Source organism: Mustela erminea, chromosome 9, assembly GCF_009829155.1.
Source record: "Mustela erminea isolate mMusErm1 chromosome 9, mMusErm1.Pri, whole genome shotgun sequence".
NCBI lineage: Eukaryota > Metazoa > Chordata > Mammalia > Carnivora > Mustelidae > Mustela > Mustela erminea.
The window spans coordinates 99,732,489-99,794,953 of record NC_045622.1 but is presented as its reverse complement, the minus strand read 5'-3'; the positions used below and the strand labels follow the sequence as shown (position 1 = coordinate 99,794,953).

Genomic DNA, 62,465 nt, shown 5'->3' with positions numbered 1-62,465 from the left:
AGCACTGAAATATTTTGACATGTTCAAGAACTTATTTTCTTAGTGTTACATTGGTATTTTATTGTTTACTGTGAAGAAATAAGATTATTTTGAAATACTGATGCTATATTTTGTGATCATGGTGAATTTGATTATACTCATAGTTCTAAAATGTGCACACACATGTGTGTTTGTGTGTGGATTGCTTAGAATTTTCTTCTTAAAAATCATGTATAGTCTGAATAAAACAAGTTTTATTTCAAATCTGGGTGACTGACTAGTGGACCAATTAATTTATTAATCTATTTATCCATCTTTCTATGTATACTTATCAGTCTATTGATATTTCAATCTGTGATTACTGACAGGAGACATTCTGCATTGTTTCCTCACAATAGGGAGGGGAGTTCAGTCATTCCTTACCCATTAATTGGGATGATAACAACAGCTTTGGTAGATTGAAGTAATATCCTCTCCTTCTACTTAATTTGTAATTTTTACCTTGATTGGTTGCTGGATGGTGTCAAATAATTTCCCTGTATCTATATGGTGGACATGTGATTTGTGTTGCCTATTACTCTACATTAGTGATTATTACATTGTTTTTCATATGCTAAACCAATCTTGCATTTCTGCAATAAATCTCACTTGATCATGGTTCATAATCCTGTTACTAAAACATGTTTTTTTGCATTTATTTTATTTCATTATTGGGTATAGTATTCTGTTGAGAATTCTTGTGTTTATATCCATGAGAGATATTGGTTTTTGTTTTCTCTTTTCTTATAGATTTTATTTATTCAATTGAGAGAGAAACAGAGCAAGAGCAGGGTAGAGGGTCAGAGCAAGAGGGAAAAGCAGGCTCCCTACTGAGCAGGGAACCAGATGCAGGGCTCAATCACAAGACCCTAGGATCAGACCTGCACCAGTCATTTGCTTAATCAACTAATCCACCCAGGCACCCCTGTGTTTTCTTTCTTATGTTGTCTTTGTTTTGCTTTGTTATCAGGGGAATACTGGCATAATCCAATGAACTCAAAAGAGCATCATGTCCTCTATCTTCTATATGAGTTAATTAACAATTGGTACTATTGCTTATATACTTATTTAGTAAAAACATCTGGTAAAACCATCTATGTCTGGATATTGATGGGAGAGGCAGGAAATATCTTCATTATAAATTGAATTTATTGTCTACACATCTATTCAGATTTTCCATTTGTTTGTCAGTTTTGGTAAATTTATGTTTTTCAGATTTGTGTCATCTAAGTTGACTAAATTGTTGGTAAATAGCATACAATTGTTTATACTATTCATTATACTTATTTTAATTTACTCAGGATTACTCTCATCAATGACTATTAATTTTGTTTCTTGTTTCCTTTCTTCTTATTAATTCTAGCTAATTTTTTTCAATTATATTAATCTTTTCATAGTATAAACTCACTGATCTCTGATCTTCATCTTCTTACTTTATTGGTTTGTGCTTTAGTCTATTATAAACTTCCTTTGTTTATTCTTTTGTTTGTTTTACTTTCTTAATGTGGAAGATATGTTTCTAGTTTCAAAAGTTTTTCTCTTTTCTAATATAATTATTTGAAGACCTAAATTTCCTTGTAAACACTAAAAAGCATCTATTAAAATTTCATAGGTTGTTCTTCATTTTCTTCATTGACTTAATCAAAAGCAACATAACATTTCTGCTACTTTTCTACAAGTGTTCCAGGTGAGTTCAAATCAAGGAAGTGACAATGGGTAAAGGAAGGCAGTTTCATATATGTGAATATATATGATTATATAAAATAGTGTGGGATATAGTTATATATCCCAATTTGTGAAATCAAGTTGATTTTTAATTCATTACTATAAGTTTAAAATCATAGCACTATTCCAAATTGTTTCATGAAAGAATATAAGATTATGGTGAAGTTTTTACATTACCCTCAAAAAAAACAGCTAGTATTTTTCTCTCAATAGTTTTCTGAACTAATTTGAGATTTATCCATAAATGGAGTACAGAACAAAGAATATATAAGTCATTCAAGCAAAATTAATGATAGAAGAAAGATAAACATGATGTCATGAAATTTTTGAAAAGTAAGAACCCATATCTATTTAGACATTTTATAATAAATATTGCTAGTACTAAAAAAAAAAAAAAATCCTTCCTAATAGGCACAATAATCTAGGCTTTTTTTTACTTCTTTGTTTAGATTATAATTAAAAATTACAGTTAATTTAAAACCACTTTAAAGGGGTACCTGGGTGCCTGGGGTGGCTAAACTATGAACTCTTAATTTCAGCTCAGGTCATGATCTCAGATTTCTGGGATGGAATCCCACAACTGGCTCTGCAGTCAGTGCCAAGTCTGATGAGATTCTCTTTCTCTCTCTCGCTTCTTGACACCTATCACCCATTTAACCCATCCTGCACCCAACCCCTCACCTTCAACCCTCAGTTTCTTCTCTATAGTTAAGAGTCTGTTTACTGGTTTGCATCTCCTTTTTCCCCCCTATGTTCATCTGCTTTGTTTCTTAAATCCACATATGAGTGAAATCATATGCTATTTTTCTTTCTCCAACTGACTTACTTTGCTTAGCTTAACTCTCTCTAGCTCCATCCACATCTTTGCAAATGGCTAAATTTCATCCTTTTTGATGGCTGGGTAATATTCCATTGTGTATATATACCACATCTTCTTTATCCATTCATCAATCAATGGACATTTGGGCTCCTCCCATAATTTGGCTTAAAGATGAAACATTTATGTGTTCTACAAGTAGGTTTAGAATTCAACTTTAAGTGAGCATTTTATTCCAATGGAGAGTTAGAGTGGAGACTCAAAGTATAAAACAAACAAACAAAAAATAAAACACAATAAAATGAGAGATCTAGGTCAGAGATGCCTGTGTTTGTAGTAATGTTTATTCACTATGTCAACTATATGTGTGTTTGTGGAGTTTTTACATATAACTACACTTTTTTTTTTTTAAAGATTTTATTTATTTATTTGACAGAGAGAAATCACAAGTAGTCAGAGAGGCAGGCAGAGAGAGAGAGAGGGAAGCAGGCTCCCTGCTGAGCAGAGAGCCCGATGCGGGACTCCATCCCGGGATCCTGAGATCATGACCTGAGCCGAAGGCAGAAGCTTAACCCACTGAGCCACCCAGGCGCCCCCATATAACTACACTTTTATATATGTGTGTAAGTGTGCATATATATTCTATATACACGTATATATAAGATATACAGTAGATATGAAATATAAATACAATATAAGAGAGGGAAGAGGAGAAAAGGACAGAAAGGGAGAGAGAGATTGTGAGCCAGGGGTCATTCTAAGCTCTTTACACATGACATGTAATTTAATTTTCCTAACATTCATGGGAGTTAATTAATACCATCTCCATTTTTTTCAGCTGATTTCATATCAGAAGTTCCAAAATCACTGGACCCTCTAACAGCAACAGCAACAACAAGAATAAAGAAAACAAGAAATAAGTAATAAATATAAAAAAAGACAGAAAGGTAAAAAGCATCACATACTTTTGTGGAAATCTCATTCTATATATAAACTGTTGGACAAAGATGTGCTCTTCATTATAAAATAGGAAAAATCCAATTTTGGAAAGAATCAAAATTTCCATAACAGATACTGAGAAAAGTGTGATTTTCAAGTGCTCTTCATAAAATACATGAAGGTTATAAGCAAACTATATGTATCTTAAGGATCCATTACTAATATTCATTTAAGACATTTGAGATTTAGGAAAGCAAAGAAGTAAGCTTCAAGTTTGAAATGGGCTCAGTCCTACACTTGAGGCCAACTGAAGAGGCACAAAGGCAACTGAATCAAAAAGAATCACTCAGAAACACCTACCTCCTGGCTCTTCCCTCCACTCGACCACTACACCCCACACATTCACCCCTCCACCAGCCTCCACTTTGGGACCCTGAGTCTTACTAAGAAAATATTTTCTAGGAAAATATTTTGGAGCTCAACACTTTCCTGACAGATTCTTTCACATCCTTGTTCCTCAAGCTGTAGATGAGGGGGTTCAGCATGGGAATCACTATGGTATAGAACACCGTGGCCACCTTGTCAGTATCCACGCTGTTGCCAGAACTGGGCCGGCAATAAATGAAAAGAATAGTTCCATGGAAGACAAGGATGGCTGTGAGGTGGGAGGCACAGGTGGAAAAGGCTTTGTGTCTTCCCTCTGCAGAGCGCATCCTCAGGATGGTGATGAGAATAAGTGAGTAGGAAGTGAGGATGATCACGATGGTGGTGATCTCATTGAAGGTGGCCAGGATGTACAGCAGCAGTTCATTGACAGAGACATCAGAGCAAGAAAGGGATAAGAGAGGGGGTAGATCACAAAAGAAGTGATTAATCACATTTGATCTATAGGAGGGGATCTCAAGAACTAAACACAAGTGGATCAGAGAACACACCATCCCAGAGAGGTAGCAGAAAGACACCAGCTCCATACAGAGATCCTGGGACATGGTGACCATGTACAGCAGTGGGTTGCAGATGGCCACAAAGCGGTCATAGGCCATCACAGCCAGCAGGAAGATCTCAGTGATTGCACAGGTACAAAATAAATAGAATTGCACCATGCATCCTAGGAAGGAGATGGCTTTGTCCCTGTTTAAGATACTGGACAGCATCTTTGGCACAATGTTCGTGGAGTAGCAGAAATCCACAAAGGACAAGTGGCTGAGGAAAAAGTACATGGGAGTGTGAAGTTGAGAGCTGACCTGAATCACTGCAATCATGCCTAGATTTCCCAAAACTGTGACTCCATAGATGAGGAGGAACAGCAGGAAGAGGAAGACTTTCAGCTCAGGGGCATCTGTTAATCCAAGAAGGATGAACTCTGTCATGGAGGTGCAGTTCTCCTCCTTAATTTCTGCCATGTCTCAGCCTTAGGATAACAAACGTTAAATTTGTGTTTCTTCTAAAAAGGGAGTAAAAACAGATTAATAATAACTTTAGAAAAATATAGCATTGATATCAAATATTGTATGTATAAGATATAACAAAAACACAGTTGTCAAATAATTCAAAATGCTAAATGTCTCAGGGGATCCCATTGATCAAAATTGTCTTTGGCATTAGGAGAAACCTTAAACAAATTAAACCTTGTCTATCACAATACATTGAGATGTTTAATTAAGTTCAGTTATTTAATGGAATTTAAGATAGATTTAAGGATACATTTCAAACCCATAGAGAAAATGTCTCTGTTCTGCAGAAACTTAATAAGTGCTGTCCAGGAGAGTAAAACCTACTGTGATTCTAAAAAAAATTAAAAAATAAATAAATAATAAATCTTTTTTTTTAAATTTGAGTTTATCAGGAACATAAATTTGAAATAAAATTTTCTAATATTCCATCTTGGAGAAGTGTATTAATTTTTTGAAGTTTGTGGCTCACAAAAATCCTTAAAATTTTGAAATATTAAACAAGAGGTTTAAGATATACTTTGAACATGCGAATTTTATTTATCAATTTAACTGTTTCATTTATTATAATCATGATGATCTATATTAATAAAGATTCAGAAAGATAGAACTCTTGAATACATTGTTTCTGGAAAGTAAGGTGGCATCTTTTATCCAAAGTCTTAACCCCGACAACAATAAAAGCTATATTGTATTTTTTATGAGAGATTATATTCTTAATAAGGTGTTGTAAGAAATATTTAGTTACATTGATAAAATTGTGAAAAACTATGTTCAAAACTATGTTGCAGTACTGTTTATAATATTAACAATGAAAAAGTTGACTCTCAGAAATAGTAATTTTTAAACTGTGGTCCATCATATCCAGGGCATAAAATTATGAAGCTATTTAAAATTACATTTTGAAGGTGGTTAATTAAAAAAAAGGACACTGAATAGTACACTTGGTGTATATATGTAGATATAAATAAAGAGGTACATTTAGATGTATGAATGCATATCATTAGAGATCTATCTCTAACTTGAAGATGAATCCTTTACCCTCTTCAAAAAAGAGGTGCCTGAAAACTCTCCCAAATTCTCTAAGTAGTTGGTTGGGAGAAATGGTTCCATTGATTATCATCTAAGAGGGATTGAGACTCCTTGAGACCGTTCCTCAAATAAAAGGCAAATAGAGGTTGAAGCATTCTATTCTGGGCCCTCCCTTCTAGACAGCAGAGGGAGTATACTCTTGACCTCTATGCATATGTGTAATGAAATTTAAGTGAAGAGGTTCGGAACTAGAACATAACTTGCTATCTTCACCATATCTTGAACAAACTTTAAATAGAGGAAACAAATCAATTTCTTGAAGTTATGATTGTTTGTTTTCATTACCTGGCAAAGAACAACAACAAAACAGAACAAAATACCTGGGTTATTTGCCTGCTTCTTCCTAATATTCTAGGCTGATAATCAGAAACTATTTCATGACAACCCCCAAACAAATCCAAAATAATTCATTTCATTCTCTGAGCACAGAGTTCACAAGTCCTGACTGCCCATGACCATCTGGCAGGCACATTAATGCAACCCTCAGCCTTGGTAGGACAATGAAGGAGCTCTTCCATGATCATAAATTCTTGATTTCATGAAAGAAACTGGTCTGAAAGGAGTTAGGAGGAAAGAGAAAGAGAGAGAGAGAGAGAAGAGAGCTACCATCTGCTTATTCTATATTTTTTCATACATACCCTTGTTTGATGTTAAGGAGAAAATTGTTCTAAATTCACTATTGAGTGTTTCTGAATATTGAAAAGCAAAAGCATTTTAAACAGTAACTGCATACAAATAGAAGCCTTGTTAAAACATTCTCTAATTAGAAGAGAGATGAGTTCAATATATCTTTAAAATAATTGTTGACAGGGAACATTTTCTATTTTCATTTCTATTTTCAAGTAACTAGAGGCTGGTTCTAGCTAGCGAACTTGAGTGACAGACATATTCTCGCTGGTGCTGAAGATATGAAAATGTGTAAGCAGACAGAGACTTATACTGTAATTTAAGCTCCTGGGAAATGGGATCCTTAGGCCCCCAAACAATTACTAATCTCTATGGTATAAAAAAATAAAATAAAATAAAGCTTAAAAATTAAACCTAGACTACATGTGATATAGCAGAAATAAGATTCATCTCTATGGCATATCATCAGGAAATTCATTTTTTAAATTATCCTAATTTAGGAAATGACTCTTTAAAACCAAACATGCCTCTTTCTGTATTTCATGGTGTTATGTTATCACAAGTGTCATATGTGTGGGATACAGCTCATAAAGCGATTATGAAATAACATGAAGATTTCTTAGGAATTCTTCCTTTTTCATAACATGATAGAATCCCCTATATTCTTTTTTTTTTAAAGATTTATTTATTTGACAGACAGAGAGAGAGAGGAGGAGGAAGCAGGCTCCCTGCTGAGCAGAAAACCCAACTTGGGGCTTGATCCCATGACCCTGGGATCATGACCCGAGCCAAAGGCAGAGGCTTTAACCCACTGAGCCACCCAGATGCCCCAAGAATCCCCTATATTCTTGTAGGACACAGTGACTAATGCTATATCAGAATTCTTCTACACATTGTAAAATTAATGATGCTAGTTGTCATAAATATAGACAAAAATATTGTCTAGTATAGAATAGATCACACTTACTGAGCCCTTGGTAGGTGCTGGAAACTGTTCTAAATATTATGCAAGTATTAATTCCTTTTAGCTTCCTAGTAACTAGCCAGGAAACAGTTTGGGTTTCATGACTATCTTACAAAGGAGAGGATTGAGACACAGATAGTGGCCACTTGGATCACCTCAAAATAAATAGCCAATGAAAGCAATTACAGCCCTCTGGTTTTTCCACTCATAGGAATGTATGAACACAAGAACAAACCAGAGAGATTTCTGAGGTTTCATTTTTTCAGTGCATGTCCAATGCTGGAAACCATTGAATAAGACTACATCAATTCTCTTGTCTAAATGTGTTCTTCTTCTGACTTCATAATATCAATCTAGGCCACAGGATTCTATTTGTTTGTGTGTATCACTGGCTGTACACTAAAGGTATATGTGGTCAGCAAGTAATCTAAAGCAAATAAATTTGTGCACACTCAACTACCACATAATATGTTCCTAAAATTGCTGTGCCAAAGATAACAGCCAAGGCTGAGGAGACATTCCCTTTGGTTCTCCATTCCCAAATTACCTTTCACAATTAACAAAAGAAAAGACAAATTCTCACCATCTCTCTGTTTTGGAGTTGCCCCATGAGTAAAAATCTGTGGGCCAAAGGAAAGAAAGAGCTGTGATTACTGGTGGTGTTCTTAAGGCCATTGTTCATGTTTTAGTTCCTCATTCAGGGTACCTGCAACTAACTCATGGCATGCATCTCTCCCTCTTTCCATCTTACACAATCTGTTTCAGATTACAACTTCTATAAATATCTAGTGAAATATTTGGCCTATTTAAAAATTTTTTACTTGGTCTTCTATGTTCTATTAGTATGTGTTCTTTATATATTATGGGCACAAATCCTTCCTCAGATTAATAATCTGCATTTTTACTCTCAAATTTAAGGCTGTGATCTATTTGAGTTAATGTCCATGTATGATGAGAGTTAAGATTGAAATGTATCTTTCTTGTGGTCACTGCCATCTTGGCCTTGAATGGCTGGGCAGCTGCTTATGGTCTGAATGCTAAGGTTCAACAGTGGGCATGGACTCTTGCTGGGGCTGGCTCTGGCAGCATTGGCATGGTGGATGGGTTATTGGATTGGTGTCACTGGCTTTCACTTTTTCTTTTCAGAGGAGCTGGCCTGCTAACATGGTGGCTCTGGGGACCCTGGCCTCAACTTGGCATTGTTTTGCCGCATCTATGATGTTTCAGTCTGTGAGTACTGAGAGTAGACATTCTGCATAAATTGAAGTAATTTCCTCTATTTCTACCTTACTGGTAAATTTTATCTTGAATGGGTGCTGATTGGTATCAAATAACTTTTCTGTATCTATAATGTGACCATGTAGTTTTTGTTGCTTTTTATTGTATATAAGTGATGTATTACATTGTTTTTTTTTTTAAGATTTTATTTATTTATTTGACAGAGATGATAAGTAGCAGAGAGGCAGGCAGAGGGAGAGAAAGAGAGGAGGAAGCAGGCTCCCTTCCGAGCAGAGAGCCCGAGCGGGGCTAGATCCCAGGACCCTGGAATCATGACCTGAGCTAAAGGCAGAGGCTTAACCCACTGAACCACCCAGGTGTCCCTACATTGCTTTTCATATATTAAACCAACCTTGCATTTCTGGGGTAAATCTCACTTGATAATGGTTCATAATCCTTTTATATGTTTTAGTGCATTTATTTTATTTTACTATTGGATATAATATTTTTTGAGAATTCTTGTGTTTGTATGCATGAGAGATATTGGTTTGTGTTTTCTTTCTTACCTTGCCTTTGTTTGGCTTTGGTAAAAGGGGAATACTGGCATAATCACATGAACTAAAAAGAGCATCATGTCTTGTATGTTCTCTATGAGTTTATTAACAATTGGTACTAATGCTTATATACTTAATTTAGTAAAAGCCACTGCTGAAGAAGTCTGTGTCTGGATATTGGTAGGGGTGGAGGGAATATTTCATTACAAATTGAACTTATTCTTACATATCTACTCAGCTTTCCTATTTCTTTATGGGTTTTGGTAAATTGAGCTTTTTCAAATTTGTCTAATCTAAGTTGACCTAATTGTTGGCATGAAATTATTTATAATGTTCATTATACTCATTTTAATTTACTCAACTTAACTCTCATCAATTCTCTTTTTTTTAATTTATTTTTTATTTTCAGCATAACAGTATTCATTATTTTTGCACCACACCCAGTGCTCCATGCAATATGTGCCCTCTATAATACCCACCACCTGGTACCCGACCTCCCACCCCCCCGCCACTTCAAACCCCTCAGATTGTTTTTCAGAGTCCATAGTCTCTCATGGTTCACCTCCCCTTCCAATTTCCCCCAACTCCCTTCTCCTCTCTAACTCCCCATGTCCTCCATGCTATTTGTTATGCTCCACAAATAAGTGAAACCATATGATACTTGTATTAATTTTGTTTCTTGTTTCCTTTTCTCTTAGTAATTGTAGCTAAAATTTTGTCAATTATATTAATCTTTTCACGGTACAAACTCATTGATCTCTTCTGCTCTTCACCTTCCTACTTTATTGGTTTGTACTCTGGTCTTTATTATCATATTATTAACTTTGTTCTTTTTAATTTTTTTTTTTTTTTTTACTTTCTAAATGTGGATGCTACGTTTCAAGTTTCAAGAGTTTTCCTTTTTTCTTCTTTTTTTTTTAAATATTTTTTGTTTATTTATCTGACATACAGAGATCACAAGTAGGCAGAGAGGCAGGCAGAGAGAGAGGAGGAAGCAGGCTCGGAGCAGAGAGCCCGAGACAGGTCTCGATTCCAGGACCCCGGGATCACGACCTGAGCCGAAGGCAGAGGTTTTAACCCACTGAGCCACCCCGGTGCCCCCAAGAGTTTTCCTTTTTTCTAATATATAGTTAGTTGAATACCTATATTTCCTTGTAAACACTAGGAGGAATCTATTAAAATTTTATAGTTTGGTTTTCATTTTCATCACTCACTCCAGTTAAAGCAATATAATATTTCTGCTACTTTTCTACAAGTGTTCTATGTGAGTTAAAATCAAGTAAGTGACACTGTGTAAAGGAAGGCAGTTTCACATATGTGAATACACTCAAATATGTAAAGTAGTGTGGGATATAATTATATATCCAAATTTGTGAAATCAAGCTGATTTTAATCCATTACTGTAAATTTAAAATCATAACCATCCCAAACTACTTCATGAACCAATATAAGACTACCGTGCACTTTATACATTACCTTCAACAAAAACAGCTAGTTTTTTTCTCTCAATAACTTACTGAACTAATTTGGAATTTATCCAAAGATGAATACAGAACAAAGGATATATACATTTTCAAGCAAAATTAATGACAGAAGAAAGATAAATATGATGTCATAAAGTTTTTGAAAAGTAGGGACCTGTACCTATGAGGCTGTCTTATAATAAATATTACTAGTACTAGAGAAATTTAATCCTTCCTAATAGTTACAATAATCTAAGTTTGACAACTTATTTATATAGATTATAATTAAAAATAACAGTTAATTTCAAATGACATTTAAGAAAAACAAATGTCTCTCAATATTTTTTTAATTTTTGTTTATTTATTTGAGACAGAGAGAAAGAGAGCATTAATGGGGGAAGGGTCCGAGAGACAGGGAAAAGTAGACACCACCCTGCTCAGGGAGCCTGAGACAGGGCTTTATTCCACGACCCTGAGGTCATGACCTGAACCAAAGGCAGACACTTAACTGACTGAGCCACACAGGGGCCCCTGAATGGCTCTCAATATTTAAAAGAAATCTACTTAATTATTTTATGAAGACTACCTAAGGAGTTCTGATGAAGGGAATTGAGATATGAATTTTATCAAATGGCCATATAAATTAATAATATATTTATGTTGATTGATAGGTGATTGAAAGGTAGCATAAAACATAGGACATGAATATATTTTATTCCTAATATTCTGAGAAACAATCTATATTTCTAAAATTCTTGTCAATATTTGTATCTTCCACACTAGAATTTTCTGAAAGAATTAAGAATAATAATTTTGTCTTATGCAAATTTTCATTCCTTCAAGTGCCTATCATGTTACCTTATATGCTTATGGCACAAAATAGTAGTTCAAAAATATTATTGAATCATTGACTTAACTGTATATGCTCATTTCATGACGTTGCTCATGTTCTTTACTCCCAAATAAATCTTGTGTGTTTCTCTCTTATTTCTTCTAAAAATTTGCCCACCCTTCAAGGTCAAGCAAAAGATGCATGCAATGATGAAACAATCTCTGATATCCACCAATGACTTTGAACTGTGTCTCCCCACCAACCATATTGTGATAATAATACTGGCTTGTGAGTTTCTTGAACATGAGACAATGTATATCTTTCCTTGTGATCTACTTCACTAAATTTAAAATACAAAAGTGATTATTTAACATCTACAACCTATCGGTTAGCAAGGAAGAAAAGGGAATAGAACTAGAATTTACTGCACACATTCAGCATGCCAGATTTGTTGTCTACATTTCATCTTCCCCCACATACCACCTTATGAACTACATCATATTATATCCTTTTGTAGATGATAAAAACTGGCTCATATAAATCAGCTGGTCTGGTTTATATTATCAGGGCCAGGTATAATTTCTCTGACCTAAAATTCATAACTTTCCATTGTAAATACCTGAGGTAATTTTTTTTTTTTTTATGTGAAGTGATTTTTTTTTTTTTTTAATAAAAAAATGAGCTTGAGGTGCCTGGGTGGCTCAGTCAGTTGAGTGTTTGACTTTAGCTCAGGTCATGGTCTTAAGGTCATGGGGGAGAGAGTACATGCTCCCAGCTTAGTGGGGAGTCTTCTTGTCCCTCTGACCCTCCCCCTGCTCATGCTTTTATGCATGTGCTCTCTCTCTCTCAAACGAATAAATAAAATATTTTATAAAAAATGAGCTTGAGACACAGATTATTCAACGATCACAGAAAGATGGCCTATAATAACAGAAGTAAGTTTTACCAGTACATACATTCAAAATGAAAAAAAAAATGTGTTTTTATTATCTGACTGTGTCTTTGATGCCCTTATTTCTCAGGCTGTGATGACAGGATTCAACATGGGGATCACCATTGTGCAAACACAGATACCGCTTTGTGTGCTTGGGGTTTTGGAGTTATGGCACACACTAGAAGAGAATGGTGCTGTGGAAAATGCTGATGGCAGTCACGTGTGAAGCTGATAGGTCGAGAAGATTTTGGGGTGCCCAATTGCTGAATGCATCTGAAGGCTGGTGGCAATGAAAAACACATAAGGCAGGAGAATGAAGAGCAGTGTGTTCACCTCATTAATAGTTGTGGCAGTGAAAAGAAGTAACTGGTTGAGATAAGACTCAAAACAAGAAAAAGACTTTAGTGGAGAGGTGTAACAGAAGAAGTGATGATTTTCAACCACAAAAAGATAATTTGAAAGCAGAACATGTGAGGATCAAAGACATTCTACTCCCCATGCATGTGATATGGCCACTAGTATGGAACAGGGTTTCTGGGACACAGAAACTGCATAGGGGGAAGGATTGGGGATGGCTACAAAGCTGTCATATCACATACCATTAGAGCAGATAGAATTAATGCAATAAGCACAAAGATGACTAAAAAAGAAGTGCATCATGTACCCTGAAAATGCATTTTTACCTCTTTTTTCTTCAAGTTGTTTTTTTTTTTTAAGATTTTATTTATTTGGCAAAGAGAGCAAGAGGGCACAAACAGAGGGAACAGCAGGGGAGAGGAAGAAGCAGGCTCCCCACTGAACAGGGAGCCTGATGCAGGGCTTGATTCCAGGAACCTGGGATCGTGAGCTGAGCGGAAGGCAGACGCCCACCAGCTGAGCCACCCAAGCGCCCCTCTTCTTCAAGTTTTTATTTAAATTTCAGTTAGTTAACACACAGTATAATATTAATTTCAAGTAGAATTTAGTGAGTCATCACTTACATACAACACCTAGTGCTCTTCACAAGCACCCTCCTTAACACCCTTCACAGATTTAAGGCATCCGCCCCACCTCTCCCCTCCAGCAACCCTCAGTTTCTCCTCTATAGTTAAGATTCTGTGTTCTGGTTTGTCTCTCTTTTCTTCCCTCACTATGATCACCTCTTTTGTTTCTTAAATTGCACATATGAGTGAAATCATCAGATATTCGTCTTTCCTTGACAGACGTATTCCGCTTACCATCGTACATTCTATCCCCATCCAAATCATTGCAAAGGGCAGTATTTCATCCTTTCTGATGGCTGAGTAATATTCCATTTTACAGATATCCCACATTTTCTTTATCCATTTATCAGTTGATGGGCAACAGGGCTCCTTCCATAATTTAGCTAGAAAAGGAAATATGTATGTTTTCTACAAGTAGATTAGAATCCCACTGACATGTGACAGTATTTTATCCACAATGGAGAGTTAGAATGGAGAAACAAAATAAAAGCAAGCAAAAAACAAAAATGTGTGATGAGCAACCTAAGCCAGAAATGCAGGTACTGGTAGTAGTGGTTATTCAGTGATGGAAAGTTTGAAGAGGGACAAATGCAAGTGAATTAAAAGGAATCACTCAGAACTCTCTACTTCCTGGCTTTTCCCTACACTCAAACACTACAGGCTACCCATTTACCCTTCCACCAGCCTCCACTTTGGGACACTGAGTTCTGTTAAGAAAATATTTTCTAGGAAAACATTTTGGAGCCCAACACTTTCCTGACAGATTCTTTCACATCCTTGTTCCTCAGGCTGTAGATGAGGGGGTTCAGCATGGGTATCACTATGGTGTAGAACACCGTGGCCACCTTGTCAGTATCCACACTGTTGCCAGAACTGGGCCGGCAATAAATGAAAAGAATAGTTCCATGGAAGACAAGGATGGCTGTGAGGTGGGAGGCACAGGTGGAAAAGGCTTTGTGTCTTCCCTCTGAAGAGCGCATCCTCAGGATGGTGATGAGAATAAGTGAGTAGGAAGTGAGGATGATCACGATGGTGGTGATCTCATTGAAGGTGGCCAGGATGTACAGCAGCAGTTCATTGACAGAGACATCAGAGCAAGCAAGGGATAAGAGAGGGGGTAGATCACAAAAGAAGTGGTCAATCACATTTGATCTATAGGAGGGGATCTCAAGAACTAAACACAAGTGGATCAGAGAACACACCATCCCAGAGAGGTAGCAGAAAGACACTAGCTCCATACAGAGATTCTGGGACATAGTGACAGTGTACAGCAGTGGGTTGCAGATGGCCACAAAGCGGTCATAGGCCATCACAGCCAGCAGGAAGACCTCAGTTACCACACACGTGCAAAACAAATAGAATTGCACCATGCATCCCAGGAAGGAGATGGCTTTGTCCCTGTGTAAGATATTGGACAGCATCTTTGGCACGATGATCGTGGAGTAGCAAAAATCCACAAAGGACAAGTGGCTGAGGAAAAAGTACATGGGAGTGTGAAGTTGAGAGCTGACCTGAATCACTGCAATCATGCCTAGATTTCCCCAAACTGTGACTCCATAGATGAGGAGGAACAGCAGGAAGAGGAAGACTTTCAGCTCAGGGGCATCTGTTAATCCAAGAAGGATGAACTCAGTCACATTGGTGCAGTTCTCCTTCTCCATGTTTCCACTTTATTGAGGTTGGAGAAAATATTAATAGTTACTCTCCATTATATGATCCCAAATTCAATTTTTGACTGTCTTCTAAAAAAATATGATAACAAGTATGTTAGGTAATGTTTTCAGTGAAGAAATAGGACCTTGCTTTCCTGCAGGCATTGTGGCAAAGATGCACAAGACACCAGTTTAATCCACAGATCACACAAAAACATACACATCCCGAACAGTTTATATGACTCCTTAAACGAGGCCTACACAATTCAGAGCTAGAAATTGAATCATTGGAAAGACTTCAAACATTATTTAATTAGCCATATTGTTGAAACTCAAATCCCTCTTTCCTGGCAGAATGTTTAATGAGTACTGGGAATATTGAGATCTCAGGAAATAATTTTTTAAAATACACAGAATTCTCTGTTTTCCACAGAAATAATGAAAAGTCTATGTATTTAAGATTGTTAATTCACCAAGTGTTCATTTTTTATCACTATTTTAAAATAGAGAAGTAGCTTTTATGGTACTTACCGGCATTTTTTCTGTAAAATTAGCATAGTGATTTTGTTAATTATGCTATTCAATGCGAGCCATTTTTCAGGGAACTGGCCCTGGATTCAAACTTCTTATAACTATGACTCTGAAGCCTTATAATGACCTTTGACAAATACGTTCACTGGTTTAAATCTATTTGAGGAACTAATCAGAAATGTACCATGAAAGTATTAAATGTTTGGTGGTGCATTGCAACATTATTTGTGATAGTAAAACTCAGAAAGAAAGTGTCAAACAAGAGGGAAATGGTCAAAGCTATGGTACCTATATATTATGCAAAACTATGCAGCTATTAAGGGGATATTTTTTTAAAAACTTTTTTTTAAATTTTTTTTTAAAGATTTCATTTATTTATTTGACAGAGAGAGATCACAAGTAGGCAGAAGAACATTTAATGACCTGACAAATAGCTATGATAAAATGCAAGTTAAAAAACAGTAAGCCAGAGGCATCTGGGAGGCTTAGTGGGTTAAAGCCTCTGCCTTTGGCTCAGGGCATGATCCCAGCATCCTGGGATTGAGCCCCATATCAGGCTCTCTGCTCGGCAGGGAGCCTGCTTCCTCCTCTCTCTCTGCCTGCCTCTCTGCCTACTTGTGATCTCTGTCTGTCAAATAAACAAATAAAATCTTAAAAAAAAAAAAAAAAGGAAGGGCTGATCCTTAAAAAAAAACAAAACAAAAAAAAAAAACCAGTAAGCCAGATGGCACAGATAGAATATTATATACATGTATACATAAGTTGCTTTGAGTATTTAACACTCATGAAATCCATCAAACCTAAATATTTTATTCTAATCATTTGAAAAAAAAAATGTAGAAACTTGCCTTAATTCACGACATGGAGACACATTGATTATTCCTGGAACAAACAGAGTCTACACTAAAATTCAATGAGGTCAGGCATTTCTTCTTTTTTGTTTGTTTGTTTGTTTGTTTTTCAAGAAAGGTATGAAATTTAAAATCATTTTTTTCATATGATTTCAAAGAGTTAAAGCATATGTGCCTTAAGAAATCTCAGTTTGAAAACAAATAATTATTCTGATAATATGGTTTTCTCTCTTCAATAGCCAACAGAAGTCAGTTGTCTCTTTCTCAGTTCAACGTAGCATATAATTTTGAAAACCCCACTCATTTTCAAGACTAAAGGTGAAAAATCAGGCTGTTGATTACTATTTATAGAGAAGTGCCTCTTAACCAGCAGCGATTTTGATCCCTCTGGGACATTTGGCTCTCTGAAGACATTATTGGTTTTGACAATAGAAAGGAGTGCTAGTGACATCTAGTGGCTAGAGACGAGGCTTGCTGCTGGACATGCTAAGATGCCCAAGGCAGCCCCAAACCCTGCCTCCCTTCACACACATACCAAGAACACATGCAAACATAAAAATAGTATGTGGCTTAAAAGGTCCATAGTTTCGAGGCTAGGACACCTGCTGTGGAGGGACATTTCTAAGTGTGGTGCCCAAGAATGAAATAATTCCTTTCCTTTCTGCTTCAGAGGTGGTCCCTACTTCTGTGTCCCTCCACAAACAGTCCAGAGGACCCTTTCCTGCTATTCTCAGCATCAGAGTGACCAGGAGGGGTATCTCCATGTGGTCTTTGCCAGACTCCATGGATGGAGTCAGTGTGAGCGAGGGGAAAAGGAAAGGAGGGGCCAGACATTCTTCCCTACTTCCTTACACTCTTTTCCCTCTTATTCCAGCACCTGTTACAAGGTATTTGGTCATGCAGATTAGACTGTTTCCATTCCTCATTGAAACTGTTTCTCAATGCACAAATAAAAAAGATGTTTTCATAAGGGAATAATCCAAACATGGCATTTCTTAAAATATTCTCTAATTAAGAAAGAGCAAAACACAGGTTTTTTTTTAAACTTTTATTTATTGAATTTCTTCTCAGTGTTCCACAATTCATTGTTTATGCAGCACACCCAGTGCTCCATTCAATACGTGCCCTCCACAATACCCACCACCAGGCTCACCCAACCTCCCAACCCCCTTCCCTCCAAAACCCTCAGTTAGTTTCTCAGAGTCCACCGTCTAACACAGGTTTTTTAAAAATATGTTTAATACTAGTGTCCTCCTCTATAGTTCCTCATTCTCATATACATGGCTATAATAACTTATCTTATAAGAAAAAGAAAAGAGAGAAAAATCTTCCAGCTTCCAGAAAATATCACTTAGTGAAGTGCAACTAACCTCTGTGTAAATATTGCTTCCTCCGTTTCTGAAGATGCTATCGTGGAAAGGTTTATGCTTTTGTGTGTATGTATTTCTGGGACTCATGTTCCCTAAGGTCTCCAAAGTAATTAATGATATCTGTAGCATATAAATCAGATATCAAGAAAACCATACTATCCTGACACTCAAACAACTAATGACCTCTATGAAGTATAAAAAAGGAGAAAGGCTCTCCCAGCTTGTAATATCCCATATTACAATATAGTAAGATTCCTTCCAGAGTCCATGATAAATTGCAGAGAAATGTGTGCTGGATCCATTCATTGCTCTGAGGACTGGGCATCATGAAATCTATGTAGTCATAAAATATATGAACAAGTCTTATAAACTTTGCCTGTGCTATACTCAAAAGCTCTTTCTTGGAAGGCATGTGGTCTGAAGTCAAACCAGAATTCTGCCAAATGCCAGAAATGGGTGGGAATAACAAGCCTCCTTTCCTGAGAACAGTAATAAATGCTCACATACATTGAACACTTTCTCTGTCTTAGGTACTGTTCTGAATACAACTATTAACACATTTTGTTTATAAAAATAAGTGAGATCAGTATAGTTATGCCCATTTACAATAAGGTGACTGAGGCCGAGACTGTTCTAACTTGCCCAAAGTCACACCCAAAAGTCACAGATAAAATGAGGCCATATGCTGCTTCTTGATCTGTGGCACCAATATGACCATGTGAGGAAGCGCAGAGCTTCTGATTGTGCTGGGACAGCAGCATCTCCCTGCTGGATGCCAGACGCCATTAAACAGAATTGGCACAAGGATTTCCCCCAGCTCTGCTCCTTTACTGGCTGTAGAATGCCTCCTGACCCAACGGGGTACAAACCACAGCCTGTGTTTGTATTCTTGCATATAATCACACATTTCAAGAACTCCATGGATGTAATTAGTTACAGATAATCATTTTTCAGATTTTCATTATCTTGCATGGATTTTCCTAAGATGGATTCATCTGATAATTCCCTGAGTTTGAGGTATTTTTCTGGGTGTCTTTTTCACCTACCACTCATCCCCTGTTGTCTCCTAAAACTCTGTCCATCCTGTCATCCAAAGCCAAGATCAGACAAAAGCTATTTTTGAAGGCATTACTCTAAAACCCTGAAATGGACTTGAACTTTTCTTTCTTTCAAACACCATGGCTGCCTTCTTCACTGCCTTACTGTCAACACTGGATTTTGCATTCCTTGAAGATGGAGACTGTGTCTCATTTTAACTGCTACTTGTATTTTTGTGAGATAAATTCACATGTTTATTGAGAGCCAAGTGTACTGCAGGTATGTTATAAGAAAGGGCAATGAAATTAATCTTTACTGAGATCATATAAAGTATTCTACATGATATCTATATTATCATTTGGTCTTCACAATCAGATAAGAGCTAGATTATGTTACAATTTTGTAGTTTAAAAACTAAAGATGAGAGAGGCTGTTTTTTTTGTTTGTTTGTTTGTTTTTTGTTTGTTTTTGTTTTTTCCCAGTGAGCAAGAGACAAGGGTAGTCTCTTTGAATCAAAATCCACATCCTTCCCATGTACCTTAACTCTTCATTAATTTTAAAGTTACCTTTACAATCAACCTTTATGGGCACGCTGTATTTACATCTCAGGGATAAATACTACTAAAATCATATGCTCAAAAAGAAAAGACTTTAGTGCCCATTAACTTGCCTACTGTACCCTTGACATCTTTATTTCTCAGACTGTAGATCAGGAGATTCAACATGGGGATCACCACGGTGTAAAACACAGATGCCACTTTGTGTGTCTGGAGTTCTTGGAGTTAGGCACACAGTAGAGGAAGAGGATGGTCCCATGGAAGATGATGATGGCGGTCAGGTGGGAGGCACAGGTGGAGAAGGCTTTACGGCGACCACTGGCCGAACGCATCTTGAGGATGGTGACAATGATAAATATGTAAGACAAGAGAATGATGAGCAGAGTGATGACCTCATTGAAGGTGGCAAAAATGAAAAGCAACAACTGGTTGATATAAGTATCAGAGTAAGACACGGAGAGCAATGCAGAGAACTCACAGAAGAAGTGATTGATTATGTTGAAACCCTGAAAAGATAATTTGATAGCAGAGCATGTGAGTATCAAGGAACATGCTACTCCCCATGTATATGATCCGACCACCAGCATGGCACAGAGTTTCCCGGTCATGGCAATGGTGTAGAGCAGAGGGTTGCAAATGGCCACAAAGCGATCATAGGCCATCACAGCTAATAAAAAGGATTCAGTTACCACAAAGGTACAAAAGAAAAAGAATTGAACTACACATCCTGAAAATGAAATGGTTCTGTCTTCTACAGTCAGGTTTTCCAGGGCCTTGGGAGCAATGATGGAGGAGTAGCAGAAATCCACAAATGAGAGGTGGCTGAGGAAGAAGTACATGGGGGTGTGCAGTTTGGGGTTAATCTTGATTATGACTATCATCCCAATATTCCCTACAACAGTGACACGACAAATGGTCAGAAAAATCAAGAAGAGGGGGACTTGCAGCTCTGGATAATCTGAGAAGCCCAGGAGGGTGAATGTAGCCCCACTTTTATTTCTCTCTGACAGTAACATGATGGTTTCTGCTTGTCAGAATCTGAATTGGTCCTGAAAACAAAATTATTAAGGAGAGTGAGGATATGAGAAGTTTGCTTAGCTACCCCTTAGCAAGAGTAGAAAAGGAAGAAAAATATCTTTTCACAGTTTCTCTGTGCTATGTGTTTATTATGCAAGGTATGCTAAAGGTTTTATTTTTTTAAAGATTTTATTTATATATTTGACAAAGAGAGAGAGAGAGAGAGATCACAAGTGGGAAGCAGGCTCTCCGCTGAACAAAGAGCCTCATGTGGGGCTCAATCCTAGGACGCTGATATCATGACCTGAGCCGAAGGCAGAGGCCTAACCCACTGAGCCACCCAGGTGCCCCCCTTTTTTTTATTTTATTTTTATTTTTTTTTAAGATTTTATTTATTTATTTGACAGAGAGAAATCACAAGTAGATGGAGAGGCAGGCAGAGAGAGAGAGAGAGAGGGAAGCAGGCTCCCTGCCGAGCAGAGAGCCCGATGCGGGACTCGATCCCAGGACCCTGAGAATATGACCTGAGCCGAAGGCAGCGGCTTAACCCACTGAGCCACCCAGGCGCCCCCAGGTGCCCCCTTTTAAAACATGAAAATCATTTTTAAAATTTTCTTTAAGTAAAAAAGCAATACAATTACTGACTTAAAAATTTGTAAGTTCTCAACTGTAATGTTTAATATTTACAAAGAAGAATATGAGATAAAGGGATTTGTGGTTATTTTAAATCAAATCTTCCTATAGCACATTTAGCTGTCCTTGAACATTATAAATTCATAAATGGTATGGCTAGCATAATATGATGATTGATTTTGCTGGTCCTAAAAACAGTACAAAAATGACAAATTTCCAAACAAATTAATTTTTTGTCATAGGTTCATACTGTGCCATGAAGAATAAACACCCTCTTTGACCTTGACTGCAGGAACTTCTTGCAAGGCACGTCTCCAAAGGCAAGGGAAACAAAAGCAAAGATAAACTATTGGGCCTTCATCAAGATAAAAAGCTTCTGCACAGCAAATGAAACTGTCAACAGAACTAAAAGGGAACTTGCAGAATTGGAGAAGATATTTGCAAATGGCATAACACATAAAAGGCTGGTATCCAAGATCTATAAAAAACTTCTCAAACTCAACATCCCCCCCAAAAAAATATTTCAGTCAAGAAATGGGCAGAAGACATGAACAGACACTTCTTCAAAGAAGATATACAAATGGCTAGCAGACACATGAAAAAATGCTCCACAGCACTTGCCATCATGAAAATACAAATCAAAACCACAATGAGATACCACCTTACACCAGATAGTGAAAAGAAGGGACACATGTACCCCAATGTTTATAGTATCGATGTCCACAATAGTCAAACTGTGGAAGGAGCTGAGATGTCCATATCAGCTGATGATTTTATATATATATATATATATATATATATATATATATATATATATATATATAAATAAAATAAGATGCGGTTTATATATACAATGGAAAATTATGCAGCAATCAAAAAGGATGAGTACTGACCATTTGCATTGACATGGATGGGACTGGAGGGGATTATGATAAATGAAATAAGTCAAGCAGAGAAAGACAATTAGTTTCACTCATATGTGGAATGTAAGAAATAGCACAGAGGACCATAGGGAAGGGAATGAAAACTGAATGTGAAGAAATCAGAGAAAGAGACAGAGAAACCATGAGAGACTCTGGACTCCAGGAAACAAACTGAGGGTTGTAGAAGGGAGGGAGGTGGGGAGATGGGGTAACTGGGTGATGGCCATTAAGGAGGGCAAGTGATCTGATGAGCACTGGGTATTAAGCAACTAATGAATTGTTGAACACTACACCAAAAACTAATGATGGACTATATGTTGGCTAATTAAACTTAAATTTAAAAAATATATAAGAATAAACACCCTTAACAATTTATATTTGTGCCTTTACTTTTCATTTCATATAACACTTTAATCTTTTTCTTTCTGACTCAGTAAATCTGATATCCAAAATAAATCTTAATTAGTTTTCCCAGAGTAATCCTCTCAACTGCTGGGCTCCTGTCAATCCTTCTGCGTTGCTTGATGAATAATAAAATTAGAATAGATGATAAATATAATAATGTCTACTTCCTTATTCTAGAGATGACAAAACAGAAGCTGGAGAAAACTTGACTTTTCCTAAGACATGTAAATAAGGATCAGTCTACACATCTGTGACTAGAGCCCTGATTGGAATCCCAACATGTGTCCATTCCTCCACATCAGACTCTGACTGATGTTCTAATAAATAAAATCTTAAAAAAAAAAAATACGGGGCACCTGGGTGGCTCAGTGGGTTAAAGCCTCTGCCTTCGGCTCAGGTCATGATCTCAGGGTCCTGGGATCGAGCCCCACAGGGGCTCCCTGCTGCGCAGGGAGCTCTCTCCCCCTCTCTCTCTCTGTCTGCCTCTCTGCCTACTTGTGATCTCTGTCTGTCAAATATATAAATAAAATCTTAAAAAAAAGAAGTTATTTTAAACCAATGTTACATTTAATGTGATGCTCCTGGTACCCCAAATGCTATTATTAAATTGTTGGTAAAAATATCCCGTATCACTGAATCCAATAAACATAAGAGCTGTAATCTTCTTACCTATTTTTCCCCCGTTTTTTTTTTTTTTTTTTTTAAAGATTTTATTTATTTATTTGACAGAGAACACAAGTAGGCAGAGAGGCAGGCAGAGAGAGAGGAGGAAGCAGGCTCCCTGCTGAGCAGAGAGCCCGATGCGGGACTCGATCCCAGGACCCTGAGATCATGACCTGAGCCGAAGGCAGCGGCTTAACCCACTGAGCCACCCAGGCGCCCTTTTCCCCCGTTTTGTTGTAATTTTTGTTTAGACACATGTGTTTCCTGTTTTATAATCTTAATTAAAGCTGGTCCCTTTCAGTTTTTTTCACAATAGAGTCTGTTCCAACTCTGCTATTCTCATTTTATTTAAATCTTCTCTATTCTACCTTGCCTATTTATTCAGTAAATTATAGAAACAAGACAATTTACATCCCCAGTTTTCACATTTCTTGTATTCTCCCACAACAGGTACTCCTTGTTCATCTGAGCAAGCCCCTCTAACACAAAACTGTGTGAATAAATGCACTTTCCCTTCCTTGCATATTTAGATATGTTACTTTTGCAGTGACTAAATATTTCTCAAGAACTGTCTATATCTAAAGGGTAAATTTCCACCTCCCATGTTGTTTTATAGATACCCTATCCTGAAGTTAATATCAATCTGTCTCTAGAATCTTAAAACAAACCTGATGATGGCACATGTAGGGCCTCTCCTGGCTGGAACTGATGGATATATGCTTATATCTGTAGTACAACCTTTGGGATACGAACTCAAGGGATTATGACTTGCCCATTCTCTTGAGGTCATGAAATCCACAATTAAAATTAATCACCTTTCTCTGATGTAATTCTTACAAACCTGGAGAAGCACTGGGAACATTTCAGAGAAAAATTTATATTTTATTTTATTTTTTAATTTTTTATAGATTTTTTTTTTAATGTGAGAGAGAGAGAGAGGGAGAGAAAACGGAGAGGGAGAGTGAGAGAAAGAAGCAGACTTCCCAATGAGCTGAAAGCCTGACATGGGGCTCAATCCCAGGACCCTGAGATCATGACCTGAGCTGAAGGCAGATGCTTAACTGACCAAGCCTGCCACGCACCCCCAAAATTTATGTTTTAAAATCACTTCCTCAACTTCTAATTACTCCCATACCATCTTACAATTATCAATATTATGGAATTATAAAAATCATCTTTACCAAATACTGAGTGACAACTATATGCTGGGCATGAGCCTCTTTCTACCATCCACTCTAACCTGTTGGGTAAGTGTGAAGATCTGTATTTTAGGTCTTTATGATTCATTGAGAATTAAAGCAGAAATATTTACAAAGTTAAGTATCAAGTTGAGAAAATGACCTAGCCCCTTTGAAATCTTGTCCTATTCTATTACTTTTTCCTACCTCTGCTTCCTGCAGCTAGTCTGACCTCCTTGCTTTTGTCCCTTGCTTTTTTTTGTTGTTGTTGTTTTAATATTACCCACTCCTTCTCTATGGTCTTTTCTACTCACGTTTCCTGCATGCTGAAATGCTTTCCCTTAAGTTTTTGTTGAAATGTACCTTTTCAGTGAATTCTTCCAGGAACTTAACTATATTCCTACAGGACCTACTCCATTACCTAATTGAGTGTTTAAATTACTTCACACAGTTCAAATATATTTTAACCTTTATTTATTTCTTTTATTGTATATTGTTTGGTTCCCCTTACTAAGACAAAACTTCCAGGAAAGCAGAGACCATTCATTGCTTTGCTCACTAATATATTCCAAGCTCCTAGGTGAATGACCAACATAAAGTCAGTGTACCATGAATCTTTAATGAATAATAAATATGACTTTCCAAAGGAACTGGAAATAGAGCCAAACTACCAGAACTATGAGGAATTTCACTACAGAGAGGAGATAGTTCACAGAGAATAAGAATGTTTCAGAAGTAATTATTGAAACTGTGCAGTCAAAATAAAACAAAACATAAACCTAAAGAAATGCCCACTCCACTGAACTTCCTATCTCTAGTCAGGTTTATTACAACAAAAATCTTGAAATTTTCAAGATCATGTACTGCATGGTAAAATTTTATATAGATATGCCACATCTTTTTTTCCCCAAATTTTCATTTTAAAATCTAGTTAGTTAACATATAGTGTGCATGTAGTATAATACTGGTTTCAGGAATAGAATTTAGCATTCATCACTTTCATGTAATGCCCAGCGGTCATCATAACAGGTGTTTTCTGTAGTAGCCAACACCCATTTGGCCCATTCCCCACCTACCTCCCTCCATCAACCCCAGTTTGTTCTCTATCATTGAGTGTCTTATGGTTTGCTTCCCTCTTTTTTTTTCCTTCCCAGATGTTCAGCTGTTTTGTTTCTTAAACTTCACATATGAGTAAAAGCATATGGTATTTGTCTTTCTCTGATTGACTTATTTTCCTTAACATAATACACTCTAGCTCCATCCATGTCAATGCAAATGACAAGATTTCATTTTTTTTGATGGCTGAGGAATATTACATTGTATATATATATATATATATATATATATATATATATATATATGCTACCTCTTCTTTATCCATTCATCATTTAATGGACATTTGGACTCTTCATAGTTTGGTTATTTTTGATAATGCTTCTATAAACATTGGGGCTCATGTACCACTTTGGATCTATATTTTTGTGTCCTTTAGATAAATATGCAGTAGTGCCGTTGTTGCATTATAGAGTAGTTCTACTTTTAAGTTTTTGAGGAACCTCCATAGTGTTTTCCAGAGTGGCCTCACCAGTTTGCATTCCCACCAACAGCATAGGAGGGTTCCTCTTTCTCTGCATCCTTACCAACATCTGTTGTTTCCTGTATTGTTAATTTTAACCATTCTGAGAGGTATGAGGTACTATCTCATCATGGTTTTGATCTGTATTTCCCTGATGATGAGTCATGTAGAGCATCTTTTCATGTGTCTGTTAATCATCTATATATCTTCTTTGAAAAAATGTCTACTCATGTTTTCTGGCCATTTCTAAACTAGATTGTTTTATGGATATTGAGTTTGATAAGTTCTTTGTAGATTTTTGATACTAATCCTTTGTCAGACATGTTATCTACAATTATCTTCTCCCATTCCATAGGCTGCCTTCTAGTTTTCTTGATTGTGTCCTTGGCTGTGCAGAAGATCTCTCTCGATGAAGTCTCCATAGTTCATTTTAGCTTTTGTTTCCCTTGCCTCCAGCTATGAGTCTAGTAAGAAGTTGCTGTGACTGTGGTCACAGTTTGCTGCCTGTGTTCTCCTCTAGGATTTTGATGGATTCCTGGCACACATTTAGATCTTTCATCCATTTTAAATTTATTTTTGTGTATGGTGTAAGAAAGTGGTCCAGCTTCATTCTTCTGCATACGGCTGTCCATTTTCCCCAACACCACTTATCATTGAAGAGACTGTCCTTTTCTCCATTGGATATTCTTTCCTGCTTTGTTGAAGATTAGTTGACCGTAGAGTTATATATATACCACATCTTCTTCATCCCTTCAATTCATGGACATTCAGGCTCTCTCCATAATTTGGCTATTGTTGATAATGCCGCTATACCTATCGGGGTGCATGCATGCCTTCAAATCAATATTTTTGTATCCTTTGGGTAAATACCTAGTAGTGTCCTCACTGGATCATAAAGTAGTTCCACTTTTAACTTTCTGAGGAACCTACATACTGTTTTCCAGAGTGGCTGCACCAGTTTGTATTCCCATCAAGTGTAAGAGGGTTCCCTTTCCTCCGCATCCTCGCCAGCACCTGACATGGATGAAGCTAGAGGGTATCAGGCTGATCAAAGCAAGTCACCAGAGACAGAGAAATACCACATGACTTCATTCATATGTGGAATTTAAGAAACAAAACACAGGAACACAGTTGGGGGGTAAAAGAAGCAAACCAGGAAACAGACTCTGAACTATAGAGAACAAACACAGGGTTACTGGGAGGGGCGGCAAATAAGTGGTGGGTGTTCATGAATGCACTTGCGATGAGCTCTGGGTAGTCTATTGGAATGTAGAATCACTCAGTTATATACCCGAAACTTGAATTACACTGGATGGAAGTGGATTTAAAATAAAAACTAGAAAAAGCATACACTCAGTTTTATTATGCATCTCAATAATTCTGCAGTTGAGGTGATGTTCTCTGCTGTCTAAACCTGCTTGCAAAATTATAACTTGGATATTTCAGGGTGACATTATTTATGGCAGAATGAAAAAGAAGGAAACCTACTTGGGTATATCTGTGGGTGTCCTTTAAAGCCCTATTTATGACACTAGGTTGGTATTTCTTAGAACGACAAAATATCAGATGCCGTTTGTTGAGTACTTCTGTAGTACATTTTCATTAAAAAGAAAATCACTGAGTAATTTCAGGTCTGCAGAAATAATCTGAGACAATAAAACTTTAAAAAGACTTATCTGTGAAATTTTAAAACTTTAAGTCTTTGGGACACCTGGGTGGCTCAATCCATTAAGCATCTGTCTTTGGCTCAGGTCACGATCCCAGGGTCTTGGGATAGAGTCCCACATTAAGGAGCCTGCTTCTCCCTCTGCCTGCTGCTCCCCTGCTTGTGAGTGCTCTTTCTTTCACTGACAAATAAATAAATAAAATCTTAAAAAATTAAGTCTTTTGAAAATAATCAAGGAAACAAAAATGTGAAAATATGTACCCTTGCCAAAATAGCACCTCACAAAAATATATTCTTAAAAATTCCACACACATTTAGCTGTTATAAATAAGTTTCCTTTCTTATGAAAACAGTGTATTATGTAACATTATGTTCCATATCTTATGTAACAGTTCTGTGTGTGTGTGTGTGTGTGTGTGTGTGTGTGTGTGTGCGTGTGCATGCGTTTGTGTGTTCAGGCACATGTGCACCTACATGTATGTGTGTTCAGGTAATCTTATGCAAAAATTAGACCATTTGTGGAATGTTGCATGTCCCTCATTTGGTTTACTGCTTTGTTTGGTGTCCTTTGACTTGTTCCTGATCCAGCTCTTTAAAAATGATACACCAAGAAATCTTACTAGTTCTAGGTCTCTCTTGTTGTTTCCGTTAGGCAAGAATTCTTCATATGTGGTTCTGACGACTCTCATTGCATCAAATTTCAAAGCACCTGTTAACTGATTGTCTGACTCCTAGTGATTCTCAGTGTGATCTCTGAATTCAGGTAGTGTTAGCTAGATTACTTCATTTTAGCATTTCCCACCAACACTTTGCTTAATGATTTTAATACTTATTGAGGCCATTGCCTTGATCCATAATTTTTATTCAGATCGCAGAGATAGTGATTTTCTAATTCCATCCTATTTTCTACTTTTCATTCTTTCTGAATTTCCCCTCATAGACCATTAGGTGACCCCAAAATACAATTCATAAAGGAAAGACAGAATAAATATGTATCTATTTACTAGTTTTAAGAGTAATGCCTTGAACCCCCCAACAACCCTTAATAGTAGTCAATGACTTTTTTTTAAGTATCTAGATTTTAATTTTTAGGCTTAAACACATTTTATGGCTTTAAATTAATTGCAGTCAATATTTATTTGCATGTCAACTATAAGCTAGTTGGAGCCATTTCACATTGTCTCCTATGTCTCTTTGAAATGATCCAACTAGCTGTTAATACTATTCTTGCTTTCTGGAAAATCAAGTTGCACAACGTTCATTAAATCTCTGCCTCAGATTTCAGATCAACTATTTGTCTAAACAAACAAACAAACAAACAAAAAAGCCGCCACCACCACCAACAAAAAACCAGTTCTGTTTACAAAGCAAATATTTCCTCTCAGAGAAATTTGGGGAATAAGGACACTCATTGCTACTGAGTTGTCATTATTGGTGGTATTATTTAGAAGGCCAAAAATAAACAAATAAATTAAAATTAAAATTAAAAAGTAGTTTCTATCTAGATTTCTAATTCAAATTAAGATGAAAAGTTTTTTTTTTACTTACCTTTCCATACTTTAAAGCTGTAATTTTCCCTCATGCTGATAACTTTGGTTTCAATGGTGTTTTAATAGTTACTTATGTATACTAAAATAAACATCGTATATAGTGGGAAGATATACTCAAAGTGCTGTCCTTTAGAAAAAATGTTTACACCGTTTGATCATGTTTCCAGTATTATAAATAGATTCGTGATTATCTGTTTTCAAGTTTTAAATATTTATTTTTACCTTTTGATCTAAATATATCTCTTTTAAGACATGTCCAATATCTAATTTCCTCTAAGTCAAAGCTACAAAGTAGGGGTGCCGGGGTGGCTCAGTGGATTAAAGCCTCTGCCTTCAGCTGGGGTCATGAGCCCAGAGTCCTGGGATGGAGCGCCCCCCACACCCTTGTGTCCAGCTCTCTGCCCAGCGGGGAGCCTGCTTCCCTTCTCTCTGCCTGCCTCTCTGCCTACTTGTGATCTCTGTCTGTCAAATAAATAAATAAAATATTAAAGAAAACTAAAAAGCTACAAAGTATATTCCTCAAAGTTTTCTTTCACCTCTTCCTAGAAAAAATATTCCACGTCTTGTCTTTATTCCTTTAAGAAAATGAACTGGAGAACATGGAAAATGTCCTTCACAGCAATAAATAGAAAGGTTTCTCTTTCCTCATGACCAGATACTTTTTACTGTGACACATAGGTTACTCAGCCACCTTTATGCTGGGTTGCACCCAGTATGTTGTTATTATAAATAATGCTAGTGAGTATATTATTTACAGTTTATCTGCTACTCTGTCTTTGGGAATGATTCCTAGAACCATCAATGTTAGAAGAGGATGAGTGTGTATGTAAGGTTGCTTGTAGCTCCTATCACTTGAAACATGTGACTTTCCTGACCCCAATGTATAAAATGTCTATTTCCCTGCAGATTCACTTACCTGATATATCAGTAAACTTTAGGATTTCTGTCCTTCTAATAGGTGAGAAGTGATACCTCAAGGCAGATTTCCTTTGTATTTCTATTAGTTTGAGGCTAAAAAAAATCCTCAAATATTTAAAGGGTATTTTTTATTCCTTTTATATAGACTACTTAATTATATTTCATGTCAACTTTCCTTTAAGACTGTCATTTTCTTCTCTACTATATGTGATATAAGTAGTGACTTTTTCTCATTTTGTCATTTTAATTTCCTTTATGTTGTTTTGCAAGAAGTTTTGTATATTCATGTAATCCAAGTTTCAAACTTGCTTTTAGAACTCTCTTTTGGTGTGTGAAATAAGGAAGACATCTAGTTTTATCTTTTTCTTCATATGGTTCTCTATTTGTCCCAATATGACACTGCTTTTAATAATAATGACTTTAAATTTAGCCTTCCTATTACCATTTAATTTTTAAGGTATTTGTTCTTGTTTAGTCATTCGTATAAACATTAGAACAGAAACTTCGAAATATGATTCTTCAGTACGCCCCAGTAGAACATAGATTGCCTTCATCCCAGGCCTAATACATATGAACTAGACTATCTTGTAGAGATTTCCAGACCTGATAATACTGAGAATGCAGCCTTCTGAGTAATCCTATCCAAGCATAATGAAAGAATATTGAAATGACTCTAGAGATTGTCCCAGACAATCTAGGAGAAAATGAACGTCTGTGACCTCTCAGACTAATAGCCTTGACAATACCGTGAAAGGACACTAGATTTGTAGTCCACAGAGTTGAGACCCTTTAATCATAGATCAATCATTTCAGTCATTTCTAGACTAGTTTTTTGAAACTCTGTGTCATTATCTACACAACAGATAGAATTGTCCTTGCCCTGTGTACTTCTCAACACAAGCTGTTTGAAGTGTAAGACCGTCTGTTCATAGAATTCATAAAGCCCAAGGATGAAGGTGTCAGAAAAGAATCAGCATCCTTTCCTTTTATCACACAGCATATCCATCTGCATCTCCCCAAAAAGACAGTGCTTTAGTGACTACACACACGTAACTTTAAAAACAAGTACTATGATCTCTCTGATATAAGGAATTTGAGAGGAAGGCAGTGGTCATGGAGGGTAGAGAGGGAAAAAATGAAACGAGATAGGACTGGGACGGGAGACAAATCATAAGGAACTCTTTATCTCAGGAAACAAACTTAGGGTTGCTTGGCAGGGGGATGGATAGGGTGACTGAGTTATGGACATTGGGGAGGGTATATGCTATGGTGAGTGCTGTGAATTGTGTAAGACTGATGATTCACAGATCTGTACCCTTGAAGCAAATAATACATTATATGTTGATTTAAAAAAAAAAAAAAGCAAGTAACTAGTTTTCATAAGAAGTAACAAATCAGAAAGGCATTTTCTATGGCAAGTTAACATGATCCTTCAGTACCTTTATTCCCCACACAGAATCATCTCTTGGGATTTGTAATATTTTATGTGTTTGCTTTTAGGCAATTTGAAGAAATAAAAACTTTATGAATCAAAATCCAGAATTACCTTGCATCTTCAGGAGATTTGAGCTTACCAATTCACAATGCAGTAACATTAAAGTCATTTAAAAAACCTCATGCCAATGTACGCTAAAGGTTTTACAAGCTTCTGTTACCATTGTTCATTGGGATTAAAAACATCTGTTGTGATTAGTTCAGTGGAATGGGACTTTGGGGTCTATTAATTTCTGGAGGGCATCCTTCACATCTTTATTCCTCAGGCTGTAGATCAGAGAATTCAGCATAGGGTTGGCCACTCTGTAAAATACAGAGGCCACTTTGACAGTGTGCCTGGAGTTCTTGGAGTTGGGCACATAGTAGAGGGAAAGGATGGTCCTGTGGAAGATGGTGATGGCGGTCAGGTGGGAGGCACAGGTGGAGAAGGCTTTGCGATGCCCGCTGACAGAGCGGATATTAAGTACAGTCACAAAAATAAAAATGTACAAAGTAAGGATGATCAGTAGTCTACTCACCTCATTGAAAGTGGCAAAGCCCAAAAGCAGCAGATGGAGAATGAGTAGGTCAGAGCTCGAGGCAGAAAGGAGAGCAGTATATTCACAGAAAAAATGGTTGATTATGTTATGTCCAGAAAAGTTTAGCTGGAGAGCATAGAGCATAGCAGAGGAGTACCAGGGGACCAAACATACCCCAGAGATATGAGCCAGACACCAGTAAGGCAGAGGGTTACAGATGGCCACAAAGCGGTCATAGGCCATCACTGCCAGCAGGAAGGATTCGGTTTCCACAGCGGTGCAGGACAGGAAGTATTGCACATGCAGCTAAAGTAGTAGATGCTTTTATCTGCCATGACCAGTTTCCCAAGCAGCTTGGGAGTCACGATAGAAGAGTAACAAAAATCGACCAAAGAAAGGTGGCTGAGGAAAAAATACATGGGCATGGGTAATTTGGGGTTAATCTTGATGATTACTATCCTCCCAAGATTTCTTACCACAGTGATAATGTACATGATCAGAAACACAAGGAAAAGAGGTATATGAAGTTCTGGGTAATCGGTGAAACCCAGGAGGGCAAAGGTTGTCTCCACACTCAGATTTTTTACCGCCATCACCACAATGCCCTCGAAAGGCGTTGAGGGGGGCAGGGTACAGGAAGAGGTCGTTTCTGTCAAAGAGAAGCTTTGGGGAGTTAGTGACAAAAGTACATGTTGCTTTATGGTACATACAAACACACACACACACACACACACACACACACACACATGGTGGGAGAGACAGAGAGAGAGAGAGAGAGAATGAAGCTAGAGTTATCAGTCTTAGTTTCTTCCATACAGAACATGCCTCATGCAGATCTCCTATGGATATAACTGGGTCTCTGAGCTGAATCTCTGAAATGTCTCTGAATTTCTACTGCATTTTGTGTTTCCTTAGGAAATAATTACCAGGGGTGCCTGGGTGGCTCAGCCAGGTAAGTGTCTGCTTTCAGCTCAGGCATGGTCTCAGGGTCCTCAGATCAAGTCCCACATTGGTTTCCCTGCTCAGCAGGGATCCTGCTTCTCCCTCAACCTCTGCCCCTCTCTGTGCTCCTTCTCTCTCTCTTCCTCTCACTCTCTCTCAAACAAGTAAATAAATAAAATCTTAAAAAAAAAATTACCGTATTGCAGTCCGTACATTCACACATTAGCTAGTGGGGTAATATGTATGTAACTGATAGTGTTTGCATATAAATGCATAAACTAGTGAAAGAGTTTTAAAAAACATGCAATGGTTGCCCCAGAATTTACATTGCTGAGATAACTTGCTTGTATACACAAATCAATAAACTCATTAAGAAGATATGTTTCTAGTCTAAGGCAAAGCAAAATATTAGAGAAATCTAGGAAAATAGCATTACAATCCCCTTTTAAGACCTTTTGTTTAGTAAAGGCTACTTCTCTAGCTGAATGGATTAGCTCCTGAGGGGTTTAGAAGGACAATGCTTCCTTTTGATTTCTGAACAGAGGTTTATTAGGTTTACACCCAAAGGCTTAGTTTCCCTTAGAGCCCAGACATTATGTATATAAGTCTGTGGTTCCCAAGATTTATTAGGTAGGAATCTCTTAAAACCAACTCATTTGTGAAAGTTTAAATGCCAGTTTCAAGTGCATTTAAAGAGGATGTGAATAAATATCCATTTCCAGCTGGTAAGTTCATTCTATTCTTTGTAAAATGGCTGGAAATAGACTTAAAGCTGAGTATTTCCATGAGGATTAACCTTTCTTTAATATTGTTGGGTTCACAATTGGATAGCATTTACTGTGACTTAACATGAAAAGTAAAATAAAAGAAGACCTTAGTTACCATATCAGGAAAATAATAATCCCACAGTTTCATAGAAAACCTGAATAAACTTACCTACTACAGAGAAACAGGCCACCACCCTCCTGTTTCTCTGTAAGCTGAGTATGACTGGGCCACCAAGGCTGTTGTACCAAACACTTTAGCCCTAGGGACTCAACCTCTGGAGAATCACAAGCAGCTCATTCCTCACAAGCATCAAAACAGGTAATTAAGGCAAATGCCAGGTGTCATGTACAATTTTTAATGATTAAAATTTCCTCAAAATTACATGGAAAATTGCAGCTTCAAATTGACTACCAGACTTTGGTGGCAGGTAATTAAAATGCCCTCTGGATGAATAAAACCAGGGTGAGCTATTATTTTCCTAATCCTGCCTCATCTACACCAAAATTCAGTGGACTCCTTGATTTTGCAGGGCACATATACTAATTTTAGACAAGTTACAAAAATCCACAAAAAAGATACCCAAAAGTCTGTCCATTTTGAGTACATCCCAGATCAAGAGAAAATTCTATTAAGTTCAGTCCTCCATGCCAGCTGCTGCGCTATTTGGGTCATATGACCCAGCATATGTAATTGTCATTGATGTATATTTGCAAATAACAAATTCTGTAGAATTTTGGATGAGACTTTATAGTGAATTACAAATCAGACTTTTGGGATTTTAAAACAAAGCATTGACTCCTTTTGCAAATAAGTATTCACCTTCTTAAAAAGAGCTTCTGGTCTGTTCATGGACCCTGATAGAGACTGAATAATCTGACAATAGGCTACCAAGTTACCATGCAGTCCACACCCGTAATCACAAACTGGATGTTGTCTGACTCACCAACACATAACATCACAGCACTCCTGTTCCTGAAGACAGAAGTGAATGCAGGAGCAAGTGATCCAGATACCTACAGTCCAGGATTGCTTTCTCCTTCAAAGCTTTGAGCTTGTAGCCTCATGACGTATTCCCTATGACAACCCAAATATGGAAGAAAATGCTGGGCCTTATTTTCAGACGATTCTACACAGCACGCTGGCAACACACACACACACACACACACACACACACACACACACATATACATACACACACACACACCATTATATCTCTATAGTCCTGCCCTGGGGTGTTCCTGAAAAACAGCATTTAAGGAAAATTCATCTAATATTTAGAAATTCAAAAAGTATGCCTGGAACACTGGAATAGTTTTTTTTTTTTTTAATACTTGATTATGGGCTAGCTTTGTTGTCAATACTTGATAGGGATAGAAGAATCACCTCCAAAATGTGTTATGTGCATTAAATCTGAAACCAGGAAACATTGCTATTTCTCCAATAATTTGTGGGACCCAGAACTGGAGGGTGCAGGGTGGGAATGAAAGTGGATCTTCTACGTATTATCCTTAATGACCCACCTGCTAACCCTCTATTTCCAGTAAGAAACCATGAGCCTCGGTAGTTTAGAGGAGTAATGTTTCTACTAGGAAACACAGTGATGGATCCATGAAGCTGGAAGTGTGACTTCTTTAACCCCCTCCAAAAATAATAAAATAATAATAATAATCAAATAGAAAATGCAGTGGGAATGATGGCAAGTAGGTTCTGGAGTAGAGGCATGGAAATGCCTTACAGCTTCTGCTTCCAGTCTTTACACACTGTACTGAGATCACCGTATAAGGAAGCCAGTGTAACTTACCAGCAGATGAGAGACTGTGAGAGAAACTGAGGCACTCCAACCAGGTCAGCACCAAGTCACCCAACAAAAGAGTGACTTCATTTACAGTTTTAAGCCCCAGCAGAGCTCCCAAGTGATTGCAGCCACATGACGAGCCAAAGTGAGACTGGCAGAAGAATCCTGCAGTCAGGGGCACTTTGATTTCAGCTCATGTTATGATCCCAGGGTCGTAAGATCAAGCCTCACATCAGTCTCCATGCTAGGGCATGGAGACTGCTTAAGATTCTCTCTCTTTCTAGAGAGAGAGGATGGCATGTGGTTTATAACTCAAGAGAGAACAATAGAATCCCTCACGTTTTGTCCACTAAACAGACCCCTAAACAATTTCTACCTTTTCTACCCTTTTTCTCATCTCACAGCTTGTTCTCAACATCGGCCAAGGTTTTTCTTTTAAAATTTTTGTTAGACCAAATCACTCTTGTAAACCCCTGTGGTGTTTCCCCATTTCACTCAAAATAAAAGCCAAAGCTCTTAAAATGTACTACAAAGCTCTGCTTGATCATGTTTCCTGTCTTTCCGACTTCCTATCCTGCTGTTCTTCACCTGGCTCACTCTTGCAGGAAATTTGTCTGCAAAGATTTGAATGATTCAGAGGAATTTTAAAAGGAGAGTATATTAGGCACTCAAGAATGATGAAAACTTTATTTCTTTAAGTGTTGCATATATTCACAGAAGTGTGCTTGTTATAAAGTTTGTGCAGTTACTAAAATTTCATAATTAAAATCTTTCATTTAACATGATCAAAATGATTTTAATAATTATTCAAATTGTTGTCAATGGAAGAAAAGAGAAACAAGTTCATTCTATAGGACTCTATGGACTCCGCACACAGACGTGAGTCCACACCAACTGAACTTCATTTAAAATCTGTTGGTTAAAGTCTTGCTACCCAGAGTCTGTCTGGTCCAATGCCTAGGATCACCGACATCACTTGGCTGTCTATTAGAAATGGAGAATCTTGGGCCCCTCACATGCCCGCTGCATCCAAATCAGCACTTGATAGTACCTCAGATAATTTGTGTGAATAATAAAGTTTGAAAATCACTGGTTTGATACTTTTGGTTTAATGGGAATTCTGGTGATTTGGCTAGATATTCCACTAAATTAAAAATAAATAAGTGAATAAACTCACATATATTTTCTGCCTTTCTCTTCATGGTTGCTGATCACCTGTTTTCCTTTTTTATTCACAAACAACTTAAGTCCAAAGATAATTCACCCTTTCTCCATTCATAAGCCAAAGTACCACAACATATGTAATAAATCAATTAGTTCTGAAGGGTAAAGATTGATAATGGTTACTTTGTCATAAAGGTCTTAGAAGAGGAAGTATATATATTTTGTATCCTTTATAAACACAATACCACACAGACATGGAGAAAGAGAATCACAGTCCTCCTTGGTAGAATTAAAACAGAAAGTTGTTTCATTTCCCAGAGTGAACAAAACTTGAGTTGCATTATCAGGAAAGTGTACAATATAGTATATTAGTAATTGGTCAGAATAATATGGTAAAGTTATATGGAATCTCTGATTTTATAACTGAGGAAAATTAGAAGTAGGATACTTATTTATTTTTTATAATTATTTACTTTCGCATGTAAGACAAAGGTTTGTGTTACTTTTACAGCATAAGATGAAGTTAAAAAGTCATATTTAAGATAAACACACTTGTTCTTGGAGATGTGATTATCATTCAATTACAGTAACAATGTTGCATATCTATACTGTGCATATCCTAGGAACCTTGTGTGATACAAATATGATTAGCAAGAAAGAAACAGAGAACATTTTGATTTTTTTTCAAAATTCAATCAGTGGGTTAAGACCAACAAATGAATAATTAATTTTTTAAAAATTTTATTTGTTTGAGAGAGTGAGGAAGAGAAAAAGAGAGCAGGAATCAAGCCAGGGAGGAGCAGAGGGAGAGGGAGAGGAAAAGGGAGAAGCAGATGCCCTGCTGAGCAGGGATCCTGACAGGCGGCTGGATGCCAGGACCCTGAGATCATGACCTGAGCTGAAGGCCAGGGCTTAACCCACTGAGCCACCCATTATTCAGGTGGCCCTGAATAATCAATTTTAGAGAACATTTCAGTCAAAATAGTTATAACCATTCCATATTTGTCTGGTAGATGAAGCTATGCCAGCAGGTAAAATGTGTAATTAACTAAAGATTAAGCTTTAAAAGCAGAAGTGGAATTATACAAACTATGCTTGAAATGTATTACAATATTCACTCTATTAGTAAATAGCATTTACAAAAATCAGTTTTGACACACCAGGTTGTGAGACATGTGAGATAAATAACTGATTTTTTTTAAAGATTTTATTAACTTATTTGACAGAGAGAGATAACAAGTAGAAGAGCAGCAGGCAGAGAGAGAGAGGGGGAAGCAGGCTCCCTGCTAAGCAGAGAGCCTGATGTAGGGCTCAATCCCAGGACCCTGAGATCATGACCTGAGCCGAAGGCAGAGGCTTTAACCCACTGAGCCACCCAGTTTTTTTTTGATCCCTGTGGTAATCCTTTTGTAAATTTGTGTAAAATAATTTTTATTTGGTATTCAAAGTCATCATGTTTCACATCATTTCCTATACTATAATAAAAGTACAAGAGAAGGAGCAAAGAAGTTGGCCAGATCTTAGAAAAAGCGCCTCCAGAGTCATTGCTAATCTTCCATATTTTCATTCTTAGTTACTTATCAGTTTTCAGAATTTCTCCATAACCCTAAAATTCTCTTACATAAAACTGAAGAACGTTTTTATTTTTATTTATTTTTAATTTTTCATTTTTTAAAAGGATTTATTTATTTATTTATTTATTTGACAGACAGACATCACAAGTGGGCAGAGAGGCAAGCAGAGAGAGAGAGGGAGAAGCAGACTCCCTGCCAAGCAGAGAGCCCAGTGTGGGGCTTGATCCCATGATCCTGAGATCATGACCTGAGCTGAAGGCAGAGGCTTAACCCACTGAGCCACCCAGGTGCCCCAAACTGAAAAATGTTTTTTAAAATGATGTACCATGCCAATATGCAATTTAAGAGACTTGGATGTTATGGCCTGATATTTACTGTTAAATAAGATTTTAGAAAAATTGTAGTAAGTTACCACAAATGTGGTGGCTTAAAACAGTAGAAATGCATTTCTTCATAGTTCCTGTGACCAGAAACGTGAAATCAAGGTGCTATCAGTGTCCTGTTCCCTCTGATGTTGCTAGGGGAAAATCCTTCTTTACATCCTCCTAGAGCCATCTGGTTGGTAGTCACAAAACACCAGTCTTCACATAGCCTTCCCTGTGTGCCCTTTTTTCTGTCTCTTATATGGACATACTTGTTGGATTTAGGGCCTGACCTAATCCAGCATGATCTCATCTTAAACCTTATCTTAATTACATCCACAAATATCCTATCTTCAAATAAGGTCACATTCTGAGCTTCTTAGATGGACATGGAAATTATTTGGGGGTGGGGGGTTCTATTCAATCGGCAATACTATGTTACTTCACATATGATTCATAGCTCTTTTACCAAACTTTGGGGTGAATAGAAATAAAATAATCAAATAACTGGTTTATTACAACCAAAGATTTTAAAATTCAGTCAATTGACTAAATAATTTGAGTCCATCATCTCTACTAGAAACATCAGACAATTCTCAATACAATAAATCAAATCTCTTTTGGAAATAAGAAACTCCGACAAAATCGTATTGAGTGATTCATTAACTTCCTTACACTCTCCTTTACATCTTTGTTTCGGAGGCTATAGATCAGAGGGTTCAGCATGGGAATCACCACTGTATAAAACAAAGAACCTACTTTTACTATGAGCCACGAGTTTTGGGAGTTGGGTACACAATAAAGGAACAGGATAGTCCCATGGAAGATGGTGATGGCAGTCAGGTGGGAGGCACAGGTGGAGAAGGCTTTTTGGCGCCCACCAGCAGAAGACATTTTTATGACCGTGACAAAAATGAAAATATAAGTCGTGAGGATGATGACCAGGCTGCTCACCTCATTGAAAATGGCGATGATGAAACAAAGCATTTGGTTGATGTAGGGGTCAGAGCAGGAGACAGAGACAATGACAGAATGCTCACAAACAAAGTTATTTATGATGTTAGACCCACAGAAGGATAATGTCAGGAGAAAGTAGGTGAGGGTCAGGGAAGAGACTAGACCCCATATGTATGGCCCTGCTACTAAGGATGTGCACAGCTTTGGGGACATAACAACCATGTAGAGAAGAGGGTCACAAATGGCCACGAATCGGTCATAGGCCATTACGGCTAACATGAACGTTTCTGCCACTGCACATGCACAAGCCAAGAAGAACTGCATGACACAGCCTATGAAGGAGATGGTTCTGTCTTCCACCACCAAGATCTCCAACAGTTTGGGTGTGACTGTGGTTGAATAACAGAAATCCACTAAGGACAAGTGACTGAGGAAAAAGTACATGGGCGTGTGGAGTTGGGGACTGACCCTAATGGTCATGATCATGCCCAGGTTACCCACCACAGTCACTGTGTAGATGGTCAGGAAAACCAGGAACAAGGGAATCTGGAGGTGTGGGTACTCTGAGAAGCCCAACAGGGTGAACGTGGCTCCAGTACTCCAATTTCCTTCTGCTAACAACATGACTGTGCTTGGAGAAAAGCCTGAAATAAAATAAAAATAGTAACAGTGATAATAATGATAGCACATTACTATGACATTTACCATGTGGCAGGCATTGTGCTAAAACCAAAATATATTGACTCAGATCCTCAAATAACAGGATTTTATTAAATCCTGTTATAAAATAAGTGGCCTCATATTTTACTTAAGGATGGGGAGGCGTGTATAAGGTCAGGAACTTGACTGAGGTTACACAACTTATTAGTAATGAGCTGGGTACAGAAGTTGATCCTGAGTGACAGAGCACAAATTAAGTTCAGGAACAGATGGAAAATTACTGTACATTGTTGTAGAAAACACATATCTTTCACAGCTCCATCATTCTGAAGATCTGTGCTTTTTCAGAGCACTGACATAACCATGAAGATAAATTTAGCAATCAAGTTTATAAAGGAAGGATCAGAAGTAAAACATTAGAGGCAATAGTATGTCTCGAACTAGGATATTCAAACCGAAACTTATAGGAAAGACAGCCTTTAGAAGCCACCATAAGATGTTGATAGAACATAGCCCTAGCTGCATATCCTTAAGCTTTCTACTGAATCCATCCAATGGCTACAAGAATCCCCTCAGGGTTCCAAATACAATGTAACAACCTGGTAAAATAAATATATTTGCCTTTGTGTCATGCTGTTCCCCCACTCCTGTGTTTCCTTTCCCACTTAACTATTTTCTCACTTAGTGTCATGGATGCTTTCAGCAGACTCCTCTAGATTCCATAATTATACCTTTTAATATTGTATTAGTTTTTAACCTGGTAACTTTACTAAACATAAACAATATTAAATACTCATAGAGTATCTGAATTGAAGATTAACTTAAAATGTGTTTTGCTCAAGCTAGAGAATATGACAATAAACACCTGTGGTTACATAATCACCCTATAAATTTCTAGTAGAGACATTGGTTTCGATTAAAGCTACATATGTGATTATCTTGTTGTGAGTCATATAATCTTTGTTTATTTGTACCTGTTATTTTGAGAAACCAAAGCATATTGTATTCATAAGCAGTTTATAACCACAGAAGTCTCTTTAATCGGGGAGGCTGGGTGGCTCAGTCGGTTAAGCCTCTGCCTTCAGCTCAGGTCCTAATCCCGGGGTCCTGGGATCAAGCCCTACATCGGGCTCCCTGCTCTGAAGGGGGGAGCCTGCTTCTCCCTCTGCCTTTCTCTCTCTGTAAGTTTCTCATGAATAAACAAATAAAACCTAAAAAAAAAAAAAAGTATCTTTAATCATTCGACAATAAAAATAGCTACATGTTTGAAATGTTTAGATTTTTTTAAAAAACCTATTAGCATGAATCTCATAAACAAAGACACTATTTTAATTTTATCTGACCAGATCAAGGTAGAAAGAAACTATTATTTTATTCATAGCTCACTGCTATTTGATAATACTCCTGAAAATATATTTTCTATATGCAGAAAAAGAATCTGTGGGAAAGGGACAAAAAGCTAATGAAAGAAGCATGTGCTTGAAACCTAGATTTAAATTCAGTTTCAGGTTTTGTCACTTATTATGTGATCTTTGGTGACTGACTCAAATTTTCTGAGCTTCAATTTTGTCAATAATAATGATGGAATTATACATATTGCACTGGTATCCAAGCATTAAATTAGGAAATGATATTCATATACTTAGCAGAGTCTAAAAATTGTGGAATCCAGGAGATGTGGCCTTACACACTCTCACCTTAAAAAAAAAAAATTCTTAAGGCAATGACTAATTAATATTATTTTCAACCCTTATATTATTAAAAGTATAAAAAATGAATTAAGGGCCAAAGTGGGCTGCAATAGACATGTGGGTGCCATTTGGGGCACATGGGGAAGCCCAGTTTTCTTTCCTGAATCTTCTTCTGACACTCTTCATCTCATTTTGCCAATTACTGTCCTTCAGTAAATTCTGTTTCCCCCTTCGCTTTCTCATTATTGTCTGACTCTTTCTTGTCTTCCTTATCTAATCTCAGGTTGGCACATACAGAGACCTAGCAAATTGCAATCATTACTCTGGGGGACATAGCAGCCAAGGCACAGCCAGCGTCCCTTAGCGCTGCTAGCTTGCACTGGGAGAATGTCAGATTCTTCTTCCTGTGATTACTGCGGCTACTGGGACAGTCATTAGCTCTGAAATTAGTTCTTTCCATCAGCTCATTTATCAAATTTCAGTGTCTCTGCTCAGATTTACCTAAAGCCTGACCCTAGCCATTTCCTAGCATCCAACCTTCTTTAAAGCCAGGATTCCTGACTGATAATCAACAGCACATGCTCGTTTATTGTGGCTTATTTGGTTTTTCTTTTCTTTGACCTGAAATAACCTCTTTTTTTTTTTTTTTTCTGGTGTGCTGATGCCACACTTGCAGTATATGAAGCATTAAATGAAAACTATTATCACAAAGAAACTGTCCCCTTTCACTCCAGCAATATTTTCCACATTCTTGGTATGCCTACAAACATTACTCTCAGGAAATCAAAGTTTCACGATCTGTTGTGTTTACTATTACTTTGTACATACTATTCTTATCCTTCTATAAGATCTTGAGATGTTGAGGACAATCTCAGATTTTATAAGATTCCTCTTAAATTTTCAGTGTGACTATGCTACGCTAGACACAGGTTGATATCCTCAAGTTTAAAATCAGGATGATATGCTACCTAGGGAAGGGGGAAGAAATCAAAGCTCAACAATGTGAGCTTGCCAAAAGATGGTCCCCAGAGATATCGTGGCATTTAGACTAATGAAGAGTGTTCCCTATCTCAAAGACTGTAGGACTTCAATGTCCCCCATATAAATGAAAGATGACATGAAAAAGATCAGTCTGAGCCCAACTCACCTGAAGATCCTTTTCCTCTTATTAATGTATCCAAGGAAGTTCCCCTTTAGAATTCAAACATTATTAAAAATCTTAAGATGTTTGTAAATATTGCAGCAGTAGACTATAATTTTTAATTAGTATGACAGGAATATATTTTTCTTAGTATCTAGAAAAACTCAGACATGCGTGAGAGGGAGGGTGAGAATCTGAGTCCTAGGTGAGTGAGAATCTGAGGGAGAATCTGAGTCCTAGGAACAAAGTGTCGGGTTTATGTATGACTCCATGACCTCAGGGAATTAGGCCCTAGAGAATTTGTAGTGAACTTTTTTTTTTTTTTTTTGACATAAAAACACTCAGAAAGTAGATTGAATTCTAGCTTGGGTGGTATTTTACAGGAATGTAATTTCTTCCAAATCACTGGAGACAATGTTTCATCAAACCTACCTCATGAATTTCCTCTAAAATGTAATTATAGAAAATACACAATTTGACTTAGAAAATATGGTGACTACAGTAAACACAGGAAGGATAAATTATCTCATATACAACCATTCAGAGATAACTGCTGTTAGCATTTGCCGTGTGATTTTCCTCTTTTTCTCTGCAAAATGTGTTGTCTTGAGATGTATAAACAACATAATTTGAATTTGGATTCTAGCCTTTTCATTTAACACAAAATGGTCTTTTTTTTTTTCTTTATTTTTGTCCATGGAAACACTGATTTACTTCATTGAAACTAATTTGTGTTTTTTTTCCCAAATATGGTCAATCTATTCTTCCAAGGTTATATTAACATAATTGAATATTATAATCTTTTTGTGTCCATACATTCTGAAAACTGACAAATGTATTTTGGAAGTGTGTTTCTTTCTAAAACCAGTGGATGTCAAGCAATCCATTGGTTCTACTTTGCCCAAATACCACCCATTTAGATTCATTCAACACTTCCCTTGGGCCCTGACAACCTGAAGAACTCTTGCCAGACACTACCAGGAACCCCTAACATAACAAGCCTATTTTATCACAAAGAGTAGAATTGTTTATTGTAGATGACGTGGCCTTTCTCCAGAATCACAGGGGTCTGCATTGTTTTTCTTCCACTTGTACTGGCATCTGTTCCATACTCTCCCTGCTCCTCACCATTGGCATCCAACTCTTAGATTTTGGTTCAGGTCATGATCTCAGGTTCATGAGATGAAGACCCACCCTGGGCTCTCTGCTCAGTGGGGAGTCTGCTTGAGATTCTCTCTCTCTCTCTCCCTCTCCCTTTTCGTCCCTCCCCCTACTTTTTGTCTTTCCCTCAAAAATAAATCTTATAAGAAAGGAAAATAATACATTTGCCAAATCAATGATTGCCTACTATGTGCTTTAAGCCATATTCACCTGCCAAGGGCAACTATGTGGTTGAGTTTTCCATGTTCTGTGCTTATTTCCCAAGATCTATTTGTTTTCCCTCTGCTTGAAGAAATCTTCTTATGACTTCTTTTCCTGGCAGTCACCAACTTTTTCCTTCACCATCACATTTTTGCTGGTTTTGGGCACAGGCTGAGCACATTTGGCCCTTGCAGAGGGACAGCACGGAGAACACAATCTAGCAGTACTTTGTGGACACAAGAGAAATTTATTTGATCAATTTATTTAAGAATTTAGTGATAAATTGAAAACTAAAGAAACCCTAAACTCATGACTCATTTTCCCTACAAGGCATTTGTTGTGTTCTAGATTGCTGTGTGAGGCTGGGTATCTGAACCAGAGAGAAAGATTGAAATGCCCTACAGAAATTTTATGGTGCTGGGGTGCCTGGGTGGCTCAGTGGGTTAAAGCCTCTGCCTTCGGCTCAGGTCATGATCCCAGGGTCCTGGGATGGAGCCCCCCATTAGGCTCTCTGCTCAGCGGGGAGCCTGCTTCCTCCTCTCTCTCTCTCTCTCTCTGCCTGCCTTTCTGCCTACTTGTGATCTCTATTTGTCAAATTTAAAAAAATAAATAAATAAAAGAAAAAAAAAAGAAATTTCATGGTGCTTAAAGAAAAATAATTAAAAATCTCACCAGAGAATTGAGACCTCTCACAAAATCTTGACCATCTCTCATCTCCCCTCACAATGTTTGTCTGACTATTAGGGTGCATTGGGAAGGAAAAGAAAGAACTAAAGTCCAAAACTGGGGAGGTGGGGGGAGCACAAGCATTGTACCCTTTGAGATCTGAGGGAGATACATAGTGGTTAGGTCTCAGTCAAAAGCCAACCACTCTTGAGTAACAGGGATGAATCACAGGATGGCTAATTTTAATGGTCTCTTTGCTAATTTCTGAAATACCTCTCTTTCCCCTTTTATATCAGTAAGCTTTCTAGGACCATTATGACAAATCATTCTTCTAATCTTCCTCTGCTTAAAGCCAAAACTAACTGTTTTCTTGGGATGACCTGACAATTTACTCATATATGCCATGCCTGTCTTTTCTCAGAATTAATAACAATATGAAAACCATTCTGTTATAAACAAATTGTACCCTTACCTTGATTCCCAAAAGGACAATTACATCAGAACACTTATACCTCATCAGTACATTTTTCAAAGTCTTGGTATAAGAAGGTCATCAAAGGGACAATGAGAAGATCATTAAAGGCACATGCATTAACTAGTATATCTATATAGTACCATACTTCATTTATATATATAAATATAAATTCCTCTATGTTAAAGTGACAAAGACTTTCCGTATCTTTCCTGCCATCTCCTGTTTACTTTTTAGTGGTCAATAGAAAAAAACTGTTTATGAAAGCAAAGCTACTCCTTCTAGAAAAATCACTTTTTATTGTATTTTATTATTTATTTTAAAGATTGTATTTGTTTATTTGATAGGGAGCCGAGCAGGGGGAGCAACAGGCAGAGGGAGAGGGAAAAAAATGTCTCTGTGCTAAGCAAGGAGCCCGCCGTGACACTCAATCCCAGGACTCTGGAAGCATGACCCAAGCCAAAGGTAGAAGCTTAACTGACTAAGCCACCCAGGTGGCCCTAAAAATCAGCTCTTAAAGGAACAAAGTAAAAAAAAGTTCATAAAAGATCAAAAATATCCTCTACACACTGCTTTTCTTACTCTTCCATTCTCTGTGTTATTTCACATGCAATAAGAAACTTCAGTTAAAGTACGTAGGATTTCATTTCTCATGGATGAACACCTAAAGAAGGAATTGTCCAGGTGTGTGGGAAGTGTCCACATAACTTCAGAAGACTCTGTTAAACTGTTTTCAAGCTCATTTTACCTTTTATCCCCATCTGAAACGTGTGAGCATTCTCTTTGCTCCGCATTCTCACTGATACGTGGCATTTCAGTCATTTGTTTTGGCCATTCATATTGGTGTTCAGTGGTAGCTCACTGTGATTTTAATCAGAATTTCACTGATGATTAATAATGTTTATTGTATTTTCATATATTTATAGATGATTTGTATGTTTGTTTTTGTCAAGTGTCTGCTTAAAATTTCACCTTTAGCTAGATTGTCTACCTGGTTTTTATTTTTTTATTTTTTTTATTTTTAAGGATTTTATTTATTTATTTGACAGAGAGAGAGAGATCACAAGTAGGCAGAGAGGTGGGGGGTGGGGGGGGAAGCAGGCTCCCTGCTGAGCAGAGAGCCCCAGGCAGGGCTTGATCCCAAAGATCATGACTGAGCCAAAGGCAGTGGCTTAATCCACTGAGCCACCCAGGTACTCCTTGTCTATCTATTTTGAGCGTAAAGAGTTTTTTATAAAATGTTCTACAAACAAATCCTTTTTTCAAATGTGTATATACACATATACGTGGCAAACACAGACACACAGACACACACACACACATATATATAAAATATTTACTCCCAGCCTGTGTTTTACAGTTGTTGTTGTTGTTGTTTTTTTTTTAACCAAGATCCTTTACCACTAAAACACTTTCATAACCAATTTTTATGTTGGTGAAGTTCTTTTTGTCAGTTTTCTGAGAATCCATCCCTTTTGTGTTTTATCTTAAAAAAAATGAAGGGACGGGGGGTGGGAGGTTGGGGTACCAGGTGGTGGGTATTATAGAGGGCACGGATTGCATGGAGCACGGGGTGTGGTGCAAAAATAATGAATACTGTTATGCTGGAAATAAAAAAAAATAAAATAAAATAAAATAAAAATAATAATAATAATAATAAAAAAAATGCATTAGCAAAAAAAAAATGCACCTCAAATTTTAAACTATTATTTTTTCATGTTTTATTCTAAAATTCTTTAGTTTTAATTTTTATGCTTAGCACTCTGATCCATTTCATTGAATTCAAGTTAATAACGGTGTGTGGTGTGAGATAAGAGTTAAGCTTCCTTTATCCATATGGATATCCAGTCTCTGTAATGCTTGTTGAAAAGCATCTTTTTTCCATTGAATTATGTTGACATGTTTGCTGAAATTTGAATAACCAGATATGCTTGGGTCCATTTAAATTTTTCCTGGGGGCGCCTGTGTGGCTCAGTGGGTAAAAGCATCTGCCTTCAGCTCATGTCATGATTCCCAGGGTCCTGGGATCGAGCCCCGCATGGAGCTCTCTGCTCCGCAGGGAGCCTGCTTCCCCCTCTCTCTCTGCCTGCCTCTCTGCCTACTTGTGATCCCTGTCTGTCAAATAAATAAATAAAATCTTCTAAAAATAAATAAATAAATAAATGAATTAATTAATTAATTTTTCCTGAATAAAAGTCATCTTCTCTCATTCGATATAAGAATAGCAAAATGTTGATGCTGTATAAGGTGCAGTGAGCTGGAACACTTGTTAAAGTGATCTCCAGAGCAGAAGCAGCCTGATTGCAATTCTAGAGGAAACTTTCTAGATCTGCATGTATTTGATGAATGGTTGATTAGCTTTATTTTGGAAACATACCTATACAATTACACTAAGTGATAAAATATTTTAAAATAACTTACAAATATCACATAATACAATAAAATAATTTTATTTTTAAATTTTGGTTTGCATGTCTGGAGATATTTCACTAAAATTAATGCACAGAATATCACTAATCATAAAATGTGCTGCTATAAGTATATTAACTAATAGCCTGTTGAAAAGTGATTTTTTTTTTAAGGATTTTATTTATTTGACAGAGAGAGATCACAGTAGACAGAGAGGCAGGCAGAGAGAGAGGAGGAAGCAGGCTCCCCGCTGAGCAGAGAGTTCGATGCAGGACAGGATCCCAGGACCCTGAGATCATGACCTGAGCCGAAGGCAGCAGCTTAACCCACTGAGCCACCCAGGCGCCCCTGAAAAGTGATTTAAATCATCAACTGCCCAACAAGCTTTGAACAATCTCTAGTTTAGTAAATCAGGTTTTTTTTTTTCAGAAATAAAATAATGAATCTAACAATATTTTAAAAAATATTTTATTTATTTATTTGACAGACAGAAATCACAAGTAAGCAGAGAGACAGGCAGAGAGAGAGAGAGAGAGGAGGAAGCAGGCTCCCCGCTGAGCAGAGAGCCCAATGCGGGGCTGGATCCCACATGACCCAAGCGGAAGGCAGAGGCTTTAACCCACTGAGCCAAGCAGGTGTCCCTGAACCTTACATTATTATATTGAGTGACAAAGCAATTTTGCAACAACTGATCTTCTGAATATATCTTTCATGTCTTTGGTCCTAAGGCTGTAGATCAAGGAATTCAGCATGGGAATCACCACTGTGTAAAACACAGAAGCCACTTTATGAGCCAAGACTTTTTAGGATTAGGGATAGAGTAGAGGAAAAGGAAGGTCCTGTGGAAGATTGTGATGGCTGTCAGGTAAGAGGCACAGGTGGAAAAGGTTTTCCGGCACTCACTTGTAGAAGACATCCTCATAACAGTGAAAAAATGCGTATATAGGACATCAGAATAATCATCAGTCCGCTCACCTCGTTGAATATGGCAATAATAAAACACAGCATGGGGCTGATCTAGGGGTCTGAACAGGAGGCAGAAACAATTACAGAGAGGTCACAGATAAAATTATTTATGATGCTAGATTCACAACAGGATAATGCAAGAAGGAAATATGTGAGTGTCAGGGAACACACTATACCCCACGAGTAAGATCTCGCCACCAGCAGAGCGCACAGCTTCTGAGACACAGTGGTGTTATATAGCAAGGGGTTACAAATGCCACAAAACGGTCATAGGCCATCACTGCTAACTTTAAAGTTTCTGTTACTCCAGATATGCAAGTAAAGCAAAATTGCCTAATGCAACCAAAGGAGATTGTTCTGTCCTCCACAATCAAGTTCTCCAACAATGTAAGTATAACTACGGTGGAAAAACCAAAATCCACAAAGGACAAATGACTAAGGAAAAAATACATGTTCCTGTGGAGATTTGGATTGATCTTGATGATTATTATCATGCCCAAATTTCTCACAGTGGTGATCATATAAATAGACAAGAAAACTAGGAAGAGTAGAACCTGGATATTCTGAAAATCCCAAGAGAATAAAAGTGGGTATGAGACTTTGATTTCCTTCAGATTACATCATGATTGCTGATGAATAAAGACCCAACGGTTAGTTCTGAAAAGTAGAACTGAATGGAAAAGAGGAAGAGAGAAGAGTCTTCATAGGCAACTGTGAAGTTGCCATAGAATGGTGAATCTCAAAGTATGGTCCCCAAACCAGCAACAGCAGGAGTGACTGAGAAGTTGTGAGGGGTGCAAATTCTCTAACCCCATCACCAACTTTCAGAATCAGAAACCCTAGGATGGGGCTCACAGTTCTTGACTTAACCCATTCTCCAGGCGATTTTGATGTGTGCTAAATTATTGGAATCACTGGTATATAAAACATATTAATCATTCTGCTGCTTAAAATTTAACCCTCATCAGTATTATTACTTTGAACTGAAATACAAATTTAGACCACAAAAGTAATTGTGTAAAACAGGAGGAAAAGAGGCAGAAAAGAAGCACAGAGAACTTTGTTTTGGTTTTAAGAATTACACAAAGGATCAAGATCACTTGGCATTGCAACTGGTGCCGCATAAATCTTCGTATTAATATTTTATATATTCAGAGTTTTCTAGGCATTATACAGAATTAAATACCCATGGAATTTAAGAGGAGAAGGGAGTTGAGGGAAATTGGAAGGGGAGGTGAACCATGAGAAACTATGGACTCTGAAAAACAACCGGAGGGTTTTGAAGGGGCGGGGGGTAGGAGGTTGGGGGAACCAGGGTGGGGAACCAGGTGGAGAGGGCACAGATTACATGGAGCACTGGGTGTGGTGCAAAAATAATGAATACTGTTACGCAGAAAAGAAATTAAAAAAAAAAAAAGAGAGTGGAAATAAACCTTAAAAGGTATCTAGTCTATCCCATATACCTAACACTTGAGAATGCGTTATAGACTCTTATTCCTGAAATAATCATCTAGCTTCCGTCCAACTTCTACTAAGGGTATACTGCCTTCAGGGATAGTTTTGTCGGTCTTTTATTGACATTTTTCCCAACATATATTATTTTATCAATTAAATGTAATTAATTAACATTTCATTAGCTATTTAATAATATGTCTTACATCATTCATTCCATTATATATTATAAAATTACAAATATGTAATTAATTTGAATATACACAGAGGAACAGGAGTATCTCATATTCACCAACAATGGTGAATGGCTCCATACAAAATATGTTCTATGATACAATGAAAATAACACATTTTCTGGACCAATAGAAGTAAGCCCTTTCCTATGATGAGGAAAACCTGGGCAATATTAGGAAATAAGAGGATAGACACATAAAATGAATAGTCTCGAGATTCAGACATTAACTGCAACAGAATTAGATGAGTTATCTGTCCCATCGTCCTAGCTTTGCCTGGAAGCAGTGTCAGCCTCAATGTGAGTGCCTAAACATGTACTACAAGCAACCCCCAAGCCTAGAGCATCCATCATCAGCATATTCTTTCCAACAGCAAGTGAGACCAGGCAGATACATTGTAAATATACATTATTATTCAGGATATTTTAATAAATGAGCTTCCTCCAACATTCGAAACTATTAGCAAAATTGTGGCTTATTAGAGAGATTGCTACACTGTTCTGGCTTAGTGGAGCACTTATGAGGTCAATGAAAAAGACTTGGTATCCCGACCCTACCAATTTCAAGTGATTTTGGTGAAAATTAATGGAGTAGGATTTGGTTTGTATTCATACTGAGACTAGGCATACGGGATTACAAAATTAATAAATAACCCATAATTTTCTGTGACTTCCAAATTGCTCACTGCTGCCAGTTTCTGTAATACAAAATTTAGTTCTCAGAAACACTTTATGCTTCGTGAGTAAAAATATCTCTGACCTCAAAATGGGTTGTATATAATTTTTGGAATAGTCTATTTGAGCTGGAGTTCCATGTTTCCCACCTAAATTGAAAGCTACCAAAAGAGAAATGAACTGACCTGAAACCAGAAGTTCTTAATTTACTGAGAATTTCTTCTTATGGTTAATAAATCTCAGGCCAAAGGCAGATGCTTAACAGACTGAGCTACCCAGGTGCTCCTGAAATAATATGTATTAATTGAAGAACACATGAACTGTTGAATTCAAAATAAGAAAAGAGAAGAAGAACAATCCAAAAGTAGTTGTTATTAACTCAACTGCATTTCAAATTCCACACTGGTGTGGAATACTTGTTCAACACTACCTTAAGCAAAAGGATGAAGGCGACCATCATCAGTGATATAATGAGGATATCATTTACCTCCTGATACTATATGAGGAGAAAGGTTTTATCTCTGATATTCTTTCCCCAAACCCATAATCCCAGCCTAAAATGAGAAAATCATTATGCAAACTCATATTTGGAAGCATTTCACAGGATACCTAGCCACTATTCCTTAGGATTGTCAGAGTCAAGAACGAGAAGAGAATGAAAAACTTTCACAGACCAGAGTAGACTGAAGACACACAGCAATTACATGCAATGTGGTTGTAATCCAAGCCTGGATTGGACCTCAGACAAGAAAGAAAGCACTGATGGGAAAAAGTTTAAAAAATGAAGAATCTATATAAAGTTAAATTTTAGTGATCATAATGTACTACTAATGCTTCTTTTTACAAAGAAAATTTATTTATTTATTTATTTATTTATTTATTTATTTATTGACAGATTACAGCAGCTGATGGAGAAACAAAGGGAGAGGAAGAGAGACTCTCAGATTCAGTGTTGAGTATGGAGCCCGACACAGGGTTCAATCTCACATCCCTGAGATCATGACCTGAGTTAACATCGAGAGTCAGAAGCTCAACCAACTGGGCCACCCAAGCTGCCCTGTAATGTACTAATGCTTCTTTTCAAATTTTTCATTTTATCATGGTAATAACACTTGATGTGATATTTACCTTCTTAAGAGATTTTTAAGTATAGAATACAGTATTGTTGACTGCAAATATAATTTTATGTAGCAGATCTCTGGAACCTACTCATCCTTTAAACTGAAACTTTATTTTTTCTTTTTTTTTTCTTTTTTTTTTTTTAAAGATTTTTTATTTATTATTTATTTGACAGAGAGAGATCACAAGTAAGCAGAGAGGCAGGCAGAGAGAGAGGAGGAAGCAGGCTCCCTGCTGAGCAGAAAGCCGGATGCGGGACTTGATCCCAGGACCCTGAGATCATGACCTGAGCCGAAGGCAGCGGCTTAATCCACTGAGCCACCCAGGCGCCCCAAACTGAAACTTTATACCCACTAATTTGTAACTTCTTTTCTTCCCTTCCCCCAGTCCCTAGCAACTTTCATTCCCTTCTCTGATTCCAATAATCTGGTTATTTTATATATATTGTTTAAGTGGAATTTATTTTCTGAGACTCACTTATTTGATTTACATAATGTCCTCAGAGTTAATCCTTGTGGTCACATATTATGGAATTTCCTTTTTTTTTAGGGATGAATTGTATCCGATTGCATATTTTCTTTATCCATTTATCTATCCATGGACATTTAGGCATTTTTCCACCTTGAATATTGTGAATGGTTCTTCAATGAACATGAGAATGCTAAAATATTTTTAAAATCTTGAATTCAATTCTTTTGGATAAATATCAAGATACAGGGTTATTGGATCACATGTTACTTAAATTTTTAATTTTTTGAAAAACCTTTATATGGTTTTCCATAGCAACTGCACTATTTTGCATTCCCATCAACAGTGCATAAGGGTTCCTATTTCTTCATAGCCTTATCAACATGTGTTATACATATAACAATATATATAACAATATATATGTAACATATATATCATTACATATATATATATATAAATACAAGTTTGAGGTGAGTCATTGTTTTGATTTGTATTTATTTTCCTGATAATTAAGTGACATCAAACTTTTTTTCTTTTTCTTTTGGCCCACCTTTTGGCTGTTTGTATATCTTAGAAAGGATGTCTAAATTCAGTCCTTAGCCAACTTTCTAATTGGATTATAAGTTGTTTTTTGTTTGTTTGTTTGCTTGCTTGTTTTGTTTTTTGTTTGCTTGTTTGTTTTTGCTATTGAATTATATGAGTTCCTTATTTGTAGTATCAGAAATTAATTCTTTATCAGATACATGTTTCATACATGTGTTCTACCATTCAATAGGTTTCCTTTTTATTATTTATTGTCTCCTATGCTGTGCAAAGGCTTTGACAAATGCATCATGTTAATTGTATAAGATGTTAACAATATGGGTAATTGAGTAAGGTGTGTACAGAAACTCTGAAATATTTTTACAATTTATTTTGTAGAGTGGAAATTATTTAAAAATTTAAAACTTATATTAAAAATATCAACATTCACATTAATAGGCTCATTTCATGGACTTCCCACCATCACAACTGTTGCTGCCAAGGCACTATCACCTGAAATAGTATAAATGTAACAATTAGCCTTTCAACATCCACATTTGCTTTCACTTTGAGTCATTTTGCTACACCTTTTGTCACTTGCTTTTTTAATGTCTGTGGCTGTGGATGTGAAGGGAGAGGTGGGCGATGTAACAGGTAATAATTAGCATTTCCAAACACTTAATCACTAAAAAAATAGAATTTATTTAGCGAATCCAAACCTACATAACATTTTCTAAAACTGCACATGCTTCACAAAGAAAAAAACTAAACATAAAAAAATCTAATTTTCTAGGTCACAAAATTGGTATGTAGAATAATCAGGATTCAAATTTCATCCCTTCATGTAAAGAGATACTAATGTCACAACAGACTAAAGACATTTCATTATATCAATTTTCTTTAGGTGGTGCTTTAATTTGATTGTTTTCCTTGTGTATCTATTTTATTTGGTGTCTAGCTTAGTTATATATTCAATATTTGTGAAATGAAAATAAGAAAATAAATATTTCATAGTATAGTTTTAGTCATTTATATTTGCAAATTATAATTACAACTTAAAAAGAATTCTATACATATTATCTCTGTTGTTTCTTGAATTAGCATGAGATTCTAATGTCTACTTTGTCATAGAATGTGATTTTCATAAAGATAATTGTATTTTGGATATTAACAATCTGGGAGTTATTTTAAGTACTCCAAACCTGTGTTGCTAATTAGAAGTAGGAATTGGACCATTCCCCAGACCATTAATTCTCTGTAGTATTTAAAACTCCCTGTCACTCTTCACACAATACAGTACAATGAAAAATTTCTGAAAGTCTAACCTAATTATAAGCAACAAAATAACTCAAACCTGGAAACAGGTCAAAAGTTTATAATTTCATGAAATAAGCTGAGTGTAAAATATGAACATTGCCAGAAATGGTTAAAATAATTCTTGAAGCCAAAGTGATGCATAATATTACAGTTCAAAGAAGGCAATAGCACTTCTAAAATCATGGAATAAAAGGGTGATGATGAATTCTCAATGAAATTTTAATTAATTTTTACAAGTTCAGTATAATCTGGCTCTCAAAATAATATACTGATATTTGTAATATAATATATTTACAATCCAAAATACATAGATTAAATATATAAATATTGAAATACTCAAAACACAAAAATATTAATATATATTTATATCTGTTATCTGTATAACATATATTTATATCTGTACCAATCAATCTATAAAAAAGAGAATGATAGAAACAGATACCTTGGTGATTATAAAATTGAGAGATCATGCCAACATTCTGAGGCATCAATTTCTATATTAGCAACATGGACGGGACTGGAAGAGATTATGCTGAGTGAAATAAGTCAAGCAGAGAGAGTCAATTATCATATGGTTTCACTTATTTGTGGAGCATAACAAATGGCATGGAGGACAAGGGGAGATGGAGAGGAGAAGGGGGTTGGGGGAAATTGGAAGGGGAGGTGAACCATGAGAGACTATGGACTCTGAAAAACAATCTGAGGGTGTTGAAGGGGCAGGGGGTGGGAGGTTGGGGGAACCAGGTGGTGGGTAATATAGAGGGCACGGATTGCATGGAGAACTGGATGTGGTGCAAAAATAATGAATACTGTTGGGTGCCTGGGTGGCCCAGTGGGTTAAAGCCTCTGCCTTCAGCTCAGGTCATTATCCCAGGGTCCTGGGATGGAGCCCCGCATTGGGCTCTCTGCTCCGCAGGGAGCCTGCTTCCTCCCCTCTCTCTCTGCCTGCCTCTCTGTCTACTTGTGATTTCTCTCTCTCTGTCAAATAAATAAAATCTTTTAAAAATTAAAAAAAATGAATACTGTTATGCTGAAAATAAAAAATTAATAAAAAAATAAATAAAACCATTTATGATAAATTAAATGTAATGGTCTTTCTTTACATGACACATTTACCTAATGTGATTCCAAAGATAGTTTAAAAGGAAAATCTCCCTCCTTCCCTCCCTTCTGCCTGTCATCCCATCAACTTTTCCACTTGCCACCTATTTTTGCTTGTTTTTTGACTCTTTTGAATCCTCAAGAAATAATACTGAATATCTATATTCATATACAGAGAGACATGCATACGCACTTCTTACATCAATGATGTTAAATTAGGACGACTGTGTGGTTCTTGCTCAATTTTTCTGGAACACTTTATTTGGTCCAAATGAGTACATATAAAATGACAACATTTTTAATGGCTACATGGTATGTTCCTTCTAAAAAAAAAATACTACAATTTATAAGCCAAACAATAATGAGTATTTCAAATTCTATATTCTTTTGTTACTATAAATAATACTTCAAAAATATCCAAAAAATATGTGTATCTCTTTCCTTTTCTTTTCAAAGTAACTCTAGGAGGACTTCTCAGAAGTGGTATTGCTATGTGCATTTTCTTAGGATAGGTATTAACCAAATTGCTCTCTAAAGTAGTTCTGCCAATTTCTATCCTTAACAACAATGTAAGAATATGGGAACAAACTAATAAACTAATAGAATAATTTATTATATAACATTTAAAATTCATGTTCTCAGGACAATAACCATTTGATTTAACATTAAAGAATCCAAAAAATATAAGTTTCCATATGAAAATATTAAAGGAACTCAGATGTAGAGAAAGCAGCTTAATGAAATTCCACATCTACACTCCAAAACATTGCAAAAACATGGACAAATAAAGCAGATAACTTTGTTAATCTGGAAAAAAGAGGAATGTATGAAAAACCTATCAGAAACAGCATTCTATTTCTTTTTTTAAGATTTTACTTATTTATTTTTTTACTTGAGAGAGAGTATGCAGGAGCAGGGAGGAAGGGCAGAGGGAGAGGGAGAAGCAGACTCCACACTAAGCAGGGAGCCAGCCGGATGCAAGGTTCCATCCCAGGACCCTGGGATTCACAACCTGAGATGAAAGCAGAAACTTAACTGATTGAGCCACCCAAGTGTCCCTAGAAAACATCTTAAATATGAAATATTAAATGCTTTCCTTATGAAGTGAGAAAATCAAGGATGGCCATTTTTACTATGTTTATTCAAAATTACACTGAACTTCTTAGGTAGTTAGACAAAAACAAAAAATAATGAAAAGGAATAATATTGGAAACAGCAAAATCAGAATATATTTAATCAGAGATTATATGATATACATGTTGAAAATCCAAACTAATCTACAAAAATTATAAAATTTTCATGAGATTTAGTAGAGTGTCCCAAAGTAAAATTAATATGGCAGTAAATTAGATTCTGATCTAAAAATGATACACATCTTACAAATGAAATTTAAAATAGTATGAAAAAGATCACACACTCAGAGATTAATTTCACAAAATATTTGCAAGAACTTTACAAAAAAACAATGTGGTAAAATGTCTATTGCAAAAATTGAAACAAATCTAAACAGATAGATATAGCATTCTCATGATTTGGAAGACTTAAGAATGCAAATTGTCATTTCCTTCAAAATGGATCTATATTTCTGATGTAATTCTGTCTTAAAACTAAGGAAGAATGATTCTAAAATTTGCTTGAAAAGGTAAGGATCAAAAGACATCTCAATTATCCTGCAGGAAAGGGAGCAACTTTTCAGGAGTGACTTTACTAGATACTGTATCTTATTAGTTACATATAGTTCTGACTATGAAGCAGAGAAGCATATAGAAAGTTTGTATGCTATACATGTAGTGACATTTACATGTGAAAAAAACTGCACTTTAGGTCAGTCTAATGGAATGATTTTGAAATATTTCTGGGAAAATATACATCCATAGGTTAAAACATAAAATCAGCCACTTTTCATATCACACCAAAATTTAATTCCAGTTTGATCTTAGAATAAATTTAAAAATCAGCATAAAAGGAATAAAATAAGATCTAGAATCCAAGAGAAAATAGAATACAATATCAAAGATAATAATGTATGAAATTTGGGACAACTTAGCACATAAAATGTGGGAATATCTTCATTCATTTAGAGGAAATAAATATATCCTGAATAGGACATTAGAAGCACAACACTGTAAAGGAACACTCTGATAAACTCTGCTTCAGTAAACATTAAGAAATCTGTGTCATTAAATACATCATCAAGAGAGTGGACAGACAGCTATAGTCTAGGAGAAAATACAGTCATGGTACATCTATCAAACAAAGGGCTTTTATTTAAAAGGTATAATGAACTACATATGTATGACAGAAGACAAACAACCTATAGAAAAATGGGCAAAAAACCAAAATTGGTTTGTCACAAAGGAAAAAGAGCCAAATGACTACTAATAATCATATTAAAAAAAATGCAATTTTCACCGGGGAGGCTCAGTCAGTTAAGCATTGAACTCTTATTATATTTATGTTCAGTTAGCCAGCATATAGGTTATCATTAGTTTTTGATGTAGTGTTCAATGATTCATTAGTTGTGTATAACATCCAATGCTCATCACCACATGTGCCCTCCTTAAGCATTGGACCCCTGATATTGGCTCAGGTCATGATCTTATGACCTGGGTCATAAGAATGAACCCTGGGTCGTGAGAATGAGCCCTGTGTCCAGCTCTGCACTCAGTGGGGAGTTTCCTTGAAGATTCTCTCCCTCTGTCCCTCCTCTTATTCTCTCTCTCTCTCTCTCAAATAAATAAATAAATAAATAAATAAATAAAATAAAGGAAATTTAACCACATTGATAAGAGGAATTTAAATTATAACCAAAGTGAGATAACCACTACTCACCTATCAACATTGAAGATATTAACATATCTAGTGTGACAATATTGAATGTTGGTAAGAATGGGCAGTAATTAGAAGTCACCCATGATATAGGGAGAATTTAAATTAATTCACTAACTTTGGAATATTGTTTGATGGCATCTGATAAAAGAGAAGAAATCAGCTCCTTGTGATCCAGAACTTTCAGATACAGGACACATCTCACAGAATGAGAGCTTGCTTATGTGTAGAAAAGCAGATGTCTGTGAAAAAGTGTTCATAGCAGCATTTTCATAAAGGCCAAGAAGATGAAATAATCAAAAGTTTATTAGTAGTATAAATAAACCAACTATGACTTTTTTTTTTATGGAACATTCTTCACTAATGAAAATGAACTACTGTTACAGCTAATAATTTCAACATCCATTCAAAACAAATGTTGAGCCAAAGCCAGATAAAATTGAATATATACTCTAAGATTACACTTATATGCACTCCAAAAGGAGGCAAAATTAGCATTTATACTCTCATAACCAATTCTTAGGAGTTGTTGCTAAACAGAAAGAGTTCTGAACACCACAACGAAGTCTGCTCCTAGTGGTGCTAGAGAGGCAGTGATTAGAGACTACTTACAGATATTTTGAAAAGTACTGATAATGTTTTGTCTTTACTTTCTTGGAAAAGGGAACACATGGAAAGGAAAAATTATTCAAAATTACTTCTTTATGTGTTTGTCATATTTCATGATTTGAGAAAGAGGAAGAGAAGAATAAGGAGAAAGGGGAGGGAGGGAACATGGAAAGGTAACATATTCATAGACTCTGGGAGTTAGGATGAAGGCTTCTGTAGAGGATCATTATTTAACATACTGTACTCTGAGAGTAGAACTTGAGCAGAATTTTCTTTCTTTCTTTTCTTTTAATCTGCAAGAGATTTCTTCTCTCTCTCTCTTTTAGATTCTATTTATTTATTTGTCAGAGAGAGAAACAGAGCACAAACGAGAGGAGAGGCAGAGGCAGAGGGAGAAGCATGCTCCCCATGGAAAAAGGAGCCTGCTGTGGGGTTTGATCCCAGGATTCTGGGATCATGACCTGAGCTGAAGGAAGACACTTAACAGACTGAGCCACCCAGGTGTCCCTGAAAGTGATTTCTTAAAGTACAATGAGACATAATAATCACAGTTGTATATAAATTAACTAATTTTCTGAATAAATTTTTTCCAATTACTTGAAGAAAAAAATGAATACCCATCAATGCAAATGCAATGAATAAAAAGTATTTAAAAGTGTGTGTGTGTGTGTGTGTGTGTGTGTTTGTAAAAATCAAAATTACATTGAGTGAGAAAGCAGTTTCGTATGGATTAACTTTCTGGCCGTGTCTTTCACATCTTTGTTCCTCAGGCTGTAAATAAGGGGGTTCAACATGGGGATCATGACCATAAAAAACACAGTAGCCACTTTGACCAGGAGCCATGAGCTTTTGGAGTTGGGCACACAGTAGAGAAGAAGGATGATCCCATGGAAGATGGTGATGGCCGTCAGGTGGGAGGCACAGGTGGAGAAGGCTTTCTGGAGTCCACCAGTAGAAGGCATCTTGACGATGGTGACAACTATGAATAAATAGGAAGCCAGGATAATCAGGAGGCTACAAGCCTCATTGAATGTAGAAATGACCAAACACGTCATCTGACTGAAGTAGGGGTCAGAGCAGGATAAAGAGAGGATTGCAGAATATTCACAGCCAAAGTGATTTATAACATTGGGACCACAGTAGGATAGTTCCAAAAGAGAATATGTGAGTGTCAAGGAACATATTCCACCCCACGCATAAGTTCCAGCCACTAAGAGGGCACAGAGTTTCTGAGACATAGCAACTGTGTAGAGCAGAGGGTTACAAACAGCCACAAACCGGTCATAGGCCATAACTGCTAGCATGAACATTTCCGTTATCACAAATGCACAAACAAAGTAAAATTGAACCATGCATCCTTTGAAGGAGATGGTTCTGTCTTCCACGACCAAGATTTCTAGCAGTTTAGGTGTGAAGACACTGGAATAACAAATATCCAAAAAGGACAGATGGCTGAGGAAAAAGTACATAGGCGTGTGGAGTTTGGGATTGAACCTTATGACCACAATTATGCCCAGGTTTCCCACCAGAGTGACTGTGTAGATGATCAAGAACACCAGGAAGAGGGGTATCTGGAGGTTTGGGTATTCTGAGAAACCCAGGAGGACGAATGTGGTCACAGAGCTCTGATTTCCCTCACCAAGGGCCATGGTTCTTGATTTTAAAAAATAAGCAAAGGAGAAGCAAAGAGAATTGAGCGGCAGAACTTGAGAAGGAAAAGTAAAAGACAATCAGGACAGGGAAGGCAATGCAGTCAGTGGGTACTCATAGGTCTTCTGCTTCACTTTGGAATCTTGCTTCATGACTTTACTGAGTTTTTGATTATGTTCAATTAGCTGTATCCTTCAGTACTTTAGTTTCCTCATCTGGAAAATAAGAAAAAAACATAGGACTTACCAGTAGTATGTGCTATAAAAGATCTGTAAATACACATGATTCTTAGAGCGTTCAATGCCCTCAAGATAAAATAGAATTCAGTAAGAACAAAGGAGACACAGAGCATAATCTGAAAAACACTGAGCATATCTTAGTAGCCATATGACCATGGCAGAAGTGACTTTGGGAAAATTAAACACTTTTAATACATAAAGAAAAACATAATAGGAAATTTTGGGGGTGTAATATATCATTAGACACTCACAAATCTGTTTTGATATATAGAATGTTTACTATTCTAGGTATATCCCATTATCAGGGATGCATAAAACGTCTACCTAAGAGGCTCTTTAAGTGGAGTGGTCAAAAATTCCACAGATAACTACATTCTGCCAATTATATCCACACCATATCATCATTTTTAAGGCTCAAAATACTCTATGATTTAAAATTGTTTTCTGAGGGGGGGTGTTTTGAAAGTAGTTTTGTACGTTTCACATCAAGTATCATCTGTCGGTTATGCAATCTGTAGTGCATATTATATTGAAATGGAAAAAGAAGTCTGCTTATTTATCAGTGATTATAACACATACACACACACACACACACACACACACACACACACACACACACACAGAGTACTGAAAGAGAAATACCTCTTAGAACAACAACCAAAAACCTTTTTCTGATGTGGCAAGAAAAGTGGAAACAATGAGTTAGATTAAGAAATATAAACATTTTGTTTCTGTAAGCCAGCAGAAGTTCAAGTAATACAAATTTCACACAATTAAATCTAAAAAGTGTCTTCACATGATTAAATCTAGAATTGGAAGTGGAGACATAGTAAATATGCTAGCATCACCTTGAACACATCCATGAACCCACACAACTTTTAGCTTTGTCTGTAACAAGCAACAGCTTATCATTAAAGCTACCACTAATCCAGGGATAGTGCATCAGTCATGTGACCACATTTTCCGTTTCATAGAAAACTGGGTCGACCTGTTGTGAACGTCATGTATTTAGTTATATATATTGATTTATTAAAAAAAAAAAAAAGCTTCTCTATTCAGGAACTTAGATGGCTTTTATTAGGTGACATTCATGCCCGTTAAGAATTCTGAGATATGAACTGCTGTTACTGCTAGAACATTAGAGGATATCATCACATCATCTTTCT

The 62,465-nt window shown here is 36.7% G+C and overlaps 6 protein-coding genes and 1 pseudogene across 6 annotated transcripts; all 7 read right to left on the bottom strand.

Moving 5' to 3' along the window:
- Nucleotides 1–3,957: 3,957 nt before the first annotated feature.
- On the bottom strand, nt 3,958–4,887 carry LOC116599118 (olfactory receptor 5L1-like). Its single transcript, XM_032358799.1, has one exon. The coding sequence runs from the start codon at nt 4,867–4,869 to the stop codon at nt 3,958–3,960; it is 912 nt and encodes a 303-aa protein (XP_032214690.1). The 5' UTR covers nt 4,870–4,887.
- Nucleotides 4,888–14,342: 9,455 nt separating this feature from the next.
- On the bottom strand, nt 14,343–15,278 carry LOC116599689 (olfactory receptor 5L1-like). Its single transcript, XM_032359673.1, has one exon. The coding sequence runs from the start codon at nt 15,276–15,278 to the stop codon at nt 14,343–14,345; it is 936 nt and encodes a 311-aa protein (XP_032215564.1).
- Nucleotides 15,279–19,694: 4,416 nt separating this feature from the next.
- On the bottom strand, nt 19,695–20,632 carry LOC116599446 (olfactory receptor 5D18-like). The gene is given in 2 exon segments (XM_032359280.1): nt 19,695–19,822; nt 19,825–20,632. Coding segments are annotated over 2 exon segments (936 nt in total).
- Nucleotides 20,633–31,839: 11,207 nt separating this feature from the next.
- LOC116599917 (olfactory receptor 5D14-like) lies at nt 31,840–34,931 on the bottom strand. Its single transcript, XM_032359855.1, is given in 5 exon segments — nt 31,840–32,301; nt 32,303–32,364; nt 32,367–32,456; nt 32,459–32,820; nt 34,885–34,931. Coding segments are annotated over 5 exon segments (1,023 nt in total).
- A 4,440-nt stretch (nt 34,932–39,371) lies between these two features.
- Nucleotides 39,372–40,343, bottom strand: LOC116599915 (olfactory receptor 5D13-like). Its single transcript, XM_032359854.1, has one exon. The coding sequence runs from the start codon at nt 40,341–40,343 to the stop codon at nt 39,372–39,374; it is 972 nt and encodes a 323-aa protein (XP_032215745.1).
- An 8,433-nt stretch (nt 40,344–48,776) lies between these two features.
- LOC116599914 lies at nt 48,777–58,829 on the bottom strand (annotated as a pseudogene).
- A 1,279-nt stretch (nt 58,830–60,108) lies between these two features.
- Nucleotides 60,109–61,059, bottom strand: LOC116600164 (olfactory receptor 5D18-like). Its single transcript, XM_032360295.1, has one exon. The coding sequence runs from the start codon at nt 61,057–61,059 to the stop codon at nt 60,109–60,111; it is 951 nt and encodes a 316-aa protein (XP_032216186.1).
- Nucleotides 61,060–62,465: the final 1,406 nt, after the last annotated feature.

Coding starts and splice junctions, on each gene's coding strand:
- LOC116599118 (XM_032358799.1), bottom strand. CDS start 4,869: ATGACAGAGTTCATCCTTCTTGGATTAACAGATGCCCCTGAGCTGAAA.
- LOC116599689 (XM_032359673.1), bottom strand. CDS start 15,278: ATGGAGAAGGAGAACTGCACCAATGTGACTGAGTTCATCCTTCTTGGA.
- LOC116599915 (XM_032359854.1), bottom strand. CDS start 40,343: ATGTTGTTAGCAGAAGGAAATTGGAGTACTGGAGCCACGTTCACCCTG.
- LOC116600164 (XM_032360295.1), bottom strand. CDS start 61,059: ATGGCCCTTGGTGAGGGAAATCAGAGCTCTGTGACCACATTCGTCCTC.